Source organism: Cinclus cinclus, chromosome 14 (genome assembly GCF_963662255.1).
Source record: "Cinclus cinclus chromosome 14, bCinCin1.1, whole genome shotgun sequence".
NCBI classification, from domain to species: Eukaryota; Metazoa; Chordata; class Aves; order Passeriformes; family Cinclidae; genus Cinclus; species Cinclus cinclus.
The window spans coordinates 13,538,479-13,608,951 of NC_085059.1; the positions used below are offsets into that span (position 1 = coordinate 13,538,479).

Genomic DNA, 70,473 nt, shown 5'->3' on the forward strand with positions numbered 1-70,473 from the left:
TTCTCAGGATGGCTTTGCTTGAGCTAGCTTGAGTCCAGGAGTAAGACAGTACATTTATGCTTAAATGTGCTTAAGTTAATAAGATTTATCCCAGGGCAAACACAGTTGTGCTTCCCAACTTGGACTACTTCATTCTCCTGTTTCTTGTTTATCCCATGGGCTTTCCCCTAGAGGGTGTGAGCACTGTCATCTCAGGTCTCAGCGTCTGTTTAACCAAACAACCTGCTATTTAAATTCCCTGAGAAACATCTATAAGCTTTTGACTGCAGCACATTGATTTCTTTCTCTCATCTACTACAGGCCATGAGACTTGAATCTGGATTTGAGACAGCGCGTGATTCAGGAATGATCAGGTCACAGCCTGCACTCAGCTCCAGCTCCAAGGTGTGCATTGGAGCCTGGCCAGCTCTGGCCAGGGTGGAGGCAGGGCAGAGGACATCCCCACTGCAGAGCTTTATCTCACCCATCGCCAGAGAGTTCACAAATTACTATCCAGTCTCTTTCAAGCTGTTGGGAGCACTAAATTGTACCTCTGTATCCAGACACCATCCAATCTGCCAGGCCAGGTACATTGATAAGGAGATAGTGTAAATGGTCAAACAGGATGGAGCCCAAATTCACAATTTCCTGTGCTTTAACTTAGCAAATGCCATATCAACAGGGGAGTCTTTTTTGGATTATCTCTCATTCCAAAGGGGGCTGTTGTGACCAAGGATCTGCCACTGCACTGCTTTAGCGTAGAGGATCTCTGGTTTCATGTGACACTAAGTATAGGGTGCTCTGTACACTTTCAGCACAAATTTAATTACAACTATGATACAATAAATATTTGGGGACAGTAACAAACAGTGCTACAAAGAGAACAGAGTGGCAGTCAGCTCCTTCCAACTCCTCAGAGTTTTAAACCCCAGATGGTGTCAGGGGCACTTCCACTCTCTGTTCTGTGCAGAAGATAAAATCAATTTCCACATCACCCTGATCAGCACCACATAAACTAGCCTGCCTCCTAACCAAGCTAACCACTGACAAACCCCTTCAGCTCATTCTCTTGGCTGTAAGCAGACACTGATCTCACCCCTGGGAATATTTTCCTGGAGATGACTTTGGGCACTAAATATGCAGCTACATATTGGTAGGTTATTAAATCCACATGTGAAAATAAACTCATCTATCACCTCATGCATGTGTTTTAGCTTCCTTTTAAGAAGATACAAATGTACTAGAACACCCCATTAAAGCAATTTACATGTCTTGCTTTATTTTCCCAGACAGGACATTTCTTCCTTGGAGATTACTTGCTTTTGGGAAAACATACCAACTCAGGAATCATGGAATAACTGAACTGACCTTCAGGTGCTAGTCCTTGAACAAACACCACCCTGACCTGCGTTTTGAAGGATGGGTGACTTCTTTGCGCAGGCCCCTTCAAGACATTTCTTTTCAAAGCCATATGGTGACATCAAGGCCCAGAGGCTGGAAAAATGAAAGCAGAAAGCAGCAAAGCTCTGCTGAGATGAGCTCAACAAGCACTTGAGTGCCAGAGACAGGCAGAGAAAAACTGGACATTCCATCTCCTGCTCACCCATGGTACCAGTGTGCAGCTTCCTCTGTGAGGGACCAAAGACAAAGCCTCATTTTCTGACACACCAGGGCAGACACTTCTCTGCTGCCCAAAAGAACTCTTGAGACAGATGAATAAATGGAACTAGAAAAGATCATTACAGAAAAAACAACCAAAATCCTTTAAAAAACGTTTGGATGTGCTAGTCGTCCTTCTTAATTCCAGCTGTGCCCCTGTCACCATGGACATATTGGCTTTCACCCTGTTCCTCAAAGGTTTGACTGCTAATCCACCCACCAGTCCTTGAGGAATACACCCCCTGGAGATATCACCTGTGTTAGAATAGTCCTCACTTCTCAACAACAGCACTTTATGGCCCTGGCTGCCTCTGTTATGGCATGCTCTCCATTGCAAGTCTCACTGTGACAAATTACAAATGACTCAGAAACACTCCTTCAACATTAATCACATAAGAGGAACAAAATACTTTGTGTCAACATTCTGACACTTCCCCTGGAGAACCCTTTTCTCCTGGAGAGGGGAGCCCATTGGTTTGCCAGAGCAAGATAATCAAAGCACGAGCATCACATCAAGCTTGGACATCTCAAGGAGGGATGTATAAGAGAAGGTTCTAAAAAAATAAGTGAATTTATGCTTCCTGCAGTGATGAAGACAAATGTATTGATTGAACTAGAAGGAATGTAAAAGAAAAGGTTTCTTTTCTGTGGAGCAAACCATTAGAACCACAAGAACATTTCTTCACTCATCCCCCAGAACCTTACTAACTTAGCCAAATGGGTTAATTGTGACTCATCTTATTATTTCTTCCAAAGAAAAGATCCAGAAAGTTACTGCATTCCCCTTGGATATCTGCACCTCCTGCTGTGGCCTGAACTTAAGACACCAGAGGAACTGCAATATTAGCTGCACTGGAATGTTTTGGTTTTCCCTTGCAAAACAGCCCCATCTCTCCAAGTGTGAATGCACTTCAGTTACCTAAGCATACTTGAGAGGGGCAAAAAGAAAGGAAATTTCCATTTTTTTAATACTTAACTGAAGAATTCCCATTGTTGTTGAAAGCAAACAGAAAAGGGCATGCCTCAACATGTTCCCCTGGCACTATGGACCAAGGGAAGACAAAACTTTTAGAAGACATTTTCTTTCTATAAAAAATAGCAAATTCTCATCAGTAATGTGTCACCTCTGGACCAGTATGGAAATCCTACAGCCTCCATGAGCAGAAACAGTTTAATGTTATGCATGTGGGCACATAAAACACATACTTGATTTTTTGGAAACTTCCCCTGGCACCAGATACAGCTATTTCGCATCCATGGCTGGCTTGGCACTACAAATGGTAAAAATTATTCTGTATTTAGACTCTCTCAAACTTAAAAGAAAACCTGTAACAGAATTGTAAATTAATAATAGGTGACAATGAAACTATTAATTTTCATTGGAACTGGATTGATAGATAGATAGACAGACAGACAGACAGACAGATAGATAGATAGATAGATAAAGATTCAATTTCTTGTCAGTACAAGGGAACGAAAATCAAAATCTCCCATCTCATACTGTCAGGATGTTACAATGTCAGGTCATACCCAAATTAATATAATCTGTCGGAATTCACCTCAGTAGAATTATACCAGATTATAGTACTCAAGGACATGGCCAAACACCTGCTGCAGCAAATCTCTAAAAGCACACATAAAATAGTTCAACTTCAAAATATACTTTACCTTACACCTTTTCCCTCATGTCAGCTGACGAAAGTCACATCAACTGTTTGTACCTAGAAAGAAACCCAACATCTGGAGCCAAACAAAAACAGATACAAAATTTGGCAGTCAGCTTTTGTTCTCTGTGCCCAGGCCAGTCCTCCTGCACACACCTGTGACCATGGCTGAGCTGAGAGGAGCTCAGTCAGAGTATCTCAAAGGTGGATGTCCCAGTTTAAGGACAGGGAAGCATTTCATTTCTGTGTTGTTGGAACAGAAGAAGACAGAGCAGAGGATCACACATGTCCTCATTTGGCCTTTTCTCTACCTGTTCTGTTTCACAGCTCTGAACACAGTGTCAGTGAACACTGTGTGATTTCCCCTTGGATCATCACCTTTGATGGCTGTAGACAACAATACAAAACAGAAAACAAAACAGCTGGAGGTGCTGCTGGGGCAGAGGAGCACAGATCCTCCCAGCCACAGACATATCTGTACCCCGGAGAGGAATTACACCTGGGAGTTGTGTTTAAACCAGCTAATTCCATACACAACTTCAGAGCTCTGCTTGTTTCTACTTCCAGAGATGAAAGAAAACTGACCACTAATTTTTAATCACTGCTTTAGGAAGTCCAGAAGTGATTAACAGACTTGTAACAGCATTATTACTAGCAGTTACCTTCATCAAAACCTCATACTACAGAGAGAAACCCTCTACACATATTCAGATAGAAAAGCCTCCAAATAAATGATTCAACATGTAAGATGCCAAGTGATCCAAGCAGCAGACCACTGGCAGACCTTGAGAACACAGGTGCTAAACTCCCCATTCCTATCTCCAAGTAGGCACTTTTCACAGAGCACCTGCACTAACCATCTGCTCATGCATTTGCTCCTATTTGCCATGATTCTGTGATTCTAGATCCTCCTGCTGCTCTGAGGGAGGACCCAAGGAGTCTTTTCATGTCTCTATTCCTTACCTTCACACCTGTGTACCACCAGTTCCCTTGTACATCATTGCCTATCCACCGAGGAGAGATATTATAAAGAAACCAGGTATCATTACTGAAACCATGCTTACAGATGACTTGAAATTGTTCATTCCAGGAATCCCACATAGTCTTAAAAAGGAACAATTTGCAGAGAGACAGAACAACTGGTAAAGATATATCAAGGCTGCTTTGTGCTGTGATGACAGCCTTTGTCATGGGTAATGACTAATTAATATCAATAATAACACTAAGTTTGGAGAATGCCCCAGCACTGAGTCAGCACTCAGGTAAGGCAATATTTTATTGCAGCTCATTAAAGGAAAAAATAAACCAATACAAGGCTTAAGAACCATCACAGATCCTGACTACATGAAGCTAATAAACAGTATGATAAACTATCATTTACATGAGTAAGAAAAGGAATGGACATTTCATTTCCTATGCCTTTGTTGCCCCCATTCAGTTGCATTGATGGGGCTATTTGGGGAAACCCCACAGAGCCTGTTTACAAGAGAACTTTGCAAAACAAAGACAGTCATGGTCAAAACTTTGCTGGTCAATTCAGTATATTTACATGGAAGGGCTGGGAAGAAATCAAGCATTCTGAAATAGCCTTATGGAATACTTTAGTTGGAAGAGGTAACTAGCAAGGAAGGATCTCATGGCTATCTAGATGTGTAGTGGCCACAGAAAAAGCATCTGGTGTTCAAACAGAGGCTTGATCAAACTTTCTTCATCCAGGCAAAAATACCATTGCACAACTCCCTGAGCAAAATGGCAACTGCCAAAGTGTTTTGCATGCTGGGAACAGCATTGTCTAAGCCTGAGAAACAAGCACAAGCTCTTTGCTTCCCATAAATGTGGAAAATGTGCCATGCCAACACCTGACAATATATTTCAGATGCACATATACCATCTGAACAGCTCCCAGAAACAATCCCATTTTCCTCCTTTCTTTTAACTGTGAGAATTGAATTGCTCTGGATTTACAACGAAGGAACCTAAAAGCACAGTTGGAACCACTATTTTTAAGAAGACCTTGCTATGCCATAACTTTTCACAGTTCAGTTGCTAAATTACACATTATAAAAATAAGTGCAATTGAAAGACTGTGTTAATCTCAGAAGTTTAAACACTGCTCTGTAATGACTGCTTTATAGTGGCCCATAGTAAAGTGCTTTATGGGGCGTGCAGGAGATTTGTCCACACGCGTCTGTTAAACACTCCTGGGAATTTTCTCACACAGAGAGGAGGCCTGACACAAAACTAAACATGGACAAAACACTGCCTCATTCACACGGCACCAGGAATGCCACCCAGTAAGAAAACACTTTACAACACCTAAGAGAGATAAGAACCACCAGCCAGCATAGAAATAATATGTTGCTTTTGGAAAAGCAGAATTTCCTAACCTGACAATCTGTGCAGATTCTGGAAACATGACAAAAACACAACTGTCCCCTAGCAAGGAAATGAGAGCTCAAGAATTGATTATAAAGAGAGGATAAAGAAGCATGGGTGGTTTGTAGAGTAGTTTAGCAAAGCCAAGAATATTTAGAGTCAAATTAGGTTCTTGCACATAAAAATTCCCTGGAACTTAGGGTGAGTTCACACGTGATTACTTGCTCAGGCAGTCTGTCAGCTGCAGACTGCACCCAACTGCCTCTTCTCTCTGGCCAAACAGGATCGTCCAGGTTGACTCAGATCCCAGGTGAAAAGACTTTTCAATAAATTAAATACGATGGTAGAAATTTGCAGACATTGTACCAGAGCTGTGTTTTGGTTTTTTTGTTTTTTTTTAATAATCATGCTTCAGAATAGTGCCACAGCTAAGAAAGATGAGCCAGCCAGGGGTTCTCAAGAGTCAAAACTTGATGCCACACTAGACAAATATAAGAACGCCTAGCAAGGCACTGCATGAAGATCTTTGTGCGCAAGCATTGCCTCCCTCAGTCCTAAAACACTCACAGTGAACTGAATTCTCAATCCTTCAATGTTACCATTATCAGAGTATCATTCACCCACTTGTCTGCAAACTGCCTTCTTCTCCCACCAACTGCTCAGCCTCACAACAATACCTCATTTCTGGCTCAGAAGACCAACAAAAAGCTGTCCCCTGAGCTTTGGCAGTGTCTCCACGATCACTTGGCAAGAGGCAGCATGACAATGATTTGACAGGCATCCCCCCCGAGGAGACTCCACACATCAGTCATGCTACTGACACACTCCACACCCAGAGGAGCTCGTCCACACCAGGGGAGGTTTCTAGGTGCAGGCAGCTGCTCGATTGACCACCCTAAAGCAGCAGGCTTTTCTGTTTCACTAACAGCAGAACCAGGAAGTACCTATTTGCTGTGATGGTGCTGGTGACACTGCCACACTGGTTTGTGCCAAGTCAGCTTGAGGAAAGAAAAGCAGCAGGTAATGAGCAGACAGGACTGAAACATATTTCTAGTCCAAGGACAAATCTACTAAAGGGAATAGCACTGCAAAAACAATTGCAAGTCATAATTTTATGATGATCTTTTACAATATGCAAAAAGTCTTTCCAACAAAATAGAAATTCTCTTCTGATTTTGTTTTTTTAAAAGAAATTGAAGAACCACAATAATTTAAGAGGATGAGCTGTTGTTGGTTACCACCAAAAATAGCCAACATTTACTGTGCAGAACAACACAAATTATCTTCATCTGACTACTCTGACTGACTCAATGAACACTGACCCTCATCAACTGTTGTTTAAAGGATGGTCAAAATGAATAGCTTAAATGAACGAAGAAACACAAATCTCCTTTTCCTACATGAGAAAAGTTTGCAAATCTCCATGAAACAATCTTAAATCTCCTGAATGACAGTCCCAAACTCTGACCAGTGACTCATTTCTGAAGCTCAGCACACTGGAATGTTCTGACAGATGCAGGCAATGGGAAACTGCCTTTGGCTGAGGCTTCTGCCATCTTTAAAGTTTGTCCAAGTTCCTGGCAGTTAAACTGTTCCTGAAGATAATAAATCCCTTGTGAGACGGGAAGGCTGAACAATCACATACTTCAAGACTAGCTCAATCTGAATAGTTCCAAGAACAACTTCCAGTGCAGGTGATAGCAAGCATCTGATAAGAAAAGTTCCAGAAGGAACTTTGTTGAAAAAAACAGAAATATGGGAAACAGACTGAACTGCTCATTTTATGGACATAGCCCTATTCCAGCACTCAGGCAGTAAAACTAAAATGAACTCCCTCAAAGTTAAAAATGCCCAATAAAACTCAATGGGCAAGGTAATTATTTTGACTTGACAGAGGGAGAGGACAGCTTACTGTTCCTGCAGAGAATGTCACTTTACTGACATCAAATGGAAAGACACCTTTCAGTTAATCTGGGATTTTTTTCCCCCAAAGCTACATTTTCTGTTATACAGATTTATAACCCTGGCTAAGCCTGTACTACTCTGGGCTAAATAAAAATCCTAAAGACCATAAGAAATGTAGCAGCACATGCCCCAACAGCCTCTCCCGTGGTGTTACAGCTCCCCTGCATGGGACCAGGCTGCTCAGCCACTTCACATTCCTGGGACTGTCCCTCTGCCCACATCCTACTTATTAATGCAGGTTCCTCAGGATCTCAGCCGTGACATCTGCTGTATCACTTCTTGTAGGAATAGAGTGAGTCAGGATGGCACCCATGGGATAAAAACAACTTCTCTCTTTCCACCTTTTTCTTAGGAAAATGGAAGCAAACATCAGGCTGCAATTGAAGGTGCTGGCTCCAACATTAGAGCGAGTTCCATGACTGATACACACCTGAATGACTGAGGGTCTATATTGTGTGGATGATAAAGGTAACATTTGCAATATCAGCTGCCTTTGTCCTTTCTCCCACCCCTCAGCTAAGGACCCACCTACTCTCATCCAAAAAAACGCAGCTCTGGCATGAAAGCAAAACTGAAAATTCCAGCAGGAACATAAAGGATGTATTTATTGTCAAACAGCACCACAACAAAATAAGCAGGCAAATGTAATAGTAACTAACGAAATGCAGGGGAATGCCTTGTGAATTGACCAGATTTTAATTTCTGGCATCTTCAGAAAATGGATTTTTTTAATTTGGCTGACAGGACACCACAAAGAACAACTGTCCTGTAATTGGAGCAGTCAGACACATATGGGGACAATAATTATAGGCAAAATAAACTGTCTGTAAACAGATCTGCTTACTGTATTTCTAACCACCTCATACTCTTATTCTTCATTATTTGAGGGTTTGGGCTTTCTTTCTTTTCCTTATCTTAGCAGTCCCACGATTTTTAGGTCTTGGTACTGTAGGGACCAGTTTCTGCTTATTATCTAGGCTGGCAACAGTGTTTTGTTCCACTGAGAGGATAAACAATTCACATAAAGTTTGATGTTACAGACAAATGACTGACTTACGTTTCTCATAATTACTCAAATTGGAGAAGCAAGTTTTTTCATGAAACAAATTATGAAATTGCTTGTTTGTTTAGTATTATTCAAGCATACTCTTATTCATAGTTATGAAAATTACACTGTTTTCTTCATTATAGCCAGTCAAACCATAAGATACAAAGCTTGAAGTTAACAGCATAAGTACAGCTCTTTGAAGAAAATGAAAAGGTCCCACATCCCCAAGAAACAGTTTAGTTACTTCACTGAAGGCGATACCGTGGGATTAACCCCTTGCCTGTGGAAGAGCACTCTTGTGAAATTCAACAGAACACATGAAAGTTTGAGGAAAACGACACAAATTTGCATACCTTTAGGAGCAGAAGAACACAGAAAACACTCTCAAGGTAAACTGTTCCAATTAAGCACCTTTATTGCAAACAAATGTCAGAAGACAACCTTAGTCCTTGACAAAAATACATCTTCTTGTTATTTGTAGTCAGTGAGCCTTTTGCCACCAAGATGGGAAAAGAGCACTGAATGTACTTTCAAGTAAGTCCTTCAAATTACATTCTGACAAAATACATCAGACTTAAGTGAATAATCTTCAAGAACAACCTTAGCTGGGTGATGTAATCAGCAATTAAAATTCCAGTGTTGCTAATAGGCCTCCAGTAATTGTTTTCTACATTATATCCAAGTACCTCCCTTCATAACTGAATTTATGCTAAAAATTGCTGAAACACAACCCTTGGCTTCGCAAAGCACAGGCCAGGTGGATGTCATTTGGGAATCCACACCACTGTAAATTATTTTGTTCTCCCACACAGCCAAACCAAGAAAAACGCGGACAAGAGCAGTAAGTCACACCCACTGAGAACATTGTCTTTTTCTAATCACCCAATGCCATAAATTTATCGTGTAATTCTACATTGACTTTGTCAGTAGAGAAGGTACTAGAACCACTACATCCTGGTTAGACATAAGGTTATTTATCCCATGAGGACACAAGTAGTTATGACAAATGCATTTGCTTTAGGTAGTATTGATTATAGAGTCAAAGGACACACTGAAGATGACAATACACAGCTGTAACTCGGAATGTGAGAGATAGCTTCCACCAGGCTCTCACCGCCGATGCTCTTACTGAGAGATGCGATATTGTAGTTTAGGTTTATTAGGATTGTGTTCAATCAGCCAGTCAGCAAGCCAAATCTGTGAACAAAAATCCCAAAACCCAAATGTTTTCAGCTTTCTGTTGCTTTCCATTAAGTGCATAGGAGATTATTTAAAAGCATTATTTGAAACCTCTGCTACAGATACTCTCCTACTGTGCTGCAAAATTAAGACCTTTCAGAAAGAAATGGACATGCAGATGACCTGTTTATTAAAAATGTTCTTTTAAATGTTCACAGCTTATATTGCTTTTGAACAATACACAATGGCCTTTAGAAGACAACTTGTCCTGGCAATGTTTATCTTTGTGAAAGTATAAGACCATTTGAGCCATACTTCAAATAATTCAGACACCTCTGTTTTGGAATGTGGCTACACAATATGCATGAAACTGCTTAATAAAATATTACTGCTGACAAGACCTAGAGATACTTCATCCAAAAATCATTCATTAAGAGTGCCAGCCTTCTGCACTGAAATCACATTACAGTACTTAAAACCAAAACATGGTTACTTTTTGAAATTCATCTTGTAAGTTTTCCAGTACTTTGAACCTAAATGAGAATGTGGGAGGCAAAAATGCCTTGAGTCCTAATTCCATCTGCCAGTCTGGGCCTGGCCTTAGGCAAATTAACCTTTTGCCTCGATTTCTCCACTTGTAAAGCAAAGTTTTTAACACATCCCTATTTACTTCACAAGGCTGTTGATGACTGGTTTCTGGAATGCTGAGAACAACAAACTTCATACCACACTGTGAAGAGCTGAAAGAACAGCAGACAGGGAAGGTAAGCAACATTCTGCTTTTACTACCATGCATAGAAAGGGTGGTTTGCAAAGGGAGAGCCAAACAGAGCACTAGGACAGGTAAAGCAACAACAGCACAGTAGTAAGAACCCAAGACAGAAATGGAAAACAAACAAACAAAATATCCCAAAACACAAAACCCCTCAGCAAAACTACTTTGGGAAAAAGAAATCCTCAATTAATTTGAACCAAATACATTTATCCTGTATTACTTAAAGAACTGGCTGAGACAACCTCTGTGCTGACATCAAGTATTTCTGAGTGCACCGACATTTTCTGAGGCCATCTCCAAAAGGAAAGGAAAGGATACTGGAAAAAAAATATATTCCAACAGTCTCCCTGTAAGCCACCAAGCAGATAACAATCTGACAAACAATAGGCAACGTCTATTTCTGAAGCAGTATCAAATCAACATTATTTTCCTTCTGTTACAAGGTCACAGGCATTATTGACAACAAAGAAGGTGCAAATAGAATGTTTTCAGCACAACTACCGACACTGCTTCATGCAGCTTTCTTACAAGCAAGGAAGGAAAGCATTGTCTCGATTAAGTTACTGTTAAGATACCTCAGAATTTACTAGAAAATTGTGCTAAGAATGCAGATTAACTGGAAGCCAAAACAATGAGTTAGAAATACGGGACTTGCAACAACAAAAAAACCATCTATTTAATATAGAAAAAATATATATATATTTAATATAGTAAAGAGAAGACTGAAAGAAAAGAAAATGGAAATACTCTTCAAATATGCAATAGGTTGCTAAAATATATATATATATATATATATTACATTGTCTCCAATGTCTTCTGGGGATAGTAAAAGGGGGAAAAAAAGGTAATAGGCTTAAAATTGGAGCCAGGAGATTTAGGCTATCTTTTAGTGAAAGCTTTTAACAAGTACAATTAGGCACTGAAACAGATTGCCTGGGGAGACTGTAGATTCTCCATCATTTAGAGTGCTAAACCACAGGCCAGACACACATTTGTTAGGAACAGATACAATTAGTTTGGCCTTTGGGCAAAGGAATGGACTTCATCTATGTCTTCTAGATTTCTATGGTAACAGTGCCAGACATACAGGTAAAGTAAACAGGTTATAAAACTAGAACAATCAAAGTACATTAAATGTGGCCTCACGTATATCATATAGTTCATAGGAACACCCCAAGTGATTTTTAAGGCTTTTTTTTCTGGAAAGTATCCTTTAGAAAAATGCAGCGTTGATTATAAAAGTGATAATGATGTAAAATCCACCACAACTGCCAGCAAGTTGTTGAACAAATTAATTATCTGCTTGCTTAAATAAGTACTGGTGTGAACGACTGGAACCTTAAGAACACAAGGATACATTTACAGTGTTTTTCCAGATGTAAGAAAACTGATTTTGTTTAGGAACTTAAAACACATCCTTGTGACAAATCAACTTCTTGAAACCAAATGTTATTTGAGTAGCTCATTAGCTGACAGCTAAAACAGCACAGCTCTTCACCAACAGAGTAGTTCTCCTGTAAAGAGGGACATTACTAACAGCAAGTAACTGCATCCCAGAGCTGCCAGCCACGCTGGGACACTGCACATACCATGGGGTCTGCTGGCTTCTCTTTGCACAGGGCAGTGAGCCCTGCCAGCAGTGTGGGCTTCACATACAGGTTCAGGTAATCCCGAGCTCTTTGTCCAGTGGGAACAGGCTCCAAGACTGCTGCAAGGAGGAACCACAGGTGTTAGAAAGCAGCCTCCAGAGTGATTAAACCCAGCATGCTTTCAAAGGTTGTTTGTATGTGAGCTGCTCTTTTCCTTAGTAAGTTAATAATACATCATGGGTTTTATAGCTTCTCCCACAACAAACTGCAAAGAAACTTCCTAAACTTCTTTACAATGTCCCTGAGGTAATTTTACTAATTATAGTCTATTACGAAAAGGGAGGAAATCAGATCATCAGGGGAAAACCTTAATCCTTGAAGATGCATTTGAGGCAGAAGAGAAATAGTATATCCCATGTTTAACACTTTCTTCTTCCAGTGTGAAGCTGGCTTCTGAAGACCCTAAAAATCTTTCAGTCCTGCTGTGTTTGTCAGGGTGAGTGGAGGAGACAGGGTTTACACAATGGGTAAGGCTTGTAAGAAACTGCAACATCTTTTATTAAACTCACTGATACAGCTGACAAAAAGTATCAGTAGACAGCTTTTTCTAGGTGTTTCAGGTGCACCTTTCTGTCAAAGGGCAAATTCTGTTACATTACAAACTACAGAACCTCTCACAGCCTTTTCAGGTTTTAAGGCCCTTTTCTCTGGCATTTTACTTTGGAATTGCTCTATCATGTGAGCATCCAGCTGCTTTTGAATAGTAATTACTCAGCCTGAATCCAAGAAAAGAGTCAGTCTTCTCAAGTCAACAGGAGTCCCCAGGGCTGCCAGTGCCAGAAACACTTGCTGGAGTTTAACAGCTTCCTATTTGTTTTCATTTACCAGCTTTGACTGCTCCAGTTCCCAAAGCAGAGTTTGAAAAGTGGAAGCAATCTCTGTAACTACACTGACTCTTCAGATACATTTTTGGTAAGCCTTTTGTGGCAGAAAATGTCAGCTTATACATAAAGAGACCCACAATCCTGAAAAGCAAACAAGCCCAGCCTCTCCTAAATCAATTGTATCTGGAGTCAGGGCAGGACAGGGAAGAACTTCATCCTCCCCAGGACCAGCAATGAACCAACTGTACCATTTTACCTTCTGGAAATATGAATCGAATTTCTTTCTCTGCCGAGAAGATGCTGAGACTGCCGTGGAGCCCATTCCTCAGCTCATCAGTCCCATAGAGTGCTCTTAAGCTAAAAACAAGGGAAATAACTACTTGAGGGCAACTGCAAATCCTTTCTGAGTCTCTGCAGCCTGAGAGCCAAAAAAGCAATCAATCTGGACTACTTAACAAGACATTGGCTAGATTTTGTTTTAAATGCAAGAAGTAGCTGCCTAAAACTTAATGTTCATACGCTCAACATTCCCCATAAAATAGGTGACCTTTGCATATTAAAAAACAATGGTGAAAAGCTGTTGCACAAAACTGAAGAGATAACAAGCCTGTGTCTGTATTGTACAAACAAATTAAAAAAAAAAAAGGAAAAAAAAAAAAAAGGAGGGAGGAGGAAGAATTCTAGTTTCTATCAAAAGAATGACGACATTCTACTAGCCCAAGGCCAGTCAGTGAGTTACCTGTGAGGGTGAGTTATCCTAGCTCTTAGGCTGTTGGATGGTCCAAGCAATTCCTTCCAGTATGAGACTGCACAATCTCTAGCAAGAACCATAGCAACTATAGGACCAGAACTCATATAGGCTGTTAAATTAGGAAAAAACACTTTTCCAAATTGTTCTGCGTAGAAGTTGCTACATTGCTCTGGGCTTAATTGGAGCTTCCGTTTCTATAAAGTGTAAAAGACAAAAAAAGAATTAAGATTGCTTGCTACATTGAAACAGTTTAGAGCTTTCAAAGGCAGAATAGAGTCCTCTCCTGCAGTCATATCTTCAAGTGCAGAACACAAGAGTAATTTCTGAAACTCCTCTGATTCACCCAGATACGATCCTCTTTGAGATACACAGTAACAAAGAGCATAAGTTTTCCAAGTTAATTAAGGAAACAGCACACTTTGAGAAAGATGTGATTGTAGCCCAGGCAAACTACAGCATTTTCTAACTACCAGATGACAGGGCACTGTACAGAAAAAGTGAAGAGCATCAGAAGGGCAGGGTTTTATTACTCAGCTGCTACAACATAATGTTCTACTTTAACACAAGTTTCCCTCCAGCCCACAGTGTCAATTATACAATTGTTCTATTTTTCATTCAGTGCTTTGTGACTCTCCCAATAGCTGCCTAGCCTGCAGGTGGCCAGGATCAGGACAACTTTGGGAGGTTATCAGAAACCATAGGGCAGTCAAGAAAAAAATTTTAAAGTGCATTCTTCGAGCTCAAACTTATACAACACTTAGAGTTCCATATACTCAGAGTCCTAATAACTTTGGTGTCAAAAGTCACTGCAGACATCAGAAGACTCTACTAACACATTGCAATTAAATAAATAAATAAATAATCTATTTGTCTCATCTTCTGATATGTATTGAATCAAAAGAAACATGGAATGGTTTGGGTTGAAAGGTGTCTGGAAACTCATCTTGTTCAAACCCCCTACCACAGACTTGGACCTCCCACTAGACCTGGCCTTCCACCAAACCCGGCCTTGAACACTTCCAGGGATGGGGTGACCACGGCTTCTCTGGGCAACCTGTGCCAGGGCATCACCACCCTCATGGTGAAGAATTTTTTTCCCAGTATCCCATCTAACCCTGCCCTCTGGTAGTAGGAAGCCATTCTCCCTCGTCCTGCCACTCCATGCCCTAGTCCCAAGTCCCTCTCCAGCTCTCTGGAGCCCCTTCAGGCACCGGAAGGGGCTCTCAGGTCTCCCTGGTGCTTCTTCTCCTACTGGATGAACAATCCCAGCTCTCCCAGCCTTGCCTCAGAGCAGAGGGGCTCCAGCCCAAGGAGCATCTTCAAGACCTCTTATGGAGTAGCTCCAAGAGATCCACAAATAAAGAAATAAATACAAATATTAAATACAAATAAATAAAACAACCAGAAGGGCTGGGGAGGAAGTGGAAAAAACAAACCAAACCAAACCAAACCAAACCAAACCAAGACATTTCGGGGAGTAGGGGGAAGGGCCCTGTCGCCCACAGGCGCGAGGGCGCAGCGCCCCCCAGCGGCCGCCCGGACGGGCACAATTAAATATTCATAAGCTCATTGCAATATTCGTAAAGTCTATTTACTGTAAAAACAGCGGAAACAAAAACTTTGTTAAGCTGCAGCTGGCCGGCTATCGAATTCAATTAATTCTTTAATAACCACTTGCACACCGCACAAAATCTTGTGAGGTCTGAATGATGCGCTCTCCAAAGAGTTGCCTTGGAAAGTTCACACAGCTGCTCCCTAGGTTTGCTAAACCTGAGTTTATTAACAAAGTCTGTGTTTTTCTGTGGTCAGCGAAATAGTTGGTCTGCTCTGTTCCATCCCATGCACCAAGAAGCATCTCCTTACAGAATCTGGCAGCAATGTTTGATGACATGAAGAACGTGAATTGATTTTTGGACACGCAAGATTTTAGTTACTGGCTTGATTGCTAGAAGTTAAATATTTTCCTGACTTATAAACTGCAGTTATTTTCTCTGGAGCACATCCTGTTTGTTACCTGAATGATGTGGAATCCTGATCGGAGAATGAGATCCTCTATTTCTTCTTCTTTATCAATGACATCTGGTTTGATGATAGCCAGAGTTCTTTCCACATAAATCTGAGGTTCAGGCATTAAGACCTCCATCCTGGCTTCTAAATTAGAATTCACTTGCCCCTTTCATACTGCAATGACACCAGTACATGTCATTTGGAGTTTGTCTTCTGCACAGTCACCTGCGGTAACATTCACTGTGTACTCCAGGAACAGAGAGGGTCACACTCACCTCACAAAAATCCATATGAGATGTTCTCAGCACTTGTTAGCACCCTGTAGTTCACATTCCCATTTGCGATGCAGTGGCATTTTGTGGAAAATAAGGCCAAAATTTAAAGTTGCTATTCACTAGGTTGGACAACGTATGAGGAAAGAAAGGCATTATCACACACCCTGATGTGTGCTGTCTGTGCTCCCACACCCTCAATTCACCATGGCCTCCTTCAAACCTCAAATCTGTATCCTCACACATGAGGACTGACTTGGAGCTGGTTCACTGCACGCCTCAGGGTAATTTCTCAATGGTTATTTAATTCCTGTATTTATGGGCTCCAGACAAAGTGCCAATTTTCTGACTAAGCAGATGCACTGGCAAGCTGAGAGCACAGAATTGTGTTGTGAGTGGTGGAACCAGTGAGGGGGTTTCCTACAGACCTGTGTCCACTTGTAACCTTCTTTTCATCACAGAATGGTTTGGGTAGGGAGGAACCCTTAAGACCATGTAGTTCCACCCTGCTATGGGCAGGGACACCTTCCACTATCCCAGGTTGCTCCAAGCCCCATCCAACCTGGCCTTGAACCCTTCCAGGGATGCAGCAGCTACAGCCTCACTGGACAACCTGTGCCACGGCCTCACCACCCTCACAACCAAGAATTGTTTCCCAATATCTCATCTAACCCTATCCTCTGTCAGTGGGAAGCCATTCCCCCTTTTCCTGCCTCTCCCTGTCCTTGTCCCAAGTCCCTCTCCAGTTCTTTTGGAGCTCCCTTAGGCACTGGGAGGGGGTTGAAGATCCCCACAGAACCTTCTCTTCTCCAGGCTGCACACCCTCAGGTCTTTCAACCTTTTAGACAGAATTGATAGTGCAGGATGCTCGGGAGATCTTGACAGAGCCTCAGAGAACTACACATAATGGCACCTGCAGCCTTTCCCTCGCTCACTGACCATCATGTCCCCAGGCTCCCACCTACGGCTCTCTGCATCCGCCCTGGACCACACACAGTCACGCAGACCCTGCCTGGCAGCAAAAACCTGCTCCGTGCTGCAAAGTCCGCTCCTAGCCCCCCGCCCCTCCAGCCCACCTGCCTTAGGGCCCCGCCGTGCTTTGCTATCTCAGCATCCGGGACTCCGCCAGGCCCGCAGCCGTTGCCGGGCGATGGCGGGGCCCGCCCCGGGCACAAGATGGCGCCCGTGGGCCTCGGCGGGGCGGGGGCAAGATGGCGGCCGGGAGGGACGCCGTGATGGCGGCGGAGGCGTCACGGCCTCCGAGCTCCGCGCACACAACGGGGAACCGTGGCTGCCCTGGGGTGGGCTACGCGTGTGGTGCGTGAGTAAAGGGTGGAGTGGCGTGATATCCGGGGCTCACCTAAAAAAATCTCACCCCTCCCCGACAATAAAAGCTTTATGTTGGTTTCCCCTCACGCTCAGAACTGCTGAGGGACCATGCGCTCACAGCAAACATAAAGCGACATATCGCGATTTATTGGAGCTTCCCTTTCAAGGGAAAGACAGCAGCCCTTCCAGGTCACCAGTGTCTGTGGGAAGGTTTCCCGTGGACACGCCTGAGTAGCGGCGGCGAGCAGGAGCTCCCGGCACAGCCGGAGCGCTGACCCGAACCACAGCTCTCTAATGGTGGCTCTCAGCATTGCGAGAGAATTACAGCGGCTACCCGCTGCCACCTCACGTTTATGACAAAAAGATGTAACGAGTAGGAAACCTGCACCGTTTTGTGCATTAAACCACGATGAGCTGGGTAGCCGCATTCTCTGGGGATTTTACCCTCCTTGGTGCCAATGCGTTTCCTCCCTCTACATCCCCTATTTTGCCGGCTCTCTAGGGGCAGCCAGCTGGCAAGAATTGGCGGTGCAGTAGCCACTGTTCCATCCAACACGACCCATAGTGCCCGGGCAGCCGAGGGGCGGGTCCCCGGTGTCACCTCCCGTCCTTGTTTACCGGCGCTCCCGGGATGGGGCCGGGCCAGCTGGCCCCGCGCTATCGGGGTGTGGGCCGGTGAACGGCCCCGATAACTCCGGCGCTGGCTCCGCCGCCCTGCTCCTCTCTCTCCCTGCCACTCGTCCCCTCGCCTCACCGTGTTCTCATAAAACTCTGGGATCCGAGGTGCTGGAACACCTGGGGCTGGCGGCTGAGTTCAGCCAAAACTGGACATTGCACTCAAACCCTGGAGATGGCACTGACAAAGGGACAGAGAGAAAACAGGTGTGCAGGCTTTAAATTTTAATGGTATCAGACTGCAGGTAGAGGCAAAGGAGAAAAGACAAAAAACCCCCAAGGTTTTGGAGCCAGAGGTGCTGACACAATGTGCCCTGGTTAGATGAGGAATTAGCAAAAGTACAGCAAAAGCTGGTTTTAGTCTAAGAAAACTAAAAAATAATCTTTTTCATGATTAATGTGAATAATATAAATATAGAAGCAAGAAATGAAAATAGGCAGTTATTTCCTTGCAGCCAACTTGAAATATATTTTAAAAGCAAAGACTGATATTGTTATTCATACACCTTAAAAATAAAGGTTCCAAGTGTACAAGACAAATTCAGATACAGACTCTCCTTCAACAACACGGGCACATGGCATTTGTTTCTTTAACAGAAATACCTTATCCAGTATTTCATTTGAAGACATTGTAAACACTGCAACTTCACAGAGGTAACGGGTAAACACGTTTTATTTTTTAAGAAGTGCTGATAGAAAGAGCCCATCAGTTTTTCAGTTTAGTTCAGAGTTAATTCAGCAAGTCATTTCTTTTTAAAGTCAATGAGCACAAGTCTGACAGCCCTTGCTTAAATTTAGCAGTTCAAAGGCTTCCTCTGCCTGCATGAACACTTCAGAATTATTATTACATAAGAAATGCTGAATTTAATATCTGTGTTTCACTGTTAACGTGAATCTGTTGCAGTTTCTTTATTGTGTGCATTTTCTCCCAGCCACACAGGACATAAACCCCAACGCACCTTCCCGAGGCTGCAGTTTGGCCGAGAGCAGGGCCCTGTGCAGATCCCTGCCCACCACGGGGCCTGGGGCTGTGTCACAATTTCTCCTGCTTGCTGTTTCCAGAAGCATTTCTGGAGGGCAGAGATGGTCTAATTTTAGTACTGGGAGAATCCTCCTCTCTCCAATGAGCGAGTGGCTGCATCTGGAGCTGCAGCCAATTACCCGGGCTTCCTCCGCCTGCACTTCCCACGATGGTTTAATGATGCAGAAACACAAATTTAAAGTGGCCCCACATGTTAAGAGAGAATAACATTATGTGCTCCAAAAAAACAGATGTTCTACAGTAGTAGAATCTTAAAGGTTTCTTCTAAAGCCTTGGATTTCATAAACCTGACCTTAAAACAATGTGTTAATATAATTATGTTTATTTTCTTTATAGTGCTTGAAATAATATTTCTGATAACTAAAAGGCTCGTCTGAAGCATCTTCCCTAACTTCTGTAGGCCAGCGATGTGCTTTGAGGAAAAGAAAAAAACAAACAAACAGAAAAAGGAAAATTATAATTAAATTAACTGAACACTTGTTAGGGCATAGCCTGGCTGTGGTATCTTATCTGTTAAGCGGTTTAAAAAGCCTTAGTTGCCTCACTTATTTTTAGCTGGCATGGACTATAACACCAAAAGATTGTGGCTGCAGGTACATTTACATCCAACATCAGATAAGTAACATTTTAAGGGGAAATATTATTTCAGAGCTTTGTCCCCCTGACAGTGCAAGAAGGTGCAAAAACTAATGTCTTGCAGACTGTCATAAAGGAAGGAAAGAAGAAAGAAAAAAAGAATGATGAAAATAAATGAAGAAAAACTAAAGAAGTAATACCAACTAGTAAAACCGATTTAAAATGAAGTTTGCACATCTTTTAGGTTTGTTTGCATTTTGATGTTAAGTAGAGAAAAATGTGTTTCCTTCAGTAGCAATGTTCTAACTATACACCTGCCACCATACAACTTTCATCCACCCTGGGCTCTCTTTCCTTTATTACTTTTCATGATGAACTGTCATACCTACCCACAGCACCAGCTTATCTTCACTGCTTGCTCCACCCATGCTTGCTCTTCCAGTGCAGAGTGTCTCTGACGGAAATCCTGTGATCAAGGCGACTTCCTCTCCACACTCCTGCTCTCTTCTCCATTTCTGCCTTCTCACAACTAAACAATTCTCCTTCTGCAGCTCATCTGCACAGTTGTAATCCCAGTGATCTTTTCATTGCTGCTGCTTAACCCTTGTCAAGCCTTCCTGTCTGTTTTCCTGTACTTGTTATCTCACCATTTTCTGTAAAGATGAAAGTGATATTTTCTTCATGCTTCCTCTGTCTACAAGTCTGTAAGTAGCAATAACAAAAAGCTTATCAACATATCTTCTGTAATTCCCATCACTTGCCCTGATAACTTCACCCCACTTCATTTCCTGATCTTCCAAACACTCTTTCATTTGTTCACAGCTTTAGTTATTCAGTCTGCTGATTCCTAGCACCCAGAGAGATATGCTTGTCTCTTTTACCATTAAAAAAAAGAAAAAGGCCTTTGGTGTAAGTGCCTCTTGTCACCTCACAGGTTCTTCCAGTCATGTCTCTTCATCTCTTACTGGGTTCTAACCTAAATCCCCTTCAAACTTGGTTTTGCTTTCTCTCATCACCTGAAAGCTTCTCAATTCATCTTAAACCAATCTCTTTTTTGCCCTTCGGTCACATTTAGTATATCTAACTCATATCTTAGCTTAGTTTTTAGCTAGTCTCAGGTATCATTTCTTAAGTCACTGTTTCAGCTTGGCTAACATTAGTCCCTTCTTCCTTTGTGTTTCTTTGCTTTTTCTACAGGAGCACTGCTGAGCACTGTCCTTGGCTCTCCTCCCTTCCCTCCAAGCTCAACATCCCAATGTACCTTTTGTTTCACTCTGTAAAGACATCTCCTATTTTCTGCCAGCCCTACAATGGAATTCCACTCCTGCACTTTCAAATAAACTTCTTCCTGCTTTATCCCTCCTTGTTGCTTAGGATGAGCTCCTGTTGAACACCTGTAGAGGCTGGGGCTGACAACTTACTTCCTATAAAGCTCCTCCTCATCTATATACAGATATCCTATATAAATGCTGCATGTTTTCATCTGAACTTTAGAGCAGAAACACGTGTTTGCTGATTTACTGTTACACACAATGTTTAACATAATACTGGCTTGGATTATCCCTGAGGCCACCAAGCTCAGAGATAAGTAGTCACTGTGATCATACCACAATGAAGAAATGAGTGTATGAATAAACCAATAAAATCTTTTATCTAACGAATTAAAAGAGGCAATTGTTTAGATAAGGCTTTTTTAAAGATATATTGTCAATGCTTACTTAAAGACACCTTCTGTTTATCTTAATTCCATGTAGCACAAGGAATCCTTTTTGCCATACTTACTTTGAGCCGTTACATTCAGGCCCATCATTAAAATATATGGGGTTACTTGCATAGTTGTTATTATTATTAATAAAATGTATTTATTTATGCTGTGCTTAAAGACTAACTCAGACAGAAACTTCCTACAGCATGGTGTTTGGTATAGAGTAGGCAGTCTGTGACCTGAGATGCTTACAATCAAATTAGATAAGACAGGCATAGGATGCAGGAAACAGAGAAATTACACCAAGTTTCAAGGCAGTGGATGATATGTTATTTCTCTTGTTTTTTTGTTTTGTGTTTTTTTGTTGTTGTTGTTTTCTTTTTTAGAAGAGAAGCTAGAAAAATCAATAAAAGAGAAATAATGAGGAAATTGAGAGGATGATCAAGAAAAAGAAGGACGTAATGAAGACAGGTATGGCACAAAACTCATGTGGACAGTAAGGGTGGGGCTTGGCATAAATTGCAAGTTTGGTAGAACAGCAGAATGAGACCCAAGGTCAGAAAGCCCATATGCAAGTAAAATTCAGTGGAATTCTAGTCAACACCATGAGTAAACATAGCAATTACAGGATTAAAAAATGGGAAACAATGATAGTTTGTTTTTCTTCTCAGCAGTAAATATGTCATATAGGGAGAATTACCACTCAAGAAGATAAGTGTGTGTTTTTGTTTGATTAACCACAGGCTTTGATTGGAGAGTGAAAAGCAAGACCAAAACCCAAGTCACAGTTCAGAGGAATTATTTAAAATTACCTGTGGCACGATGGGGCCCGGTGAGACAAAAAATACTCACAATGACCCATATTCTCAAATTTTCTTGATGTCTAGATGCATAAAGAATGACTATTTTAGTTGTGCCAGTCACAGTTCTCAAACCAGGCTGCTTAGCCAGTGTACAACCACATCATTATCCTGCTTTTGGATATGGGACACAAAAGGTTTCACCAAACAGCCATTAACATGGAGGAACTGGGAGTCACAGCTGGGGCCTGCTGTTTGGAATTGCCAGGATGGGAGATTGAGAGGGACCTGATGAGAATTAGGCAGTTGGAAATGAACACGGCTTTAAAGAAAGCACTGTTAGGCAGAAACAGGAAAACACCTGACAAAGTGCCAGTGGTAGGGAAGGATGAGACAGGTTCAGCAAAGCAAAAAAACAGAACTGGAGAAATAAAAAGAGATGAGAAAGGAAAGGGAAATGCATGTACAAATCCTAACGGGATGACAGTCATTCACGTTCTTAGCAAGACTTGATGAAATACAAAACAGATGTTATAGGCAGTGAATCTTGCAAGAAAACAAAGTTATAAATACATAATCCAAAGCATTCAGATTATGTCTATCAGATGAGCCTGACAGACCCTTGTGAAGTGCTGCAATTTTTAGTTTACTCTCAGGTGCTGGTCTGTAAACTTGTAACTTCAGCAGAGATATATTTCTGCAGTCACCTGCCAGAGCTCCGTACACAAAAGCCTGCAAAAACAGGAACCAGGGCAGTGGCATTCACCACTTCAGCCGTGCAACCTGCAAGCCTCGGGGTGGCCTTGGCTCCCTGTGACTTAAACAAATGGGTGGTACTTTCCCATTAGGCAGGCTGTCAGTACAGGGTAAGGGAATGCACTTAGCTGAGACAGTGGCTTAGATGGTTGTAATCACAAACCACATCTTTTTGGTACAGACCTGAGAGGTTTAAAATCTAAGACAAAGCTGCTTGAAAAATCGCAAGAAGCCCCTTGCTGGACGTGGGGTAAGCTCTGACGTTGTATAAATTATTATATCGTATATATAAAAAAATCTTTGCTTCTAACATTCTATTTAAAGTTCAATATAAGAATATAGAAATACATTCTCATTGGGATGAGCATCTCTATCAGCCAACATCTACAACCTGTCCTGAGGACATTAGAACTTTCACGTGTACTGGCCCTGCTCTTTCTACTGTCTTTACTGCCCTGACTTCATAGAACTTTTTTTTTTATAAAGTTCAACATAAAGTTCTGGTTGAGAGTTTGTGTATAGCATACCCTACCCTCTGAGTAGCTTATACTGAGACAGGCATCCCTAAAGATGAATTCTGACCAACGTTACTTAGGATAAAAATTCCTAGAAGCAGTTCAGCTGAATGACAGTTCATGATCCAAACTAGATCTCAGACGAGATCACTTAAAATGTTTCTCTACTATTTTTATTCACAATTGGCTGTGGGCACTGCAGAGTTTTAACAGCAGATGAAAGTTGAAACACAAGCCATATTTGACAGAGGGAGGAGCAATAACGCGTGCACTCATTAGTGCAGTAAGTAATAATTGCTACTTTTTGACCACAAGCAAAGGCCTTAACTTTTAATTCTTTAAAGATGTGTAAGCTTTACCTATATATCCAGAAGGCAAAATGTGCCCCTTTGGCATGGACAAACAGGACATTAGGAGATGTACACAGTAGAACGTTTCATTACAAGGAGCAGTTTTCTTCTGGACTTCTCATCCACAGCGTTGCCAAGAAGTTTGACATATCCTTGGGCAAAAGGAATTAAGGCCCGGGCACGTGCTCGGCGCTCCAGCTCCCCGAGTTATGTAATATCCAAATCCAAGTTTAAAAACAACAAACTCTGGCCCCTCTCGGTTGCAAAACCAGCAGAGCTGGAAATATTAAGCAAACCTCTCGTCCTGGAGTAACTGACTCAATGCCCGTAACACACCTCGAGCTAAAACAGGGCAGCACTCCAAGTAAATACAGCGCCCCAGCCGCAGCCGGACGTTCCCGTGCGGAACCCGCGGGTCCGGGCCCGCCGCGGCCGAACCACGAACCGTGCTGGGAGCGCAGCCCCGATCCCGATCCCGATCCCGATCCCGATCCCGATCCCGCCAGGGACTATCCCGACCCCGCCAGCGACTCCCGGTCCCCCCTCTCCCGCCTCTGTAGCATGGCCCCGCCCACTCCGGCAGGGCAGCCAGCAGCGAGAGCGGAACCTCCTGAGTGACAGGCGGCGGCGCCCAACCAGAACGCGCCTTGTTGCGGTGTGGAGCAGGCTCCGGCAGTATAAAGCCGGCCACGCGTCGCGGGCGCGGGCCCGAGTACGTGTCTGAGAGGGAGGCGGCGGTGGCGGCGGGGCCGGTGCGGAGCAGCCGCGGGGAGCGGGATCGCCTCCAGCACCAGCGCCGGGGCGATTTTAGTTAGACTTCGGTCGGCCCGGGTTTTATCGGGAGCGGATTTTAAAAGTGAGTACGAGTGGGATGGCGGCGGCGGAAAGGGGGAGGGGTGTGAGCGGACCGGATCAGACCGGCCCGGCCGGGGAGGAGCCGCCGCGCTGACCCGCGCTGGTCTCTCGCAGGCCTCTGTCGTCCCTCTCCCTCTGCGGACGGGGCACCATGTCGGAAGCGGAGCAGCAGCTGGCGGCCGGCGCTACCCAGAACGGGCACGAAGCGGCCGAGAGCGCCGGGGAGCAGCAGGCCGAGACCGGTGGGGCTCCGGCGGCGGCGGCGGCGGGGGGAGCGGCAGGAGCAGCGGGAGCGGCTGCGGCGGCGGGGGCCGGCTCCGCGGCGGGAACAGCGGGCACGGCCGCCAGCCAGAATGGGGCCGAGGGCGACCAAATCAACGCCAGCAAGAACGAGGAGGATGCGGGGTAAGCCCGGGCCGCATGTGCGGAGCGCCGGGCCCGGCGCGGCCCTGCGGCAGCAGCGCCCCCGGCCTCACTCGGCCCGGCGGGGAGGGCGGCGGGAGCGGCCCCGCCGAGCCGGGGCCCTGCAGCACCAGCGCTTCCTTTGTTCTGGCGCTGCCTTTTGTTGGCGCCATGTGGCGGCTGGGGGAGGGGCGCCGAGCGGGGCTGTTGCAGTCTCACGCTGTAAAATGGAAGGGGATTTGCCTCTCCCACGTTTTCTTCATCCTTTTCCTCTTTAGCAAAAGGAGCGGATGGAAAGAGTTGTTTTCTGTTGGGGGAGGGAGGCTGGTTGAAACTTTGTGGGGATCGCATGGCCCATCGCCACCGGCGTCGATGTAAATGTGATTGTGTTTTGCGTAAAGCACATAAAAATAATCCTGGCCTTGGAAGGCAGCGCGGTGGTAAGCTAAGTATTTTTTAAGGGAAGATCAGGACTGAGACGGTGCGCGGTGTGTTTAAATTGGTAAGAGCGATTTTGGTGTGCTACTTTGCAGCATTGTCAGAAAATGCCTCAAGTCTTGCAAGGAGGAGGAGTCGGTGTAGTTTCGCTGTGCTTTGGTAGTGGAACCCTTGTGCTTACAAGAGGGATTTCTGTCGTAGTTGCTCTGCTCATAAGTATACGTATTTGACATGAACGTTATCTGGCTATTTCTCAAGCAGGTCTTTGTTATTCAGGCTACCCCGTGTATTTAATTGGCACTCCCTTTGTTACCGCTGAGCTCTGAACCAGAGGATCGGATCCCTCAGGTTAAACAGAGTTGAAGCCAGATTTCTGGCTGTAAAGAAACGAGTAACATTTGAGCAAGCTTCCCACAAGCTGGGGCCGTGTGTACTGTTTGCAGACACTAGAAGGATTGAGAACCCAGCCTTTTAGCTATGTAGGAATTTTTCTTTACTCTTTCTAGTATTATGTGCTGAAAAAAGGGTGATAGCCTTTTCCTTTCATGAGCAGGAGGTGACAAGCTGCAGCCCCAATCGGTGTGAAATGAAGATTCTTAGAAAAGCAGTTATTCAGAGGGATTGGCCTATGTGAAAAATGTAGTGTTGTCCAAAGCACTGATTTTACAATGTTTTGTTAAGAGCTAAAATAAGCTTCAATTTATTTGCACTAATACACTCAGGAGGGAAAAATGACTGTGTTAAGGGTGTAGCTGTCCAGTTTGTGGTATCTGAAGGCAAAGCAAAATACCAGGATTTTTGTCTTAGTTGCAAAGGTTCAATAGCTTTAAATATTGTGTTACCGAATTTAGGTATCAGTTTTTCCAATTATGAAACAAGGCACTGCAAATTGCAAACTGTAACTCATACTGTTGTGGTTAGAGGTGAGTTTAGTATGTGGCAATGCCGCAGCTCCAACCCAATGCCATTAAAGCAGCCAGAGCTGCCTCCAGACAAATTCCTGTCATCCCGTAATCTCTTGGTGTTCTGTAAGTGTGGTCAGTGATCGCAGGGTGGGCTGTGAAAAGCTCCTGTCTGCCTATATGGGTTAGAGCAGCCATGTTCAGCTGTTGGGATGGGAAGGAATCCCCCAAGCCCCTTTCTTTGACCTGGTATTCAAAGGCTTTTATAATAAACTTTGTAGGGCTGTTCTGCAAGGCTGTGCTGTAATGGCTGCAGGAAGCACATGCTTTACTTGGGCCCTTGGGCCCGATGCTTCCTGCTGCACTCATCAAGAGCGCACAGCTTGCTCTGCTGGGAAACCTTGACTTCAGCCAATAAAGGCTATGGTTTTACCCAGTTTAAGAAAAAAGGGCAAAACCCCCATAAGGTTCCACCCCCATTGCCTCTTGTACATAAATAAATAGATGCTGATTATTGCAAAGTTAGGCATAAACACAAAAAGCCAATCTCATTTAAGCATAGTTTAATTTCTGAAGTGCTGTTACCTTGTAGTGCTAATCTAGGTTGCCTCCAAACAAGAGTAATGACAACTTAAACTGCTTTAGTCTATAGTTAGATAAAAAGGCTTGAATGCTTTCAAAAGCTTAGTTTGTTACCTTGGAAACGATGAAAATAGAAAATGTAGCCATGTTATTAATGTTTTCATTTGAAGTGAAGAATTTGGAAAATGCCTTACTGCTTGCTATCACTGTTTTGTTTGTTAGCTTCACTTCTGTAATTGTACTTCGAATTTAGTTCTTTTGAGCTAGATACTCTCCTTCAGAGGGTATTTTGTATGGGAAAATAGGCAGGGAAGAACTGTACCTGCCTACTTGGAATTAAAGACTAGACTGGAGAGACTCCTGTAGTACTGATGAAGACAGAACTAGAGTCAGTAACTAAGCAGGAAGAAGTGCACAACATGGTAGTTAAGGCAGGTTCAAAGTCCCATCTGTTGTATGTGACTTACTCGAGGTCACAGATACCTGTACTAAAATTTTTACAGCTGTTTAACTAAAACCTCAGAGAGCTCAAATACTTTGCTTTTGATACCTTACTCTTTGCTGAATGCTTTCAGAGCAGTAGGAATGATCCTATGTTCTTTGCAAAAACTGAGTTGGCAGTACTTGATGATCAAAACTGCTTTCCTGCAACTTATAGAATACTTTTGCTAAGAACATAAATTACCAGCAAGGAATATTTCAGGCTATTCTTACTATTATATCTGCTAATAAATGTCAGGGTGCATTGTGTTATTCTCTCAAAAAGAGAGGGGAGAGCCTTCCTTGTGTGCTCCTGTAATATTAGCAGCCTTTGCCAAGATGCGGGTGTTGCCACTTGGAACAGTTGGTCCTGTTCTGACAATGTTGCTGAGGTGTGTACCACTGAGCATCTTACTGCATGTGCTTTTATGTAGTGCTTCCTGAATCTGAATAGCTCTTCTTTCCTTGAAATTTTAGGAAGATGTTTGTTGGTGGCCTCAGTTGGGATACAAGCAAAAAAGACTTGAAAGATTACTTCACCAAATTTGGTGAGGTAACCGACTGTACGATAAAGATGGACCCTAACACAGGAAGATCCAGAGGTTTTGGATTTATTCTCTTCAAAGAACCAGGGAGTGTTGAAAAGGTGAATTTAAGCTTCGTATTTTAGATCTTTAACTATTAGGGAAAACTTTTCAGCTCAAGTTAATCATACTAAACTGTCTTTTAGGTTCTGGAACAGAAAGAACACAGACTAGACGGACGACTAATTGATCCCAAGAAGGCCATGGCAATGAAAAAGGATCCAGTGAAGAAAATATTTGTTGGTGGACTAAACCCAGAAGCCACAGAAGAGAAAATCAGGGAATACTTTGGAGAGTTTGGAGAGGTGTGTAATGGTATCTTGTTAAACTCTGGAAGCTTAGTCTCCAGTTGCTGTTTAGCTTATTAATAATTTTCAAGTTTCAAAGTAATTTAACTTCAGATGCATCAAGCCTTGTGTAACATCCAGAAATTTCCTAACTTGAGAGCAGAGGTGGCACTTGCTGTACTAGGTGCTTCCATTGCTTAGATAGATACCCTTGTCTTTAACTCAAAGCATTTTAACATCATTTAAAATGAGTTTGAAGAGTTGTAAAATGGAACTATCTGAAAGCCAGTGTTAGCATAGAAAAGCATTCAACTTTGGTGTTGCATAATATGCATAGAGAGGAAATTTACAGTTTTGCTGTCCCAATTTCTGTGCATGTAACTGCTCATCTAAAATGAGTCTGAAAAAGTATTTCATGTCTTCAGATTGAAGCAATTGAACTGCCAATGGATCCAAAGACCAACAAAAGGAGGGGGTTTGTGTTCATCACTTTCAAGGAAGAGGATCCAGTGAAGAAAGTTTTGGAGAAGAAATTCCATAATGTCAGTGGAAGCAAGGTAGAAACTCTGACTTCTTTTCCAAGGATAATACTACTACATCTATAACTTGAAAAGGGTTTTGTGGACCTCTTGTGTCAAAGTACCAAATTTACAATAAGGACAGCATGAAGTTTACCATAATGGTGTTTTGCTGTAGGTTTTGTCACAGAGGCTACCAGGGCTGTTTGACAATACTTGTGACTTTCATTACTGTATTTTAGGACCTTTTGTATGTGAAGTGTCTAATTGCATGCATTAAATATATATGGAGAATTTGGCTTGTGTAGCAGTGGAAGCCATTTCAACAGGTAGATGCCTATTTTCAGCATAGAGCACTTGCATAAATGAAAGCCTTGCAGATTCTTAACTTTGCAAGCATCTTGCTGAAACTGGCTCTGTCTTCTGGGGGCCAGCTTCTGCTTTCTTTCTGAAGCTCCTTCCCCCCCAAAAGTCTTGTCATGTAATCGCACCACAAGGATGTGGGGAGTGAATGTACACTTAGGGAAGCTTGTGCCTGGTCAGCTGTACTACAGTAAAGGTGGTGTGAGATGCTCTGACCAGCTGAATGCTCATCTGAGAGAATAGCTAATGTAGAGAGACTCATGGGTCAACAAGTGAAGAGAGACTGGAGGCAAATGATGTGTACTGGCTCAAAATGTCCCTGTTCCCTTGCTCTGAGGCCAGTGCTGACCACATAACTTCAGAGCCCTATTACACAGGGTCATACTGTCTGACACTGACTTGGATTGCATTTGATTTACAACTGGTCTTGACACAATACAGAACTAATTTTGACAAACTTAATGCAGTGGGAAAGTCACTGGTTAGCTGTGAAGTTGGTTTTCAGGAGAGATGAACGCCTAAATGCAAAGAGAGCTGAGAAATTACTGTATCATACCTGTGACTTGTTTTTGCCTTGTTACAGCCATAGATAATAAAAGCATAGATAATAAAAAGCAGATTACCTTAAAGGTCCTATGGTGAAGAACTCAAAGCCAGACTTGCTCAGGTGCTCTTGTTCCTTTTGCAGTAGCTCTAATCTTGGACTGCACAGATCCAGGAACCTGGCAGCTGGCTGACAGTTTGAACTGCAGCCTGGGAATCTGTCTTGGAAATGTCAGTTCTGGTTGGTTTTACCTGTTAGTATTTGATAAATGGTGATTTCAGGCACTGGTAGGGGTTTTGTACAGTCTATGCACATACACGTTGTGTAGGGTGTACAGTGGCTGCCAGGAAAACTCATTCTGGTGCATTTCTCAGAACCTTGTTCATTCAGTGCATGTCAGGTGAAGCAGTCTGATAGCAACAGCCTTGTCCTGGAGGTTGTGCCAGGTGGGAAGGCAGCTTTGTGGCTCCTACAAGAGAGGTGGCCTCAGCACCTCTGCCAAGGTGTGAAATCGATGGTAGGGAAAAGGCAGGATAAAATGCTTTGAAAGCAGTGGCCTCTTGGAAAGGCTCATAGTGACTTACCTTTGCCCAGGTGGCACAATAAATCAGATGCTCTGGATATGCATTAGTGCTGCTCACCTGATTAGGAGCACAGCATGTACACCTCTTTTGCCTCCAGAGGAATCTCTGGCTTCTCCAGGTGCTCAGGTTGGACAATGCCACTCTCAGACACTTTACTCTTCCTTGTTTTTTTATTTGCAGTGTGAGATTAAAGTAGCACAGCCAAAAGAAGTGTACCAGCAGCAACAGTTCAGTAGTGGTGGAGGAAGAGGTAGCTATGGAGGAAGAGGCAGAGGTGGAAGAGGCGGTGGTAAGTACCACACACACTACTTAAGTATGGACACATTCTAAATAAGTTGTGTGTACTAAAATGGGATTTTGTGGATGGTTTTCCCTTCTATAGCTCAAAGTCAAAATTGGAATCAAGGTTATGGCAATTACTGGAACCAGGGTTATGGGAATCAAGGATACGGCTATCAGCAAGGTTATGGTGGCTATGGAGGCTATGATTATTCAGGATATGGGTATTATGGATATGGACCAGGCTATGATTACAGTAAGTAAAGAGAACTGTATTGGGTATAAGCAAGCATAACTAATTAGCAGTTTAATGCATTTGTCCTCTTGTTCATAGGTCAAGGCAGTGCAAATTATGGGAAGACACCAAGACGTGGTGGTCATCAGAATAACTACAAGCCATATTGATCAAACTTATTCAGGTATGCAGTGGCATGGTCTCTTTTGGAAAATGACTGCATAGGTTTTGTATACAATGCTGTAGATGGATACTTCAGTTCTGTACCAAATTTAACTTTACAATAAATTTCTATGGCCTGTTAAATGTGCATCTTACTTGGAAGAGTTCCCTGGAAATGTTTTACATGTTTAATACTTACCAATAACTAGTTGTCTAGACAGTGTGGTGTATAAATTTCAGCATTGCTGAAGATATTAATTAATGATTTTATTAATAGGTTAAACTGAAACTGATTTTGAGGGTCTGCTTAAAGCTGCAGCTCTGCATCTAGGGACTGCCTCTTGGAGTTAACTATGGACTCTGCATTACTCCAGTTGTACAGAATGAGATGCATCTTAGGGAACCAGTGTCACTTTCCACCTTTTTATTTTGTATTGTTTTTGTGTCATACATTTCCTGTAATGGAAGTGTTAATTTTACTGTACTTTTTGGTACCTTTTTGGAATCTAATGTATTGTAAGGTATTTTACATGTGTTCTGATTCACCATGACATGGATATTGACGCTATCCTAGCTTTTGAAATAAAAAAGGCGTAATCTAGTGTCTTGTGCCATTCTTCAGCTCATGTGTTAGTAAAACACCAGTATCCTGTTCCCAGAACTTAGTTCATGGCAGTACCTTGATAGATTTAAGAGTTGTGCTTAATTGTTTTTAATCTTAAAACTAGAAGGCTGTGTTGGTAGTTGTGCTCACTTGCAGTTAAGTGGCAGCTAAAACCTGCTGCCACTTTCGCCTGGAGGTTGTGAAGGAGAGCTCAGGTGAGAAGCCCCAGCTGTGGTGGGGCTGTGCTGGTGAGATGGTGGCTCATGCTCTAGGCAAGCACAGAGGCTCAGAGTAACTGTAGTGGTGTCTGCTTTATGCTCTGCTAGGAGGAGCCAGAGCTGTAGGTTTTGGGTAGTGTTTGGGAGTCTGGACAGTAACTGCAGGAGGGAGCCAAGAGGTGTGCAAGAAGCTGGCTGCACTTCCTTTATGTTTCTGTCTTGAGTCGGAGACATGTCCGCAGGTTAATAGGATGTATATACCTTCCATGAAAGGCAGGTTGGACAGACATTAAATTACCGATGCAAAGTCTGAATTTTTGCAGCCTTTTCATGTAACAGAAAAAGCTGAAAACTTCCACTGCAGTTGTGGGTGGAAAAACCAGTATCTTTCTCTAGAGATGAGTGACCAACTAGAAACACTCTCCTTTTCTGACTTGACTGTTGATTTACTGCTATTTTAAGGCAGTAACTGTCATGTGATTTGCCTGCCTTGTGACAGAATATAAGTAGCGAGCTCTACTGCACAAAGTAAACTTCTAATCTTTGTTGCAGTGATCAATTCAATTTTTAATCTCCTTTTGAAGCTAAAATATGGCAGTCTTTTTTCTTGTAACAAATTCTTTGAACAAGTAAGACCCAGAAGCAGAATCAAACCAAGCAACCAAGACAAGAAACAAACACATGTTACTAGTGACCTTTCCAGTTCTTTTAATAAGGGATGCAGTTATTTCTGCATGGACTATAATCTGCTGCTCCCTGCTGGCTGTCCTTGAAAAGAAAAATTTGCTTGTGAATTTAGATGTCTGTAAGACTCTTCTGGTGTTAAGTGGAAGTCTTGAGTATTAAATCAGATTTTTAGTCTTAGAGTTGACAACTTTACAGCTGAACCATGTAACCTCCAGCCCAACTTACCTGCAAATGAAAAAAACAGATCACTGAAACAAATGAGTACAGTATTCATGAGTATTACTGTCTCAAGATTTAAATACTTTATTACATACTTAAAATATTTTTTTTCTGTGAAATAAAGGGTAGCAGAATATTTTTCTAGCAAAACCTTGGCCCTCCAGTGGGAAAATTGCATGGTACCAGGACCATTTCGCTGCAGTCCTTCTGGCTAGTAGTGTCCTAGCAAGAGTTTGTCAGTTGATGTTATTGTGGTGATTTTTGTAAGTAGGTGCTCAGGTAATGCTTTAACAGGTGATGTGGCCTTAGGCAGAAACTGAGGATACTGGTACTTAAATGCAGAGCTGGCTTTTCCCTTTCTTCTTTGCATGAAAAGTTTGTGATACAAAGAACTGCCTGGTAAAAGTAAAGGCTTGTACACAAGGTTGTTGCTTATGGCTGTAATCTACTCTTAATTTACTAATCCTACTTGGATATTTTTTGAGGACAGACTGTAAGAAGTGGTTTGGGAGACGTAGCCCTCAGCTTGTCTGTCCCTCATGCATTTGATGTTAGGAATTTGGAACTGAAGTTTTTGACTTAACCTGGTGGCTGAGTGTGTTTGTTGAATATTGTGCTACTTAGGGACCTTGTTCTGACACTGGCTGCTGAAACTGGTAGAGGAGCCTGGGAAGGACTGGGTGTACTGGCACCTGGAATGGTGTGTGCATAGGTAGCTGAAGACCTAAAAATATCAGAACACCTATGAAAAAGTCATAACCTGAAAGTGCATAAATTTAGAAAATGTATTTTGTAGTGGCCACTAGAAAGATCCTCCTTTATAATAAGTTTTAGAGATGTTGTTTAAAATAAAAGCCAATTCCACACTGCCAGAGTTGAGACAAGTTCTTGTAAAATTTATTTGTCCTAGAGCTTTTACTAAAAACAAGATAAATGAAAACAGAAAAATCAAAGGTGACTTATCTGGTCTAAGACATGCTAGGATGAAGATTAAATGTGCATTATTATAGTAGAATAATGTTTCTTAGTAGTAGATCTTGAACATTGTTTGAAACCTATGGAAAGAAAATAATGTAATGTTTTTTTTTTTTTTTTTTGTAAAAGTATCATTAAAAGAAATTACTGCATTGCCTCATTTTCGCTTACATTATATGTAAGTGTCTTACTAGTACTGTACTTAGTAAGAGGCTTTTTGCATTCTTGGTTTCCTGTAGAAAATAAAGGCATTTTTCTTGCTTAATTTAGATTACAGACAAGCACATTAAGTCATTAGGCCTCTAATTTGCACTGGCACTGTTAAGTAATCTTTCTGTTCCTAAGAATAAGTAGTATAAACAGTTGTATGTCTTTCCATTAACTTGCTAAATAAAATATTAACACATTTTTCTTGTGCCTGCTATACTAATATTACACTGAACTAAAAATATATTTCTCCTTAGCTCAGGGCCTTAGCACTGTGAATCTCACGGTGGTTGAGGCCACTAATGATTACACTGCTCACAGTGATCACATTAGGTGCATTCCTGCCCAGCTATCCAGAGTTGTACTAAGCGTGGTTGTCTTTTAGTTTGAAGAAGTACTTAGTGTACCAAAGGGTGTTGTTACCAAGGTGTTAACTGTAAGTGTACACTGTGCTTGGGAGTATGTAGCAAACTGAGTTACAGCTAGATGTTTTCTTGGCAGTCTATTGAGGGACCTCAACAGATGAAGACATAACAAGACTTTGCAGACTTAACAGGACCAACATTACTCTGATATCCACAAACTTGAATCTAGGGGTGAATGGATCCTGAAGGATGAGATACCAGCTGTGAACCTGAAATTACACTTAAGGGGAGATCTTCTGAGAAGTTATGCAGCTGGACTGGCTTCTGGCTGGAGCCTGAGGGCACTGAGCAGCAAGCAGAAGAGCTCTGTTTGTGTGGATGTGCAGTCATTTGCATGCTCTAGAGATAGCCATGTCTGGGACATGTTGGTCCTTGCTTACAAACAAGTGATAACACAAGTGTTGCTGGGAGTGTCAGGCTGATGGAAGGTAGTTATGATTGCTGGATGTACACAAGTGTCCATGCTTGGAGACTGCCAGAAATTCTTGCAAACCTTGAGTAAAAGCATCTCTGAGGAAGCTTTATTCTGACAGTGCTTGTGAAGTTATGTTTGGAGCCTTTCTGTTTAAATAGTACTGTGTGACTAGATAAATACCTGCTCAGGTAGAACAAATAGGTTTTTCTATTGGTTCAGACATTCTTTTTCCATATCTGGAAAGAGAATAAGCAAAAACTTAAAGTCATGACTTTGTGACATTTTTTTACACTAGCTTTCTTAATGCTAAATGTGTAGAAGTATGTACTTTTTCCATTTAGCTTTTTATACAACATTATGGCTTTCAGGAAAATGTAGACATATTTTACAAGTTGTGCTTGTTCAGATAAGCTAAACTCTCAAACCTCAGCCACAGCAAAACTATTTTAAAAGGCACATACATCTGTACAGGAAGTACTTTTGTTAGAGAACTTGAGCACATAATAATTGAGAAGGGAAGGCTACATGCTCAGCATTTACCATCTTAGCTCCATTTTAGCACTTCTGAAAATCAGGCTCAGTATCTCAGCATTGCCTTCAAGAAAGCTCAGAAGCCACCCCCTATTTTTCAGGGTTTCAATCATTATTTACCTGTTAGTATTTTGTCAATTGTCTCCACAACAAATTTTGCATCCTCCATATTAAAGCACATTGGGGGCTTGAATTTCAGCACATTTCTTCCTGGCCCATCTGTACTCAGTAGAATATATCTTTCCTTAAGTCTGGAAAGAGCAGTAACAAAGAATTATGTTAGCCTTTGCACGTAGTTGAGAAAAACCTGCAACCAGCAGCCTGCAGGCTGTCACACAGTGTATTTCTACACTGACTGGTTTTCAGTTTTGGCCAGTTGGTTGTATTTTAGCAACTCCCGAGTGGCAAGGGTAGTCTGTAATTGTGTGCTTGCCTCCCACATTGAGGAACTCCATGATTGTCCCAGGTACCTTGTTATTAAATCCTCTGCTTCTGCTGTGGCTGGAGTCCTATCTGCTTGGTCCTTGATTAAGTCCACACCAATGAATAAGCCACAACCTCTGTAAAAGAAATAAAAACAATCGGTCTGTGTCAGAGGAAGGAACTAAAAGTGAACTAAAAATCTGAGGATTTTTTAACAGCTGAGGATTTTTTTACTCATTACTAATGAGAATTACCTGATGTTTGGCTACTCCTACAAAAGGTTTTGCTGTTCTGAAGAAATGCAGTAATACAGACTTCTGTCTGCTCACACTGGCAGTGCAGTACAGGATGTCAAGCATGTTTTCCATCTAGCTCGTAACTGCTGTACCCTATGCACTTGAACTTTGAGTTCCAATGGGAAAGTGAAGTCCTTTAGCAGCTAATAAATTGATGAAACAGTTCTGGCCCAGAGTGGCAAAGTACGTGAAACATCTGATAAGCTCAACTTTGTTTTACTTACTTATACAGGAGTGTCTTTATTTTTGCTGAAAACACAAAATTTAATTAATTTCTCAAAACATCTGTTGGATTGAGTTGTTGGGTTGACTGAACCAAAGCAAAAGCAGCTAAAAACATAAAGCACAGATACCTGACGTCACCAATGATGGGATGCTTGACTTGCTGCTCCTTGAGTATCTTCATCAAGAAGTTGCCTACCTCTGTGGCATGAGCCTGAAGGTGTTCCTTCTCAATCACATCTAACACCGCCAATCCAATGGCACATGAAACAGGGTTCCCACCAAACTGAGCCCAGGAGAGGAACACAGAACCATGGAAAGGGAAGAAAGATGGCACTGGAAGTGTAGCTTCAGTGATACAGGGATCATGCTATCACTTTTATCAGATGGAGCCAATACATAGAATCACAGACTAGAAACACAGAAATAGTACAGTGACACAGTTTCTCTTTAGTTACTGTGTGGTAAACACTAATAAAGACAGCATGATTATCTAATTTTAATACTTAGCCTCCTTTACAGAAGTGGGTAACTGTTTACTTACTGTATTAAAGTACTCTACTCCTGTGGCCGCAAATGCTTCTGCAATTTCTTCTGTTGTTGCTACACAAGCAAGTGGGTGCCCATTTCCTATTGGTTTCCCCATAGTGACAATATCAGGTATAAAATCTTCTCCCTGAAGCTGGAATGCCCAAAAGTGCTTGCCAACCCTGCCAAAGCCAACTTGAATTTCATCAGCAATAAATACACCTCCTGCCTTGTGCACATGCCTGCAACATAACAGATTTGATTGTCTCTTAAAAGGAAAGAGAACATAGCATTTACTGTTTAGGAACATGCAGAAAGTGTTATTGAAGTGTTACTTTGCAAACTTTAAAGAAACAAATGTGTACAAGCCTATATTGTACATTGTGTGTTTATAAGCAGGTCTTTGCCATATACAAAGTTCACATTCTAACATGAAGGCTTGGGTAATTTCCTACTTATCAAACTCTATGCTACAGTAGGCAGAGAAATTACCTATTTACCAGATAAGTTTAGAAGATAATGAATGACCACTTACTCTGCAACCTTCTGAAAATAACCTGCTGGGGGAATGATTTGACCACCCACACTTGGTAGAGATTCAACAAAAAATGCAGCAATCTGAAACACAGCATATGATATTTGAACGCAGTGCAGAAAGTTGTGGAGCAAGCTCTTTGTCCTTAGATGGTTTTTGACTATTAATGTGATACTTTCTTTTTGACGAGTCCATACCACTTAGCTGAACTTCAGTAACTGAATTGCACTGACAGGCACATTCATTTCTAAGACAAGACAGTTAAGGAAATGATGTTTTACCTTTCTACCTCTCTTATGTGCATGCTCAATAGTATCTTTTACTTCATCAGCATAGGCTGTTATTGCATCTTCATGGTCTTCTCTATAAATTCCTCTGTATGTGTCTGGAACAGGAGCCTATGCAAAGGAACAGTATCCCATATTCAACATATCATAAAAACAACTTCACTCAATTGCCAAGTAACAGACAGGTATAGGCTGAAGTACATACCACGTGGACCCATTCCTTTTGTCCTTCTAGATTTCTGAATTTATACGGGCTTATGTCAATCAAAGATGTCAGATGTCCATGGTAAGCACTTAAAAACAATTGGCAGAACTAAACAATAATTTTCTCAGTATCAAGAGTTCTTTAGCCATTAGCATTCCAAATAGTAAAGAGTAGCCAGCTGCTATCACCTGGTAGGAAATTCAGTAACTTAAGCTGCTAACACCTCTGCAGTTTCTTTTCTATCAATAAGCTTTGTACTATTTGGATATATATATATATATATATATATATATATATATATATATATATATACACATATATATAAGGGATGCAGAGGGACAGGACTTAACATTGGTTTGCCCGTACCAGTGACTGGAATCACAGCACGTATCACAAGACTGCAGAACAGGAAGGGCCCATTTCTGAATATCTTCCAACAACAGTTTCCAGTGACTGTAGGCATCCTGTTCTAATACTTTACTCCTTTCGTGGCAAAATACTTGTTTTTCTGTGTCTCATCAAAATTCTCAGGTTTGAACTTATATCTGATGTATTTTCTCCTGTCATCATACATCTTCACCCGGTTCCCATCTTTTTTACTCCTTCCCATGAGACAACTGTAGTTAAAGTAAGATCTATCTGGTTGTCTCTTGCAGCTGAACAAACCCAGTACCTCTCACTGCTGTGGCTCCCTTCCCATCATGGCAGGCCACTACTGGCCTCCTAGTCTGTCAACAGCTGTCAAGTACTGGAGAGCCCAACCACAACTCTTGGGGCTGGGCTGGTAAATACTGAACAGAGGGGAAAAACTGCTTCCCTCAGCTTCCTGGTTAATCTTTCTACTACAGGAGGATTTCAGAAATGCTCTGACCATGGGCCAAAACTGAGCCTTGTACCTCCAAACTGCCAATTTACTCACTGGTCTAAAACGATAACATCCTCATGTTTTGTGTACTGCCGTGCCAATCTCAGGGCAAGGTCGTTGGCTTCAGATCTACAATGGAAAAAATCAGTAATTGTTTCACTGTGGATGTCTTGACATTTGAAATTATCTTCCCTTGCACTGCTCTTTGTGTCTACAGAGAACAGACAGAACTCGATGCATGTTATGCACTAATTCCTTAGTAATCAGTACTCACTAGGTAGGGCTGTTAACCAGAACAGAATTCGTCTTAAAAAGCCAGAGTACAGGAACTACTTCAGAAACAATTTGGCTTTTCTTTTTCTTCCAGAAGAAGCTTGCATAGGAATATGCCCCCTGCGCCAGCAGAAGCAACGCATTGGTACATTTAATTTTGAGAATAACTGCTAAGTCAGAAGACAAATCAGACAAGAAGCAATACAGAGAATATTTACATTACTGTTTTGTGGCCCAAGGTCTTACAAATAGAATAAAACCCTTCTTAAATAAAGCACTTAAATAAAGTTCAGTTCTCAGGTAGAAAGCTCACAGAACCAAACCCATAGTTTTGTCATTATCTAGTCATCCACACCATACTGAAAATGGTTGTTGATAAGAAAGTGTTTACTTGTCCGTATGTACCTAGTAAAGCCCCAGTATCAATTCTAATGTACCCAACTTACCCAGAATTCAAAAAATAGAAGATGCATAATTTCTCAGGTAGTGTTTTTGAAAGTCTCTCTGCATAATCAACCAAGTTGTCATGAAGGTAACGAGAGTTTGTATTTAACAACTGATTCTGTTCATGGGCTGCCTTTACTATATCAGGGTGACAGTGCCCAACTGCAAAAGAACGTAGAGAGTTATTTGAGAGTTCTTCATATTACCTATGGTGTTCATTCACAGACCATCTTAATACATTTCTCTAATTGTACAGAGATACCAGTATGGTCTTATAATGGTACAACTTGTAAAAACATTTTTGAACGTAGAGAGTTATTTGAGAGTTCTTCATATTACCTATGGTGTTCATTCACAGGCCATCTTAACACATTTCTCTAATTGTACAGAGATACCAGTATGGTCTTATAATGGTACAACTTGTAAAAACATTTTTGTGCTCCTCAGAAAGTTTGAAGTTGCCTCCTACTCTATTTAGGGTTTGTAGTTAATACTGGAAATCGATATGCTAAAACAAATAGTGTCTTATTTGATGCCTGGATTTAGGCATTGTATTTCAGAAGTTTAGGAAGGTGCAGGTAAGCTATCAAAGAATTACTAGTCCTGATAGGGGTTAGGTTAGAGAGATTTCAAATCCTGTAAGAAAGCAGCAGTCACTTAATTACATGCACAATTAAAGCACCACACTTAGCAGTGGTTCTGTGATTATACACTTAAACAGTAACTTCTGCAAAAACAACAAAATGTCATTTGTTAGTTTTACAGTCGGGTGCTTTACTTGAGTTTCCATGGAAAAAAATCTGTAGGTTTTAGACGCATTTCTAGGAGGACAGGACAGGAAGCAAACCTGGAAAGCACATTCATACACACAAATTCAAAAATCTGTAATTCCCCAAACTACACGCTCAAGAAAGTTTCTTTCCACTTTTCCAATTAAACACTCCCTCCCCCAGCACAGTGCAACCCTAATAAAAGTACTGATTGTCATTTGCTCAGCTTAAAAAAAGACAGCATCAAATAACATCCCAATACCATGACTTCAGCTTACCGTGAGCAACATTGTTTATGCAGTCAAGGTACTGTCTCCCATTCTCATCATACATATACTGGCCCTTTGCCTTCACAATCTTCACTGGATCGTCAGAAAAAAACAGCTTGCAAGAAGGGCTATGACAAGCATCAGAAAGGAAAATGGTTCTTTGTGAGTTTAGCTTATTCTGCTGGTTAAAAGGCATTTCTCCTGTTTGCTGGCATAGTCATCCTGCTTTTGGCCCCTAAACCAAAGGCACTGCACTCAGATTTTCTTAGATTTACAGGAAAAAAACAACACTCCAAACATGAAAATCCTACTCTAGGATCTAGCCACAGCAATAGGACTTGCCTCTGTAGTTTCATCCTGACTTAACTGCAATTCTTTACTGTCTGTGCTGTCTGCCCTTTTTGTTCTTTTGTGTCTCTCACCTTGTGCTGTGTTCTTTTTATTATTCTTATTAATGTTCTTGCTATTCCTGCCAATGTCCTGATTTTCCAGATAGTTTGCTGCAGGCAAAGTTTACTACAACTTCACTAACCATAGCTAGAACACCTAGTGATTTTATAAGGCTGAGTTTACTTAAGTGCACTTGTTTTGTTTTACTTTTTAAATGAATTGCCAAACCAGTAAAATGGAAACACATCTGCCTAAGCAGGAGTTGCAGAGATCTGACTCTGAACGGCAATGCCAAATTTCCATACTAAATTTAGTAAAAGATGTCTTATGCATAAGTAATTTGATGAGAAATACAAAGCCATTGTCAAATGGATGACAAAGGAGAATGGTGAAGTAAGAAAGCTTCCGTTGTCCCTCCCCAACAGGAATCTTGATGCTTTCTGTGTGAGCTTGCAAAACGGGGGCTTTTTGTAAGCTTCTCCTAACTGTTCAAAAGATGCTATGAAAGTGCTTGCAGAGGCTGGGTCTTCATTGCCAGTGGCAGGGCAAATCAATTAGAAAAAGATTTAATACCCAGTGTAGATTTTTCAGGTGTGTGTAACTGGCATAATTCTAATTTCAGCATTTACTTTCAGCCCAGGTTTTGTATTTATACAACACATATAAGCCATTCATGATGATGATTTACAGAATTAAGACCTTTTTAGGTTGATTGAAACACCACCAGTAATGGGAAATCTAGAACTTCGTCTTGTCCCTCATTCTGTTAAAGGGAGCAGACGTTTGTTAATTCCATCACGGTTTTGATATAATTAATTTACTGAAAGATGAGCTATAATAATAGGTGAGCCAGAATCTCGCCTGGCCCAGCACGGCCTCCAGCCCCAGCCGTGCTTCCACCGGGCTCACAGGAAACACTTTCTAAGCAGTTCAGACTCTATAAACAGGCGCGCTCGGTATCATTCGGGTTTTACAGCGCAGTTTCGTAATCCCGCTCCTTAAGAAAGGCTAATTGCTGTTAATTACAGCAGCGCTCCGGCGCTGGTTTCAGCCCGGGCGCGATGGCGCTGCCGCCGGGCGGGGCCCGCGGGCTCGGCCCCGCTCCCGGCCACGTCAGGCGCCAGTGCCCGCCCGCCCCGAGCCCGGGCCCGGGCCCGCAGCACTCACCCGACGAGCTGCCGCCGCAGGGCCAGGGTCTGCTGCCGGGAGCGCGGCTGTGCCGCCCGCATGGCCGCGGAGCCGCCCGCGGGGCCCGAGAGGGCTGGCGGCGGAGCGAGGAAGGAGGGAGCGAGGGAGGCAGAGAAGGAGCGGCCTCCTCCCGCGGGGGCCGGGCCGCGATGGGAGGGGAGGGGAGCGGAGGGGAGGGGCGGCAGCGCGGGGAGTCGGCCGCTGCCCGTCCGGAGCGCCCGGAGCAGTCCCGGCTGCCGCCGGAGCGCGGCGCGGGAAGCGGAGCCGGAACTCGCCCAGGGACCCGGCGGGTGCGGCGCTTCCCTCTTGGGCCACCCTGGGGACAAATGGGGACAGGCCGCGGCCCCTGGGGCTCTGCGGGGCTGCTGGCAGCTCCCCGTTGAACCAGACAGCTCAGGGGTTTGCACTGCTCGGGTGCATCCAGCCCTACACCCCGCTCTCCTCGGAGGAAGGAACGGGCTCTTCAGGATCATTAGTGCAGCTATAGCACTCTTTGTTTGAAATGCGCATTGAGGAAGTTTCTTTTACGGTTGAAAATAATTTGAGTGGGTAGCCCAGGTGATAGAACTGAAATAATTTTTCCATGTACGTGACTGTTTAAGCAGAAGTAAACCCAACCTTTTACATGTTTTACTCCTGTGTTTGGTTGGTGGCAGACACCTGACTGACTCCTTCAGAGCTAATCCTAAAGCAGGTAGTAGTCAGGATTAAAAGAGGAAATGCTGTCAATCAGATTAGAATGATCTTTCTTCCATTCCTGTTTTGAGTGGAATTGCCTAAAGAAAAAGAGGAAGATAACCAGAAAGGAGGTTCTGCAATGGAGTTCTGCTACTTGCAGGCATTGTATTCCATAATCAAGTTCATCAACTTGTCCAACTTGATTCTAGAAAAGGACACTTTTTTCCGCTTCCAAATACACATCCACATTCTTTTGGTTTAAACTGACAAACAGCTCTTAAAGCTATAGAAAAACAGAACAGTTAATTTAAAAACTACACTTTGCAGACTTTACTCACTAGATACAGCCACCAGTTATTATCTCTAGCTGCAGTTACTTGATAAACACAGGAGCAGTTTAAATTTTGTGTTAAAATGGAGAATGCAAAACCAAATTGCTATGTACTTAAAGTTAGATTGAACTTAGTCTGTTGTTTCATAAAGGTCAGCAACAAAAGACAGTAGAGAAAAAGTTAATAACGGTTAATTAATGGCTGTTAATCTTTATTTGAACTCTTGTCTGGTTAAGATATTTACTAGCTATTTATAATAACAACCTGAACATTTACAATTTGGAAAGTTTACTCTTGGTTACAAATGCAGAGTTCATTATACATATTCACACAATTGTAAAAGTAATCTGTACAAAGAGACCGTTTTTTAAATCTAGTTTTTGCTTTTATTAAAAAAAGCACAAGAAAAAAAAGGTTTTTAGGTCTCAAGGTAATGTCCATTACAACTTAAACTAGAAATACATGATGCAGTACTAATTAATACCATTTTAACATGTTAAAACAATGGATAAGAAATACTGTTATTAGTGCCTTCATTTTTGAAGTAGTTGTACCCCAAAGAAGAGTAAATAGAATACTTTTGGTGGCACGTACATGATCAAAAATCACAAAAAGTTTGCAAATGGAGATGTTAAGTACATTTTCTGTAATTTTAATATCTATATATTTCTTTTTAAAGGTGATAGACAGAGATTTAGCCAGCTTTGTATAAAATACCATGTAAATACATTCAAACCTCATTTTTGGCAAGCTGCAAACACACAATCAGCCCTTTCTCCTCTGAGCAGCCTCCCCGGAGTGATGCAACTGCTCATAAATAAGGGACACTTGCATAATGTCATAGAGTATTAAGCTCTATTGGCATAATTTCAAAACAAATATAGACAGATAAGGCACATGTATGCATTATTCTAAACTGTATACAGATTTGAGGTACCAGCTGGTACAGTTTCTCAAATGCTAATGTACACACCAGTTAATTTCTATGTCCAAAGTCATGTAATACAACAAAGCAGAGTTTTGACTGTGGTATTTGTGCTGAACTTCCTTCATAATCAGTGTTTTTGATTGTTTTTAAGATGATAGCAGAAAAAAATCCCAAATTGAAACACAAAAAGCTGTTATGAAATTGTTTATGAAACTGCACTCTACAAAACAAACCAGCAAACACAACAGGCTCCAGCTCTCATTGCACTGATGGCAGCTTATGGCTTGTCCTGCTAAACTCACAAATTCAGTGGCTATCATGGGTGCCTTTGCTTTGCAAAACCAGATTCTAATTTTTTAATGTAATTGCAGGAATGAAAGTTTGATGAGCACTCACCTACTCTTGATAAATTCCTGTAAAATGAACTTTTCAAATACAGTTTTTAACCACATAATAAAAAGCAGCAGATGGGATCAGTGTCCTTAACAGATACTTGGGTGACCTCCATTTTAAGTTTCTGTTCATGAACACCTAAGTTATGTAAGAAGCCACACAAGTGAGCTGACACACAAGTGAGCTGACTGTTCTATGAAACCACACTTAAGGCAACTTCTAGCAGAACTTAATGAAACAGGAATTAATTGTTTGTCTTAAGACATAGGAAAACCACAAATGTTACTAATGTATTTCTTACTCAGCTCTCTTGTCAATAATTCCACTTCTTATGCATGAAAAACCCTTTTTTTCCAGCCTTCCTGTGGATTCCCCCCAGGCTCTCTATAGTAGTATACAAGAATACAATCTATTAAGTCTTTCTTCCATTCATATCTAAGTGACAGATTTTCAGCATTTACTTTAGCTGCAGGTTACACAACAGTGACACATCCCTTGTGTTGTGCCATCTAATGGGACAAAAGCACATGGCCAAGTTGTAGTAGTTCACCTGGGGATGTGAAAGTATTAAAAGTAATTTTTAGCTTACAAATATAAATTATTACCAGGGAAAATAAAGTTTAGGAAATGGAATTTTTTTACTCACTGGTTTGCTTCAGTCTGCATTAGATTCCCTCAAGTGGAGCTCTGGAGTATTTCTAATTGAACTAATTATGGCCAGGTCCAGTGCAGTGCCAGGGACATGGTTAAAAGGCAGGTGACTCAAGTAAATTACACTGGGACTGGACTAACTAGAGTGACCAGATGTTTCTCTCTGCCCCCTACTTTTTGTTAAAAAAAAATAAAATTAAACACTATTGCAAAAGAGTAAAGAAATATACTTGCATAAACAGTCCTTTAAAGCTGCCAGGTTCAGTGTGTGCCACAGTGATTGCCTTGGCAAGTTAGAGTGTCACAGGCCTTTTGAAATTATCCATACATCTAAATTCTCACTTGAAAATCTTCTGGTTAAACCTCTGCAAGGCTGGCTGTGCTGCTCAGCATGTCAGCCTGTCCTGAACAGGTAAAATCCAGGAGTTTTAAATTAAACAAAACAATACTGAGGTTCTTTCCATGCATGGACACTGCTGAGGGCACTCCTCTGCTAGAAGACATTGGAACCAAACTCACTGCTCTGAATTCAGCCACATATCTGCACTATTTGTCCAGGATGAGTGGTTTGGGGACATTTAACTTTTTATATCTTAATCATTTGTAGCTGCTAATATTTTGTATATCTTAGAGAGAAATCTGTTGCCTACAGAGGAAATAATCCAGAGCTTCTATGCTCAAAATTTTAAAAATAAAAATGTGTCAGGACACCTACTATAGGAAGATTTTATTTGCATAATGCTGTAAATTATCTGGGCAACAGTGGGACTGAAAAAGCATGAGAGTACAATGCTATTTTCCAAGAAAGAAATAACAGATTTGGAAAAATATTGAAGTTTCTATTTTTGCACTCCTGGTTTTACAAATTTGAACAGTAGTTCCACAAAAGTTAGGTTGTGCTGTGAATTAAGAGACACTGTCACAGCATAAAATTTGCATAAAATTTGCTTCTGTTTACAAAAAAAGAAAATCTCCTATAGAGGGCAGCATTGAATCAGCATTCACTGACCAGGGAACACCTAACGCACGTATTCCATTGACAGGCCAGGGGAGTTATTTACCATTATGATAAAGCTAGAAAGTTTCTGGCAACCTCATGGTTTAATTAATGATTCTTATTTATTTTAATCAGATGTGCATTACTACATGTGAATTCTTGCCCAAGACCTGCGATATTTGGCTGAGTTCAAAACCAAAACTACCCAGGGTAGTGGTTACTATAACAATCTTAAAATCACGGGTGTCATTTTCCATGAACTACTTTGCATCATTGCATGGGTTGTCTTAAACTGCTGAAACGTCCCACATGTTTTGCTGGTTTGCTTAAGGATTTGAAATGCTGAATTTATGAAATTACAGAAGACAAAAACTCATCTAAATATTTTATCTATTGGTTTCCTAGAAAGAAAACACATCAGAAAGTCACTTAGCATTAAAATAAACATTCTCATTTTTAAATACACAGGAGAAAAATCCATACAGAAATAAATTCATCATCATTATATATACAGGAACTGTCAGAAACAGTGCATACTGGAGAGGCAACTCCCCATGGGAATAAAACAAAGCATCTAGCAATATCTTGATTATGGTGTTTTTAAACTAAAACATTGATGAATTGACACTTGGGAACAGTTTCAGTTTGGCATCAGATCAGGATTTCTCTGCCACCTGTTTTGTAAGCCAAAGAAATATTCCTCAACTCACTGGCCAAGCCATGACTGAGCTGCAAAACTCTTGATCTCATTTGTCCCCATCACAACAGCCCAGATTATCAGGTTCATGCTTTGGCAAGGTTCCTCTTAAGGTGTCAAGCTGTGGAGTTACACACATGGGATTTTTTTGCCTTATTCCCTTCTTCCCTAAATCCATCCCCTCCCCAGAAGCTTTAGGGAGTGCTCCCCATAGTCACAGTTGGGTGCAGCATCACCACTCTTGGGACACCAGCACTGACACAACCACAGCCAGCAGCAGCTGCAGCCTCAGACGTGGAATGCACTTGCTGTGCCTCATGGCAAGGCAGCCCTTCCTGCAGAGCTTTGTGGCTGCAAAACCTTTTAGGGGTATCAAGTGAGTTCTTGTGCCCTTATGACTCAGTTTGGGAACTTGCTTCCAAAACTGATTGGGCTACAGTGTGCTAAGAGAGAGGATGTTGGTGGTGACTGGAAAGATGGTCGTTAACTACAGTTTGAAATGGAACAAACCTTAAAGAAAGCCGTGTGTTCTCTGCTCCTGGGCAGCAGCAGGCATGGTTGGTTTAACCACACAGAAAGCACCGTGCTTTCACAGCAGTTAAATTAGAGGGAGGAATTTGGTTTCATCAACTAAAAAACAAAATATATTCGTCTGAGTTTCAGATTGCCTCAATATCAGTAACTTCAGTGTGTTACCCAGAATGTCTGTTGATGAATCCATGAAGTTATACCAAATATTATAGTGAGCAAGAAAAATCAGTGGCTGAGTCACAGACTGACCCACATTTCATTAGCATTAGCAGCCTCTCTGTCAATCATCTTCATTGCTGCTGACATATAGTGGTAACATTCAGCTGCTTTTTGGAATTGCTGTAAAGCAGTCTCAGATTCTTTGAAACCAGAGGGGAAAACAAAAGAAGAGAGATTTCCAGGGGAAAAAAATGCCCTAAGCTTTGTGAAAGGCTGAGATCATGACTGAGCTTTGAGCAAGACTTGCCAGTACTACCTAGAAGTAAAATTTGTCTTTGTGAGCCATTCGCAAAGTATTCAGAAAGACCCACGTAAACATATTTCATATGTTCATTTTCATATGGAAGGAGAAAATAATCAATTCATCTGGCATGAATTTGCAGAGCAAAGCACATATTTTTAACTCACTGCAGTAAGATCACGACTGCTTTGTATTTAACAACTACTCTTCTAAATATGTTTGTGTGTTAGGCACATAGAAGTCTAAATAGATTTCCTCTTTAGACTCCGTGTAATCATTACAAAACCCAACAGTTTCTCTAATAAAGTCTGTTGATCTGAATAATATGATTGATAATCACAGAATGGCTGGGCTTGGAATAGTCTTTAAAGATCATCTAGGTCCAACTGTGTCATGGGCAGAGAACCAGGTACACTGTCCAGGATCTAAAGGCCAAATGCCCCAGTCTCAGCTGAGGACCAGGCAGGACTTGAGGTGCCAGTGACAGCCCTGCTGGGGGATCCATTCCCTGCTCTGCTCCCCGGAGCTCCGCTCTCCACAGGTCTCTGCTCCTTTGATAACAGCGGGTTGGTAGAGTGGATGTACCACCCCCAGGCCTTGAACTACTGGTTAGTCCCTCCTAGGCAAAGTGGTAACAGTGTGCAGCAGGATCCATACATGCCAGCATTCCTGAGTGGGAGTGGCAGCAGCAGGAGTGCAGAGAAGCTGCTGCATGTGAGCAGTGAGGCCAATGTCCTGAACATTCCTGACTGGCTAAATGTGCATAGATGATCTTTGTACATGCAGAACCAAGGCCCTTTGCCTGGGAATTTTCAAAGAGGATCACAAAAAGGTTTGGTAGCTGAGCTGTAGCATTGGGGGGTGTGGATACAGCTGCACTTCTGTGCTAGAGTGGTAATTCCGGCCTTCCTCCATTACAAACAAATGTCTTGGGTGCTGTGGCAGCAGAGGCTCTGTGCTGGGAGGGGGACGGTGGCCTTGCAGAGCGGTAAAGCACTATTCTGGTATTCTGTATCAATGTTTTGCAGGCCTGGCAGTGGTCACAGTTGATGCCTACAAGCACTGGATATTCCACAAGTTGAAGACGGAATACTGACTTGTTTACCTGAAGATAATAGGACTTCGGGGTATTTCCTCAGAGAAAATATAAATTTTAATATAATTTCATAAGCTTTGGAGGTTAGCTTGTCTTGTAGCTTCAGTGATATCAAACTTCTTTAAGTAGGAGCTAGATAGAAAGCTGTTTAGTTTTTGCCAGCGTATGTAAAACAAGACTTTTCTATCTGCATTGTAGATTGTTTGTGGACACTTCCAGATTCTTGTGCTTTCTGCAGTCATTCTGGGACTGAACTCTCATTGATATTGAAAGAAGTTCCATGAACACAACATGTGCAGGAGTTTGAGTGTAGAAGCCCACAGCATGGTTTGGAATAGCGAACTGCGTTTAGTTTGGAGATGGGTGGGGGAGATGGGAAGAGCAACTGTACATTACGGGAACAATTACAGATCTTCCTGGTGACATCAATGAGAGATTTTCCTTCAACCTTTCACAGAAGATTTTTTAGCTTTAATTTGGGATATTAGAGGGGTTTTTCAAAAGCACTAAAGGCCAGTGGAAGCTTGTTAGCTGCTCCTTATGCCTTTAAAAACCCCTACACCAAAAGTGACAGCTGAGAACATGAAATGGAAGTAAATAAAATGCATTTTCATTGCTGTTTTGAGTTACATAATTGTTGTTTCTTGATTTGTTAGTTGATCTGAATTTAACATGGACTTAATCTGTATGGTGACCAAGGAAATGGTGAGTAGCTGGTAGAGATGCCACGTACAGCCACAAAGCCAGTGATGTGTAGGTGTAGCCCCTGAGCAGCCAACGACAGGTAACAAATCCGCTGCCTACAGCCCTGAGGCTGTGTCACCTCTCCCGAGCGTGGTGGCCATTTCAGCATTGACCAGTGCAGAGCACAGGCTTTCCCTGACTCTGGGGATAAGCTCAAGGACACCCAGAGCCTGGTCACAGATGACAACTCACAGATACCAGACATCACCCTACCTGTGTGTGGAGCACAAAGCACATTCCCACTGTTCTTCACAATACTGGAGCAAGACCTCCTGCACGAGGTCAGCTGGTACAGGACAGGTTGTACCTGGACATCCCTCTCTCAAGCTCTGTCTGGCAGTAGCTGCAGTAAGAGTGGCAAGATGAAGCAAGAATCTTAACAGAAGTTTTGGATCTACTCACTGCACCCAAACTGCCTCCCTTCTGTATTCTCTAAGATCCACAAAGAGCTGTACTACTATGCTTGATATTAGAGTCAGGCTCCTAATTTCATCTAAAACTCCTACACAGGACCCAGCAACATGGTTTGAGCAAAGTATTCTCTCCAGACATGATTTGTTAAATCAAAAGGGCATAAAGGTGATGGCAATTATATCACTGGTTTGGTTAGGATTAACCAGTTTTACAAATAAAAATCCACAGCTTACTTTTTTGAGTTAGTGTGGCTTCAACTGCTACCCATTGGATGAGTATTTGTATCTTTCTCTGTTCAGTTTAAAAACTTGTTAATACAAAGTATCTCCTCCCCGTAAAAGAATCTGGTTGCTTCTTGATCTTTATTGTAAGCTGAACAGACTCAGCCTTAAGCCATCTTGTTCCTCTTTGAAATATTTTTTTTAATAGCTCTCTGCTGCACAATTCCTGTTTTTTCAGCTTCTTAAAAATGTTGAACCATGGAATAGTTTGTAATTTTACCTGATCCCACAGTGGTATATGCAGATATCAAAATAATAAAGATGTTATTCATTAGCCTGCTCTGCATGGGTTGTGCATGAGAAGAGATAATTTACAAAAGAGACTGAAAAGGTAAAGAGAAATAAGATGAGGAGAGCATAGAGTTAGTTTACAGTTAAAACTATGTAAACCAAGAAGAAATAAAAAGCAAATGAACCCCCACAAACCAAGACAACTAAATACTTCAAACTCCAAATTTCTGGGAACCCCAAGAGCAACATTATGTGCTCTGTTGTTTAAGAAGGGACTTAAGCAGAGCCTTCCCTGTCCTGCAACTCTCTGGACTGAAAGTATTGCCAGATTTTCTGTTTCGAAATTCTGCAGCAGAGGCTTCCTGGGGAATTTGTGTTCCACAGTAACAAAGTGCTTGCACATCTTCAGGCAGAGACCCCAGAACAGGACCCAGAGGTGCTTCCTCTTGAGGAAAAAAGTTTCTCTTGGTTGTAGAGGAAATAACCACAGGCAGTCAAGGTTGTTCTGTTTAGCCCCAAAGTTGCTGTTTCCATCACACCCACAGCAGGCAGCGATGGATGGAGCTTGGCTTTGTTTCCTGTGCAGGTTGCAAATCCTTCTGTTTGACCAGACAGTAGACAGCAGCTTCTTTCATTTTTAGGGCTGCATCCTTCTTTTCTTTGTTTTCAGCCAGTTTTTTTCACCCTTTTAATGTGCATATACAATGCAAACATGAAGTTAGGAGCCAAATCAGGACAGGGATTTTGCCCTCCTTCAAGCAGTAAGGCACACAAGGCTGGCTCAGTACTGTTAGTTCACACTGCAGCATGAGTAGGGAACACTGTTCTTCCCCAGCTACTGTCATGGGTAACTTTAGCAAATCCTGGTGTTACCATGCAATGGTATGGGTTTGGGAGCTTTACATTATTTTCCAAGTCCATAAATGTCAGAATCCAGTATAAAAAAAGGTCAATATATTACTGTCAAAAGTTTTTTTTTTCCTTTTTTTATACAAAAATTAAAAATATCAAAATATATCACATTATTTACATATTGTGCTTCATGCTTAGAGATCACTGAAAAAGAACACACAAACATTTTAATCAGAAAAACGCTCCATCCATTACACTTAAAAATCTTACTGTTAATACTATAAGCATTGGCATTCCAGTTTCTTTTAATATTAATGGTACATCCAAACAAATAACACAGAATTAAAGCCTTTGATATACCAAGGGTGTGCTCACATTCTAAGTGAGGGTTTGCAACCAGTTAGTGACATGCTGTTAACTCCAGCTGTGTCCACATACCACATGTTTACAGCTGGGTTTGTAATTCCACTCAGCTTCAGTGCCATACTCTTGTTGGAGAATGAGGATTCTCCTACAAGTCTGGATCAAATCCTCATCTTACAGGAGGACACATCTCTCCTCATTCTCCCAGGCTGCCAGTAGCAGTTCTAACCCCTGGCTGCTCTGGGTGCACGAGATGCTACAAACTACCTGATCACCTGTACCCAGGGTGCTGATCTGAGCACTGAAGCAGTGCAGTGGTTGTGAGTTATAATTAAAATGGCAGTAGAGTCTTTGTTAGAAAAGAAATGTTTGGAACTCTTCAAGAAAGAGACAACCCACTGTTAACTTCTCAGCTGGGAGGGTATGGACTGAGTAAGTCACACAAGAACATGATGCAGCCTTTCCATGGGTGGTTCCTAAGCTTCCTTGGCCGTAATAAAATCCCAAGCAAGCCTGTAAAAAGGCATTCTACTGACACAGTTAACAATGATTTTTCATGCTTAGCAAATTGGTGTTCCCAGCACCAGTCTAGAGGTGGGGGGAACAAGACCTGATGCTGCTGGAATCCTGCTCTCCTGAAGCATAATGTCATGTCTGCCAGGCCTGTGAGCTGTTGCTTAAAGCATGCAAACACTCACTGCAAAATTACTCTGGACCTGTTCAAGGATACACAATTATTAATGTTACTGTACCTTATGCCAACATCCTGCTACTGGCAGTCCATCTGGTCCCTGCAAAATTGAATTTACAAATTCAGCTTTCCTGACAGTGGCTTAGGTGTCACAGCCAAAAACCTGAAGCTCATTTGTCACAACAATGAAAGGCTTAGCAACACTGTTAATTACCATGCAAAACCCATTTACTGTATATGCATGAAAATGAATACACAGGCAGTGTAATCCATATGTCATGCACAACACAAAATTAAATACACCTCAGGGTAAAAAAAAAGAAAAATGGAAATCTATGCTTTTTTTCCTTTAAGCAAAGAAAACATGTACAAATACAAAGATTTGAAATCACAGTTCATTAACTTCATAATCTGCTTTATAAGGTAGTGTTTTATGCAGTCAGACATATATATGGAAAGCATGATGTGGCAATGTATTTTTTGTTAAAATGTGCTTTTCTGTTTGGGGGAGCTGATATACATATTTTTTTCCTAGATGGTATCCTAAATGTGTTAAATTTGATCCTGCAGTACTTAGTTGCTTTAAGAACTCTTGAGTTGCTGAACTGAGAATGAGTTGTGGACTATGCAGAGGGAGTGAAAATATTTGTTTTGTTCCACTGGAGATACAAGAAACATACAAAAATCAGAAAGCCAGAAGAGCTCTCACTGACCAGGAGGGGAACACTGGAAAGGAAGGAGCCCCATAGAAGAGGAACGAGCCATGTATAACCAGCTCTCTCAAGACACTTCAGGAGAGATTACTTCAGCTGTCTTTACTCATGCTGGATTTTTTTAAGGCTCTTGGATCTCCAGTTACATGAATTTCTGCGTGTAGAGCCACAGAGAGCACACAGGCACTGACCCTTCCCTCGGAGCCACCTCCAGACTCACTAGGGGTGGGAAGATGTGGACACAGCAGAGAGAACTGCTAGTGCAAATACAGGTCAAAATACAATTCTACATTTTTTACTGTAAATGTTAGTCATCACATTTTTTGTATTCTGTATTGATTTTATATGTAAAATAGCCTATGCCCAATAAAACAGATGCAGTGAAGTAAGGTAAGCCTCTCCAGCTACTCATAGTATAAGAAGTCATGTTTTCCTGTAACCTTAGTTTAAAAATACACTTTTTTTCTGCAGACAGAAACAGTCAATATTTTGGTCCATAACTATTACATACAAAAAGGTAAAACGTGTGCATTTGCCAGAGTTGTCTGGGGATGATGGGTATGGGGGACAAGGTGCAGAGTGGTTGCTTGACCTAAAACATCCTGACCTGCTGTTAAACTGTACCCTAACACTGATGGTCAGGGGTTGATTTCTGCTCTGGGCTATCTCTCGTTGTGCACTCAGAATAATTATTTTGGCCATCATAAAACTCCACACCTTTCCACCATGTTTCACTAGAATGACTCCAAAATTACTCCTGTGGCTGTAATTACTCCTAGGGCTCATGCTGAAAGCCCAGCAAGCCTCCACTGCACCCTGGGCTACAGAACAAAGTTAACATTTCAACCAACCTACAACTGACCAGGAAGATGCACAAGTGCTTTACTGATTGGTCATGTTGGAGAAATCACCTACTGCAGTTTACAATGCCTTCAACAGAGATGGTTCCTGTGTTTTCTGTATAGTTAAGATGGGACATGCTTGGGAAATAGAACATCTCTAGGGAGTAAATATGAAGTTAGAGCAGGCCTGCTGTTAGGAATTGGTTTCTTGGACACATCTGGAAGTAATTTAACTTTTTGAAAGAGAAACAGCTTACTGCCCTTTTGTTTCTCTGAGGACAACTGAAAATCCATCTAACACACAGCATTTTCTATGGTTAAAAAATTGAAAATAAAACAATGACCTCTCTTAGCTAGTGGTGCAGAGCCCTTTTGGGGAGCACGAACCTTCCTGCATAACCAGTGGACCTGAGCTCTGGGCAGAGCTCTGTGCTGACCCAGCAAAACCCTTCTGATGCCCAGAGTGCCAGTGGCCCTGCTCTGCAGGACTGGCTGTTTGTTTGAGGAAAGCTCTCATATCCCAGCTGGGAATGGGACTCACAGGGATGCAGCAGCACAGGCATGAGGGGAACCAAACTGGGTCATAAGTACTGAGAGAAGCCATAACTAATTTTGAGCATCTGTTACCATAAAGGGACTGGCATCCCCTGCATGATCTCTCATGATTTACACTCCTTATCTAAAGTTATTTTAACTGGGAAGAAGAAGGCACAACACATTAGTGTCCTTCCCCAAATGCCAGAGTGACACATTTTGTTCTAGCCCTGCTGCCTTGTGTCCTTCCTCTCCCTGGAGGGGTTTGCTCCTTGGGACAGGGCTTGGCCACAGCAGGAACACACACAAACCATGCAAGAAAGAGCAGATACCAAAGGGCAGGGCAGGCTCACCCCATCCAGGCCTGCCAAACCTGGGTCCCTTTTGCCTGCAATGCTATGATTTCCCTGTTTGGAAAAATAACTGCTTGTTGAGAATGATAAACACAGGAGTTACACAGACATGTTCAGCACAGGGGGAATATGACAGGTCTAGAGCTTCACAGCTCCATTTCTGATGACACAGTGAGTCAGCAGAGTGGTTTTATGGTAGGTAATTCACATGACATACAGAGTCTGTCACCTGGGAAAGATCTGTGCACCAACCAGAGGTTCATCTTTGTAAAAGTGCAGTTAAAGAAATAAAGGGTAAATCACCTGACATGTCAAGACAGGAAAAAATTAACTGCAGTTCACATTCAATCTCTAGGCAAAATAAAGCATCTTGACTAAAGGAGCTTATTGCTGGTATAGTGGAACTCCAGAACAGCCTTGGCTGCTATAGCTGCACTCAGAGAGCAAGGAAAAGTCACATGTACAGAGAAGAAACTGGAACTGTCCTGGAGCAAGCAGGAAAATTAAACACTCTTAATTAGACACCTCTGAACTAAGTTCTAAACAGTTACATTTAAGAAGTTTCAGTTCAATATTTGATACTTCTCATGCCCCAGCTTCAAAGCATTTCAGGGAAAGGATCTCTCTAGTTTCAGTCATTGTATGAAAAACAGTAGTGAAAAGGAGGTAAACCTTAACAGGTGAAATAACTTCTTGTAAACAACTCTAGTTTTTTGGGGGGTTTGGGTTGTTTTGTTTTTGTTTTCTTTCTTTCTTTCTTTGTTTTTTCCTTTTTGTTTTGTTTTTTTGTTTTTGTGGTCTCTATCTAATGAATGAGAGGTTCTGGAAGTGGACCCAGGCTCAAACACCTAGGAGGTTTCCTGGAAAGCCCGCTGGGGTATGTGCAGCATGGCAGTGGCCAGGGGTGTATCTGGGAAGGGACAGCTCTGAGCCACGAGCAGAGAAACCAGGAGAGGTCTCTTCTCCCAGAGGCACTTCTTGGCAGCTTGAGCTCCAGCTCATGTAGCACTTATGCTTGGCAGAACTGTGATGCTATCAACCCCAGCATGCTTCCCCAGGCTCATCCCTCGCTCGGTTTGCAGGGATGGAGCTGGCCTTGTTTTCAAATCCCCTCCCATCCCCTGCACCCAGTTACTCCGATTTCAAACATGCTCAGAAGCCAGGCCAGCAGCTTCACACTCTCTCCTGAAGAGCTCTACTGAGGTCCATTGTTCCTGACTACAATAAGAAGGTCTTTACACAAAGATACTTTATTTTTACTGCTGTGGCTTGATCCCATCTGGCCAGTGAGGAGCCCTTACAGGGAGCAGTGAACTTCCAGCAGTGCAGATAAACCATTACAAAAAGTGAGAAAACAATAACCATCTGCTCTGATTTACTGCAAAAGAGAGAACTCCCAAATCCTCCCTGCTCTTCCCTGCAAAGCTGTGTATCCTTTTCAGCCCTGGCAGCCTGTGCTTAGGACGAGTGAAATGGAAGACATACCACAGGACAAGGCTGATCCAGTCCGGGAGGGCCTGGTTCCCCCTTCTGTCCTTTGGCCCCTTTTCTCCCTGGTATTCCTCGTTCACCCTGTCAGCACAACAGGAAGATATCAGGGGCAAGGGGAAGAAACACCTTTGCTTCATGTCTCACAGCACTTGCAGACTCCCAGTCCTTACACAGAGTAAGGACACTTGCACTAGTGTGACCTCAGCTGAGTAGTGAAATCACTGTGAAAATCTTCAGTTAAAGCTGTGTGGGAATATTGTAATAGATAATTTTATAACAGATTGACTAAATGAGCAGTTTCTGCTAGAATCCAGGTTGGTATGTGACAGCAAGTGGGAGCAGCAGCTTCCAGCTATTGCCCTGTGCTCAGCTGGACTCCTGGCTCCACCTGGGTATCCTTTTTTTTTTTGAAGGTCCCTGTGCCAAAACCTTTGACTCGGATCCATTTTTTAGGTCTATAAACCAAAACCAGTGATTCTTTGAACTTTGAATGGAGCTGTCAGACTGCTCCATTTCCCCACAACGGTTGGGCTGGAGGCAGTGTTGCAAAAACCCTTCCAAGTGGGTAGAAATTAACTGTCTGTCCTGCCCTGTGCTGGGAATGTGCAAATCCTTGGGCTGCACAGGAAGGTCTTTTGGCAGTGGCTCCCAGGGCAAACAGCACTGCCTGCCAAAAAGAGCAGCCTGTCCTGCCCCACAAGCACCAATACAGCCATAACCCACTTACCTTCTCCCCTCTTTCACTTCTCTCTCCTTTCTCTCCTCTGAGACCAGGGAAACCCTGTCACCACAATTTTTAGGTGGGAAAAAGGATAAAAAAAAGATTTTGTAAGTTTATTTTGTGAATGACTCAGTTCAACATGAGCCATTATCCTGTCCTGCCATGGTGAAGAATGACATTTTCTTCCTGTTGACTTGGTATGTCAGCAGTTTCTTGGAAAAACTAGAGTGCTTCACCACACCCCAGTAACATTACAGCTACTAGAAATTTTCATGTCACTGAATCCAATACAAATGTTCTCGGTTGGAAATGGAAGCCCTGGCAGAACCTTTAGGTGAGCAGTTCCACTGTGCAGTGGAAGTAGCCCAGCAATGGGCCTGAATTCAGCCCTTTCCTACAGCCATCATTCCATGGGCATTGTGTTTAAGGGGGAACAGTCTGTACAGTGTCAGATATGTGTTTTCCTAACAGTCTCAAGTTATGTGTGTGTGACTTGTGTTTCTACCATGAATAAATTAATGGTTTCCATACTCACATCCAATCCTGGCTCCCCTGGCTTTCCCTGCAGATGTAAAAATAAAAATTAAAATGCGCTGTGTTGAGTTTGGTGTTGCAGACAAACTTAGATCAGTTAAACAGTTGGTTTAACATGGCAGTGTGAGCACGGGCTCATCCAGGAGCCCCTGGGATTGGAGGCTGCTCCTTTGCCACCCACCAGGTTGGTGCTGGTCCAGCTCTGCAGTTCTGGCTGGACTCTCCACAGCAGGATTTAACAGCCCCTATTTTAGGATTGCACCCCAATGTCCCTGCTCCTCTCCCACACCCATGATTACCTTTTCTCCTTTGGTACCAGGTAAACCAATGAGCCCTGGAGCACCTGGAAGACCCTTAAATTAAAAAGAAACAAAGCATTGGGATTGTTTCCTGTGAGACAGGTTTCTATCAACAGCCAGAAATGAAATTTGGGAAAACAACTCACAGTAGGTCCGGTGTCACCTTGGTCCCCCTTCTCACCACTGTCACCTTTTTCTCCCTTTGCACCATCCAAACCCTGCATAAATGAAATGGATGAGCCAAGGAGACCTGGCAGTTCTGCCCAGGGCAGCCCCTTGTGCACCCACCACCTCCTACCCCTTTCCTAGGGTTCTTACACCCAGACTACTGGCGATGCTTTGCTCTTGGCCTCATTGTGTAAGAAAATAGCTGAAAATACAGGTTTTAAGCCTTAAGACTTTCAGCAGTCTTCAGGACTCTGTATTGGAGGAGGGGTTTGGATTGTAAATGCTTGGAAGGAAAAATGGCTTGTTTTCCAGAATGCCAAATGCTGAACAGTGTAACCAAGGGATGTGTTGCGACAACAGTGACAAAAACTCAGTCTTCAGAGCTGACAGGCCTTTGTGAGCCTGTAAATAATGCACTGGCAGCTGGGAAACTGGGTGACATTTAATTTATTGACTTACTTTAGGCCCTTGGATTCCTGGAGGACCCTGTGGGAAAGACAGTGGTGCATTTGAAAAAAAAACCCAGAATTTAAAAACATACCCTACATTTTTCTTCCTAAACAATTTCTTGCTCAAATTATGGGCTGACAATGGTCAAATACTTCTTTTCAAGACAGGTGGTAGTTTATTTTGTTCTTCAGTATCAAATCAGAGGGCAGAGGAACTGAAAAGGAGCATTCTGTGTAACACAGGACAATAAAGTTCTGCAACACAAGCTTTGGGGAGTGAGAGCCCCAAAAAGCTTTGCTGAAGAAAGTAACAGGAAACTCCGGGAGTGGCACTGTGTCACCGCAGCCCTCCACACCTGAAATGCCACCTGCTTTTGAAGCATGGTCTCTCAAGGTGAATCTTGGACTCAGCAGAGGCATCCCAGCCTTCCCAATGTCCTTGACAGGTCCTTTTGGAGCATTGTATGCACCAAACCCCTTCGATATCACCATCAAAAATGCTCTGTATGTTCATCACCATCTGCATCCTCTCCCCATGCAGCTGGTGGCAGAAAACTTAATGACTTGGGTGAATTTAAGGGAATATAGACACCGTCATGGTGGGGAACCGATTTTCCATTCCACAAGATTTTATCTTTTCTCCCAAGGAACAACTTGGATTTTTGCAAAATGATCCATAAACTCTGATGGACTCTCCTAAATCAGTTGCTTTAATTTCTCCAAAGACAGATCAGACTGTAGCGCTTCCCTGATTTTTTTTCCCAAATTCAAAACAGCCCGCAATGATTAAACAGAGCAACCCTTGTCCTTATCTAATCACATACAACAACAGATCTGCAGGAATCCCTTCCAGAGTCCTACCATAGGGCCAGGTAATCCGGGGGGTCCAGGCTCAGGTATGATCTGCAGAAGGGAATGAAACACCATGTTAACAAGGCTGGGCAAGAGAGAAGATGGTTCAGGAGAGGAAACCTCACAAAGCCCAGAATCATTATTAAATTAATTACAACAGCACCATCCAATATCTGAACCACCAATGAAAAATCTAAAGTAACTTTGTAGTGTTAAGTATGTGAACTGCTCTTCCCTAATGAATACACCTAATTTAAAACTTGTAGAAAACAGTTGGGTTTTGCTGATGGATATGGGACTGGTGGGTCTATCCTGCACCCCCCAACTTTGCCTGATCCTGTGTCATGAAAGAGACTTTATGTTGCCAAGATCTTACATGATTATTCTGTAGACATGGTGACCCAGTGTCTCCTTTTTCTCCTTTGTCTCCTTTTGCCCCTTCTGCTCCCTGAAAGATAAATGTGACCCTGATGCAGCACATCTTCCAGGAAAGCAAAAATGAGAGAAAAATAGGTTTTTCTCCCTCTGAATACCAGCCTTGGCTCAAGCAAACCTCATGGTCATCTCCATGGGACTTTGAAGAAATATTTTCTCCTCCTTGATACATTGTGAATAAGCTGATTAGAAATGGAAATTCAAAGCTCCCACAACCACCAGCTCCACAGTAAAGGGGTGTGGAGAGGTCATTGCTTAAATCAGCCAACCCAGCCCCATTCTGAGCATTTGCAGAAACCAGTACATTAAAGAACTAAGAACAGAGGGACAGGGGCAGATAAAGGGACGTACCGGGGGACCTGCTGAGCCCATTTCTCCTGTCTCTCCTTTCTGCCCCATGATCCCCATGCTGCCCTGGTCACCCTTTGCTCCTTTGGGACCCTGCAAGTTGAGAGAAAACAGCATGTTTAGGAGAAAACTCTTAAAATATCCCCCACAACAGCCAATTCTGCCTTTCTGCTGTTGCCCTCTGCATTGTGAGCTCATGAGAACATGTTTTAACATTCAGCCTCACAGATGCCAATTTTGAGGGTGCAGCAGAATTTAGCTAGGCTGCAGGAGGGATTGCAGCCATTTGGGGTTGGACAGGTTTACGAAAAGCTTTGGGACAGTATCTGATGAACTGCTTGTGAAAGGAGCCCCTTTAGCTTGGAGGACATGGCCAGGAGCAGCATCAGCATGCCCAGAGCAGAGCAGAGGCTGCAGGCAAAGGGCCATCAGGAGACACAGCTTCTCCCTGAAGCTCCACTACTCAACAGAGCTCACTCCTGGCAGGCTGGATTTGCTTTTTGCAGACACACAGCAAACTTCCTTTTCATTTGGCTCCTGGCAAGGCCTTGCTCGATGTAGCTGTGCCTCACTCACCTTTTCACCATCCATTCCAGGTGGACCTGGCAAGCCCAGCTCTCCCTGAAGGGAGACAAAGAAAGGGGAGCCCATGGTAAATTAAATTAAGAATTTATCTCTGGAAAGCATTGTGCAAAGAAATGAGTTATTCACACACAGCTGTTGTGGTTATGGGTTTGCCACTGCCAGGCTTAGGACCAAGGAGGTGTCAGTGAGCCACCAGCATCACAAACTGAAGTGAATATTGGCACAGAGACCTCAAAAGGCACCAAAATCCTGTCCCATCCCCTTATTTCAGGAGATACTTTTCTACAAATTACATTCTTCTCTTTAAGAAACAGCTGGCTGCAGGTTACAGAGAAGCAGGACAGCAAGTCCTGGGACAAAGTGCTGGGACAAATAAACAGCATCCAGGGAGGATGGGAATGAGGGTGGCTCAGCACAGCCATGGGACTGCCAGCCCCTCTCATAACTGCTCCTCACACTTCTGCCTCCTGCCACAGACAAATGAGGCAGTCTTAGAGGAGCTGGGATTTCATCTGTCAGGTGTGGAACTGGGACTGGACTTGTTTCTGGGACAGCATTGTCTGGAAGAGGCTGAAGGCTAGAGACAGGTCAACAAAATTTTGGCTTTTGTGTGAAAGCCACCTTTTTTCAATCAGAGAAAGGGCTACATAGTGCACACAGCCTCAAACTCCTGTGCAGACAGTTTCAACTGCCTTATTTTGGGTTGGAAGACTCATTGAGTCAAGCCATCAGACCATGCTGCTTGGCAGAGGTCAGGCTCACCTTGGACCCTGGAGTGCCTTGGGGGCCTGGTGGCCCTGGGGGACCTGGTGGACCCTGAAACAAAGAAAGAAAAAAGACTTGATCATGACTAACATGAACATGGCACACTGTCCTTGTGCTGTGGGGATGAGGAGCTTCAAGCATGCTCTGCCAGAGACACTCAGGTGAACAGAATTGCCCAAACACAAGATGAGCTCAGGTGACACAGAGTGACGAGGTTCCTCTGACATAGGGTTGTTCATGCAAAACAGAACACAATGGGAGCGAGTCAGGTGTACACCTGCAAAGTGGGACCCCAAATCTGATGGTCTCTTTTTGCATCCTGCCCGTCCCAACCAGCCAGCCTAGGAAGAAGCATCCTGCTGACAACAGTGTCAGCCAGCCAGCCAGCCAGGGAGGTACAATTAAAGAGGGGAAAAAAGGAGTTTGTGTGAGCACAAACAGCAGGAAAATCTTGCACACTTAAAGAAGTTATTTTTCCTGGACACTGCTGGATGCAAAGACCACCAACCACCTTGAGATGAGCAAATATTTTCCAACTTGCAAATTATTTCAAGCAGCAAAATTTGTGGTCTTGCTCAGATGAAAACCAAACCAGTATCATATCCTGGAGCACCTTTCCCCATGGCTGCACACTCAAATGCTGTTATACTTAGTCACACTGGAAGCCTTTCCAGAGCCTTGTCCATGAGACAGGTCAGTGCACAAACACTGCAAACAGCGAATAAGCAGGAAAACAGCAAAATTAGTGAGTTTCAGTGACATGTCCCTCAACAGTCTCTGCATGCAGAACATGGGACAGGGTCTGGGTCCAGCAGAAGATGCCTCCAGACATTCAATGGAGACTCTCCAGCCACTGCACTCCACTCCCAAAACTGCGTGCCACACGGACATCTGGCAAACGGAAATTACCAGCACTTTGTGTATCCCTGCAGCCTGTTATGAAACAATTAGTATGGTTCTCAAGTATGTCTGTAATTAAGTATTTATTCTATTAATCTTACTTCATTCTGATGAAAAGGTCAGGGCACTGTTCAGTTGGGCAAGTTAAGGCTTAGGTGTCATTCCCCTTCCTCCCACATCCCAGCTGCTGCCATTGAGCTCCGCCATCGCTTTTGCTGCTACACCCTAAATATCCTCAGCCCCCAGGTGCAATCAGCTCTTTCTTCCCTCCCAACCAGCTCCATGTGAAGACACAAATCTCAGGAGGTGACATAGGACAAGGGTGGACACACTGTCACAATGTCACAGTGGAAAGCTTGGCAGATTTCAGTCCTTTCCCAGGAACTGCGGGACCCAGCCTTGGAGCAGGGCTTACCTTGAGCGCATCCAGGATTCGGCCGTCGTAGTCGATCACAACGGTGTCTCCCTGCTCCCCTTTCAGCCCAGGGGGACCCTGCAGCCAGGGATGAATCCTATTTAATGTTACAGCATGGAGAGGTGGCTGGTATGAAAGCAAAGTCCTGACATGCAGTGTTTGGGGGTTATCACTTTACAAACACCATGGATTTAACCAGTCTGTAGTCTGACAGCTGGAACTGTCAAACCTCAAAAGGCCATCAATTTGTGTAATGGAGAAGAGCATAAATATCCTCACTGGATTGCCCTTATTCCCATCTTCCCTCTTACAAAAAAAAAAAGGGTCACAGGATGGTCATGACGATAAGAAAATTGGACTTGACTGATTTCCCATGTCAGCACTCAGTACCTGTGCAATCATTTGTTTAAACATGCACCATCTCTATTTTCTGACAGTGAACTGATCCTGAAGCAATTAATCCACATACTAAGCAGAAAGAGGTGGTGGGGAACAGCTAAGGTTGAGACAAATGCACAGCTCCAAACTGAAATCCTGAACATCCATACCCGGGGTCCAATGGAGCCAATTCCTCCCTTCTCACCAGGTTCACCCTGAAAACCAAAAATCACATTTTTTTTTTTCAATGAGACCAAGGAAAACACAAAATATTTATCCTAAAAATAGTGTACCCACCCATAAAGATATGCTTTAGATTAAGAAAAATTATGACACTAACAAGGGACTGCTTCTCCTAGCAGAAAATAAATTTGACCTGAGAGTGAATATATTTTGCAAAAATCGGTGTTGGTGCAACAGCAAGAGCAGTAAGAGGAGGTGTCATTGCAGGGGGAGTGGAGTGGCCAGCTGAGCTCCCTGTATGATCTGTGCTGCTCTCCAGTCCCCCTCCCTGCTCTGAGTGTGCTGAGCTCCCTCTCTTTGTGCTGGTTCCACATGGCTCCCTTTGCTTCAGGCTGAGTTTAGCATGTGGAAAGTTTCAGCTGAGATGCTTAAACCATTTTCAAGAGTGAGTTTAAGGAAAAGTTCTGTGCCAAATTGTTCATTTTTTACTTCTTTTTTTTTTTCTTTTCATTTCCTACCCTCCCCTCCTATTCATATTTTTTGGGGTTTTTTTTGTTTGGTTTTTTTTCTTTTAATTGGAGACTTTTAAACTGCCATAGTACTCTTAGAGCAGTGACCTGAAATTCTGTTCAGAATTCAAAAGATTTCTCATTTGTCACACCCAGGTTAATCCCCTTGCTGACCAAATCAAAGCTCTCCACAAAGTAAAAAATGGTAAAAATGTATAGAAAAAACCCTAAATTCAATCAGCACTGCTACTGTGGTTCTAGAAACAGCTTACTAAGCTTCACCAGAGCCCACTTTCTTCCTCACACACAATTTCTTGCCCAATTTGGAATCACAACTCTTTGATATAGAAAATATTAGTGCATCCAGATCCTACTAAATACAAAGCAGCTGAGGGGGTAAATAATGGATGCTGTCCAGGTCTCCTCACCACCACTTAACAAAGCCAGACTGTCTAATTGTATCTCTCAGCAGCTTTGGAGGTCAGGAGGACAGGACAGCACACAAGCACTTAGGGCTCTGAAGCAATTCCACAGCCACCAATAACATGGGATCAAAATGTCATCAGAATTCTACTGTTTCTGAGGAAAAAGGTAGTTCCGTGGAAAATGTGCAAGTAGATGACTTACAAACTCTTATACTGAGCTCTGCTTGAACCCAGCTTTCATCAAATCACCAGGAAAAGTTAAAACACTCTTAATATCACTCCTTTTGTGTCAGTTTTGGCACTTTACGAGGCTTTTAGAAGGCAAAGGCCCAAAACACCTCCTCAGCTGGAAGCCTCTGCCTCAGCAATGCTGTGCCCAGAGTTCCAGCTTTTCCTTACCTTTAGTCCTGGGAAGCCATCTGTGCCATTCTCTCCCTTTGGACCCATGCTTCCTTTTTCTCCCTGAAAACAAAGCTATTTAGACAAATGCTATACAGGGAGAACGGAGAACAGATTTATTCAGGTTATCATTTTCTTGATTTATCTTCATTTTAGTTGCATGAGGGAGCAGAGCTCTGCTTTCAGCTGTAGAATATATCACCTTGCCCAGGTGCAAAATGGGGAGTTTATGAGATAAAAATGAAGCTTTCAGATTCAGCAGTTTGGCTGTGGGTGGTGTGTTCAGCCATGAACAGCACAGAATAAATTCACAATGTTTTGTGCTGGAAGGGGTCTTGAAGATCACCAAGTACCACCCCCTGCCATGGGCAGGGACACCTTCCACTGTCCCAGGTTGCTTCAAGCCCTGTCCAGCCTGACCTTGGACACTGCCAGGGATGGGGCAGCCACAGCTTCTCTGGGCAACCTGTGCCAGGGTCTCACCACTCATGATGTTTTTCAAAACCAAAGGAGAAATGTCTCTCATCCTACCCCAACTATAAAATGGTGCCAAAAACCAGACAGCAAAAGTTGCCCAACACATGCATTAGATGGACACAGAGCAGAACGCACCTTAGGGCCCACAAGTCCAGGGATTCCATCATCACCCTGATGGAATAAAATATAAAAAGTGAAATACACAGAACTTGTACACACTTACTAGATTTCAACACATCATTTGACCTCACTGAGTGTTGCACAGAACTGAAACCCACTCAGATTTTCAGGCAACCAGGGGAGAGCTGCAGCAGGGAGCACAGGAGGCTCCAGTGTGTTCCCCTGCTCCCACCCACCCCTACCTCTGCCACCCCTGCTCCAAGAAGGTGGATGGGCATCTTCCAGAATTTGCTTACAGAAGGCCCTGGCAAAGGTCTTCTCCCACCTTCAACAGAAACTAAATATCAAATTCCTTAAAGGCTTTTGGGTCCCAAAGACCTCGTGTAAGCTGCCACCCATCCTCATGGACTTCATCACAAGTCCCCCACACCCTCTGCCAGGAGGAGGCTTTCTGGTTTTGCTTGTGCTTTGTTGTTCTCCTGGAGTAACACCACTTCATGGGTGCTGAAGAGATTAGTTTTACCAGTCAGTTATGAAAGGTTTAAGCTAAATTCTGGCCTGAAAAACGCCCATGGCCACCCCTGTTTTGGGCTAAATCAGTAAGAGGGAAAGGCTGGGCCCTGGCAGTGCTATAATTTCACTTAAAGGCAGTGATTTATCCACTTCTCGATAGCACCACTGGGAGAAAACGTGGAGAACTCGGACATGTGAATCTCTCCCAGTCCTCAATGCCACACCCAAGCAGCATTCCTGGCCTTCAAGTGGACATTTCCCGTGGGACTGCAGTGCTGCATGGTGATGGCCATCCCAGGAATTTCAAACCCATCCCAGGGCCCCTGGGCAGAGAACATCCTCCAGGCACCTCTTGGATCATTGAATTACTGGAGAAAAAAGGCCTGAGACCTACTGCTTTGCTTGGCATTTGCTGTTTTATTCTTTGTCTATTGGGCAGATGTGGCTGCAGCTTCTGGCTTTCTTGTGGAAATGAAAGCCAGGCTGCAGGCACAGAGATGCTCAGCTCCAGGATGGCATGGGAGGGAAACCAAGGGAACACAGGGAAGGTTGGTACAGACTGCCACGACCAAGGCTTCCACACCAGTCTCTGGCAATTGTTTCCCTAGCCAAGCACAGTCCAAAGCAAAGAAAAAAAATTGAAGCTAGTAATTAAAAAAAAAAAAAATCACCATTTTACCTTTTTCCCTTGGACACCAGGTTCACCCTGCAACAGTACCATCAACAGAAGAGAAAGAAATTTAGGGACATAACAGAAAATAAGGCAAATTATATGGATAATCAAAAGTAATTGTAAAAATGAATTGTAAAATTAGAATACTTGGCTTGTCCTGATCATATTTATCCCCCCCAAATGCAAGAAAGCACGTTCTCACAGCACAGCAGATTCCAGCCGCCTGTGGCTCCCTCCACCCCCATTTCCAGGTTTAAATGTGGGTAGTGGATGTGATATTGAGGAAGTGACACATTCAGACATTTATACCCCCAGTCAGTTCCTTGGAATTTTATTCCTTTTGCTCTGTCCAGTCTCTGTTCCAGGTCAGCCTTTCCAGGCATCATCTGATGTATACTGGTAAGTTCAAGTCTCTCAAAATGCTTATTTTCATCCCCAACCCTCTTATTTCAGCATTATTTCAAGAATTCGTGTTAAAATTAGACAGATTATTACCCACCTTTGGTCCTGGAGGTCCTCTGGCACCCTGTTGAATATAAGAGTGATCCGTTTATTTGTTTGACAACAGAGTAAAACAGGATAAAAATATTTCAAAAAGTATTCTAATTCCAAATAAAAGAAATCACACAGATGTCAACTTCTCCTCTTCCCTTACAGATAGGGCTGTATTTGCCTCTGTGCTCCCAGTATATAATATCATTTTATGGTTCATGTATTTTATGTATAATAAGCACCTTTTTATCCAACGTAAACCTTAATAATTTGGAGTGAAAATGCCAGGTGGCTTCAGAGGGGCAGGGGTCAGGGGTCAGGATGTGGGAGCACTACATCCCTCCAGAAGATCTAAGGGGACACAAAAACTTCCATCTTTTCTCAACAGGGCACAGGTAGCCATGGACAAACATCCATTTTAGGGCACCTATAATTCCATGAAGGGTGTTTTGTCCTCCTCATAAGCAATGACACAAACCCACTTGCTGCAGTGAGCTGAAGGGTGATGTGCAGTGGGGGTGAGGGGCACACACACACATGCTTCTGGGCAATACTGACCATGACTCCATCCTCTCCTGGCTCGCCTTTGAAACCCTGCAAAAAAATAAAAAGACCAACATTGAAACTATTATCTCTCATTCTCCAAAATGCTCAGCAGTAATTAGAATGTTCCACTGCATTATGCTTTAGCGTATTTTTTTATTAAATAAATTGTTAGTGGTTTTCAGATTTGCAACAGGTCATCCAAAGGGTATGAACTGGGGAAGGGATCTCCTGGCTCTGAGAGTTAGAACCAGCACCTGCAAATACACGCCCCAGGTCCAGCTCTTTGCTCCAAAACTTGAGATGGAAGGTCCCCTCCTTCTCCGTTGCCCCACGCCCCAAGGCTTTGCTCTGTGAGCTGCTTTTGGAGCCCAGCCATGGCTCAGGCTGGGGACTCAGTGGCTGTGGTGCAGCACTGGGGAAGGGTTCACCCTTCACCCTCCTGTCCCTCGTGGGGTGGGCACTGCCTGATATGTGCTCGCTGCGCATCTCCCGTCCTTACAGGGGGGCCTGGAGGTCCTCTTGGGCCATCCTTTCCCGTGTCACCAGGAGGCCCCCGGGCACCTGGGGGTCCTGGCGGACCAGGGGGGCCCGTGGCTCCATCTCGACCTTGATCACCCTGGAAGAAGTTCACACAGACATAGTGAGACGAAGCAGTGTTGGCAAGGGGTGGTCTCAGGGCGTCCACGACACATGCACTGCATCCCTGGGCCACCAGCACCCTGGCCTCTGCTGTCCCAGAGGAATTTAACTGCAGCTTCCAGCTGGGAAAGCTGAAAGTGAGCTTATGGCCAGTTTATGCCACTTGGGTCTGGTTCCTCAATCAGGATTGTGCTCAACGCCTTCCAACGAGATTTAATCTGCTTAAGACTTTACCATTGACAGTCTGCATGGAATCTACCAACCCAAGAGTACCCAGAACAGATCAGGCTCACAACATGCTGGCAGGGAGCATGCACACCCTGCCACGGCTCAGTGCACCACTCCAGAAAACCACACAAAAAAGTGCTTCATCTCATCCTTTACAGACAGCCAAGGTCACACATGAACATTCTGAGCCACTCACACCCTGCAGATTTTGGGTGCAGAGAACACGCTGTGTTCCTTTGGCTGTGTGGATTTGGTGGGTGCCATTCCCAAGGGGAGCATCCAGTGGGGCTCCAGGCTGGGAATCAGCTCCTGGCCCCCCAGCAGCTAGCACAGCACAGCCCAGCCCAGCCCAGCCCAGCCCCAGGGCTGTGGCCCAGCCCATCCATGTGGCTGCACAATGGGAAAGCCTCATGGAAAGGCCACCTCATAAATCTTTTAGCAACATCTGGGAGAGTCACCACGGAGGCAGTCAGAAGGCTGTGTTTAATATGCGGTCCACCCTCAAATCAAGGACAAGTGTGGGATTTTTCACAAGTCCTTAAGTGACTTAGCAGCAGAAGTCCCACGGCCTTTCAACAAGATCTGGGCTCCTAAATCACTTGAATCCTTTTTTTGAAAACCCAATTGCAAATGCTAAACACTGCAACCAATTATGTCAAGTTGAGTCTCCCACTGAATTTTTCCTAATTACAAAGTCCCATTTAGAGTTCAAGAATTTAGATTACTCTAGTGTTAATGCATTTTATTTTACAATACCAACACTGTTTCTATCAAATTTATAGGACTTTGTCGCTTGATTCTCAAATCTCACAAAGAACCAAATGCTAAAATACATTAGTTTTATTACCCTCTGCTTTGACAATGCCTGCCCCCTAAATTCCAATGGGATTTCAGTCAAACGTACTCCCAACAAGCATCTCTAAATACAGCCATGGTCAGGGCAATTTAAAATAGCAACAGTACACTGTCAGCCAGAAAGAAAAAGAAAAAGCAGCTCAAATGATCACAGCAAACCAGTGGCAGCAGATTTGGCATCTACCTTGAGCACTCGCCGGCTAAAGACAAGCTGATCATTAGCCAGAAATCCATGACTGAGGTGGGGAAAAACCATCTATATTCAGGGAAAAAGGGAGGCAGAAGAAGGAAGAGCAGCAGTTTAAGGTGAAAGCACAGAAGAGTGAGTTTTAAAGGCTGTAGTAATATATAACAATATTTTTTTAAAATAACTAGTTGATACATTAGTTAGTAATAGCCTAGGTAGGCAACACTGAGGTTTAGGGTTCTGGGTACACTGGATCTTTGTAACAGGACACAGAATGAGGGAAACAAGTATTTTTTCTCTACTTCACTGTACAATAGGACATTCAAAGCAGCTGGGACAAGGATTCCCCTACTGCAGGATAAAGAGTATTATTCCAGTAAACCCCATTGGGGATGATATATCCCAGCATTTCCCTGAGACCAAGTATTGTATTTGTTTTCAGGGGCTCAAATGAATACTGATGTATTCCCAGCCTGCAAATTGCAGATAAATCTCCCAGATTTATATGATTCAAAAACAATGTATTTAGACTGTGTCAGTAGTCATTGCTATTGTGTTTTAGCCTTTCCACTCATGTATCCAGGGAGAAGCAGGAAGACATTTCTTTTTTCAGGACACCACGTGCATCTCTCTTTCCCCAACCCACCCATCCCTGTACACATCCGTAGGAGAATCAAGAGGGTGGAGTGAAGCCACAAGAAGCCCTATGGGAACACACAGCAAAGCTTCCATGAGGATTTTTTGAGGTTTCTGGGGAACAGACCTCTTTTCCAAATTGCCAAAGACCTTTTAAACCTTGCACACCAATAACATATAACTCCTAACCTCAGTTTTGGGGGGAATAGTGCACTGGCAAGGCCACCTCCAGCCCAGCCTCCCAGCATGGATGTTTTAAGACCATCATGTCAAGAAGAGAGGGAAAAAGTAAAGTCTGACAGAAAAAACTAGTCAACCCCAGAAAATAAACCTCTACCAAGAATATTTTTCAAGATGTAGAGAGAGGCTTTAAGGTCAACACT

The 70,473-nt window shown here is 42.8% G+C and overlaps 3 protein-coding genes and 1 long non-coding RNA gene across 18 annotated transcripts; 1 reads left to right on the plus strand and 3 right to left on the minus strand.

Moving 5' to 3' along the window:
• Positions 1-9,202: 9,202 nt before the first annotated feature.
• NME5 (NME/NM23 family member 5) lies at positions 9,203-16,273 on the minus strand. The gene is made up of 6 exons (XM_062502232.1): positions 16,152-16,273; positions 15,884-16,050; positions 13,858-14,063; positions 13,375-13,475; positions 12,235-12,353; positions 9,203-9,888 (listed from the first exon to the last, which is right to left on the minus strand). The coding sequence occupies exons 2-6, from the start codon at positions 16,010-16,012 to the stop codon at positions 9,817-9,819; spliced, it is 627 nt and encodes a 208-aa protein (XP_062358216.1). The 5' UTR covers positions 16,013-16,050; positions 16,152-16,273; the 3' UTR covers positions 9,203-9,816.
• Positions 16,274-18,407: 2,134 nt separating this feature from the next.
• Positions 18,408-24,436, minus strand: LOC134049737 (uncharacterized). The gene is made up of 3 exons (XR_009933630.1): positions 23,906-24,436; positions 20,160-20,472; positions 18,408-19,606 (listed from the first exon to the last, which is right to left on the minus strand). It is a non-coding gene; the product is annotated as an uncharacterized LOC134049737 (long non-coding RNA).
• A 173-nt stretch (positions 24,437-24,609) lies between these two features.
• On the plus strand, positions 24,610-49,468 carry HNRNPAB (heterogeneous nuclear ribonucleoprotein A/B). Of its 10 annotated transcripts, none has more exons than XM_062502378.1 (9): positions 24,610-24,752; positions 24,866-25,156; positions 28,033-28,201; positions 28,286-28,444; positions 28,852-28,983; positions 30,616-30,724; positions 30,818-30,970; positions 31,049-31,133; positions 48,783-49,468. In XM_062502378.1, the coding sequence occupies exons 2-8, from the start codon at positions 24,903-24,905 to the stop codon at positions 31,117-31,119; spliced, it is 1,047 nt and encodes a 348-aa protein (XP_062358362.1). In that variant the 5' UTR covers positions 24,610-24,752; positions 24,866-24,902; the 3' UTR covers positions 31,120-31,133; positions 48,783-49,468. The 10 variants fall into 10 exon arrangements, with proteins under 10 accessions (XP_062358362.1, XP_062358364.1, XP_062358365.1 ...); XM_062502380.1 differs by lacking the exon at positions 48,783-49,468 and adding an exon at positions 39,121-39,303; XM_062502381.1 differs by lacking the exon at positions 48,783-49,468 and adding an exon at positions 34,523-35,035.
• PHYKPL (5-phosphohydroxy-L-lysine phospho-lyase) lies at positions 32,625-42,200 on the minus strand. Of its 6 annotated transcripts, XM_062502376.1 has the most exons (13): positions 42,067-42,200; positions 40,519-40,637; positions 39,473-39,632; positions 38,808-38,882; positions 37,889-37,976; positions 37,678-37,794; positions 37,397-37,479; positions 36,878-37,103; positions 36,465-36,619; positions 35,863-35,952; positions 35,513-35,643; positions 35,042-35,097; positions 32,625-32,845 (listed from the first exon to the last, which is right to left on the minus strand). In XM_062502376.1, the coding sequence occupies exons 1-12, from the start codon at positions 42,126-42,128 to the stop codon at positions 35,069-35,071; spliced, it is 1,335 nt and encodes a 444-aa protein (XP_062358360.1). In that variant the 5' UTR covers positions 42,129-42,200; the 3' UTR covers positions 32,625-32,845; positions 35,042-35,068. The 6 variants fall into 6 exon arrangements, 5 of the variants coding, with proteins under 5 accessions (XP_062358360.1, XP_062358359.1, XP_062358356.1 ...); XM_062502375.1 differs by lacking the exon at positions 42,067-42,200 and having other exon boundaries at positions 32,625-32,696; positions 40,519-40,657; XM_062502372.1 differs by lacking the exon at positions 42,067-42,200 and having other exon boundaries at positions 32,625-32,701; positions 40,519-40,657.
• Positions 49,469-70,473: the final 21,005 nt, after the last annotated feature.

What these genes read in the sequence shown, in the direction of transcription:
- NME5 (XM_062502232.1), bottom strand. Translation starts at nt 16,012, where the DNA reads ATGGAGGTCTTAATGCCTGAACCTCAGATTTATGTGGAAAGAACTCTG. An exon ending in AGGATAACTCACCCTCACAG is followed by an intron (nt 13,476 to 13,857) that starts GTAACTCACTGA and finishes CCTTGTTTTTAG; the next exon opens with CTTAAGAGCACTCTATGGGA. An exon ending in TCGATTCATATTTCCAGAAG is followed by an intron (nt 12,354 to 13,374) that starts GTAAAATGGTAC and finishes TCCTCCTTGCAG; the next exon opens with CAGTCTTGGAGCCTGTTCCC.
- HNRNPAB (XM_062502378.1), top strand. Translation starts at nt 24,903, where the DNA reads ATGTCGGAAGCGGAGCAGCAGCTGGCGGCCGGCGCTACCCAGAACGGG. An exon ending in AAGAACGAGGAGGATGCGGG is followed by an intron (nt 25,157 to 28,032) that starts GTAAGCCCGGGC and finishes TTGAAATTTTAG; the next exon opens with GAAGATGTTTGTTGGTGGCC. An exon ending in ATAATGTCAGTGGAAGCAAG is followed by an intron (nt 28,984 to 30,615) that starts GTAGAAACTCTG and finishes TTTTATTTGCAG; the next exon opens with TGTGAGATTAAAGTAGCACA.
- PHYKPL (XM_062502376.1), bottom strand. Translation starts at nt 42,128, where the DNA reads ATGCGGGCGGCACAGCCGCGCTCCCGGCAGCAGACCCTGGCCCTGCGG. An exon ending in CCCATCATTGGTGACGTCAG is followed by an intron (nt 35,953 to 36,464) that starts GTATCTGTGCTT and finishes TTTCTTTTACAG; the next exon opens with AGGTTGTGGCTTATTCATTG. An exon ending in GCAGAGGATTTAATAACAAG is followed by an intron (nt 35,644 to 35,862) that starts GTACCTGGGACA and finishes TGCTCTTTCCAG; the next exon opens with ACTTAAGGAAAGATATATTC.